This window comes from Brassica napus, unplaced genomic scaffold (genome assembly GCF_020379485.1).
Source record: "Brassica napus cultivar Da-Ae unplaced genomic scaffold, Da-Ae ScsIHWf_1562;HRSCAF=2165, whole genome shotgun sequence".
NCBI lineage: Eukaryota > Viridiplantae > Streptophyta > Magnoliopsida > Brassicales > Brassicaceae > Brassica > Brassica napus.
In genome coordinates this window covers 69,914-136,179 of record NW_026014979.1, presented here as the reverse complement: position 1 = coordinate 136,179, position 66,266 = coordinate 69,914, and the positions used below count along the sequence as shown (strand labels likewise).

General features: G+C 47.7%; 1 long non-coding RNA gene across 3 annotated transcripts; it reads left to right on the top strand.

Moving 5' to 3' along the window:
* Window positions 1-21,438: 21,438 nt before the first annotated feature.
* On the top strand, window positions 21,439-24,556 carry LOC125575318. Of its 3 annotated transcripts, XR_007331995.1 has the most exons (3): window positions 21,584-21,818; window positions 21,974-24,171; window positions 24,253-24,556. It is a non-coding gene; the product is annotated as an uncharacterized LOC125575318 (long non-coding RNA). The 3 variants fall into 3 exon arrangements; XR_007331994.1 differs by having other exon boundaries at window positions 21,439-24,167; XR_001283143.3 differs by having other exon boundaries at window positions 21,439-24,171.
* The last annotated feature ends 41,710 nt before the right edge of the window (window positions 24,557-66,266 follow it).

Sequence of the window (66,266 nt, the reverse complement as noted above, 5' to 3'; positions counted from 1 at the left end):
TCTTCTATTGGGTACTTCCTTTTTCACTTGTCCCCCTAGAGCCATTTGGTCTGGTCCTTCCATTAAGTACTCTCCATCATCTGAACATCTCTTACGATCTCTGGTTGAACTTCCATGTCTACTTCCCTTGCTCCAGTTCCGACTTTAGGATTTGCTGGCGGTGACTCCATTGGCATTGGTGAGTAGTGATACTCATAGTATTGATCAAAAGATTGTCCGATGCTCTCCAAACTCTAATCAAGAGATCCTCCAAGTGAAAATGCTGGACTCCAAGCTGGCATCGAAATCCACGGACTGCTTTCACGAGAACTGATGTCAATGATGTTGACGGCAACTGTGCTGTCTGATGAGATCTCAATAACTTCTGGCGCTGGTGGTTTAATGATCTCCACGTCAGACGAGCTGATGTCCATTGCTTCCCAATACTCATTGCCATAACCATACTGGTAGTTGAATGAGTCGGATGCTTGCGGAATTGCTCCCATTCCTGCGAAAAAGTTCATGCCTTCCAGGTGATCAGATTCTTCTTCAACTTCTTCAAGTACTTCAGCTTCTTCAAATTCAGATGACCCAGTCTCATGTGAACTCTCGGTGCTCTCGACCACATTCTCATCTTCAAAGTTAGAATCAGACGCTGACTCGCTGGATGAGCTTGACTCACTTGATCCATCATAACCGGCTGCTCCAGACACTTGTCCAACCCTCCGTAACCGTACCACATTCCTCATCCTCGATCCACTCCCAACCTGTCGACTGCCTGCACCAGAAACTACAACACAAGGTAAAAGGGTAAGGTCCTAAATTCTCAAAAACTGATCTAACATACCTAATCCTAATCCTAAGCAGAGGACATGCCAGTTCCCTAATGATGTTGTTTGCGACTCCTTTTGACTCGATAAAACATTTTAAAACCCGCAAACGAAAGTAATGGTATCTCAACCATTGCTTTGATACCACCATTTGTAACACCCCCGGACCGTCCTAGGCCGGACCAACCAGGAACGTCCCGGAAGCGTTACAAGGGTTGACAGTACCAAAGTCGTACCAGTTAAGACTTCAAAACAAATTCAAAGTCTCGACCAGTCCGACCACTGTACCGTCCCTCTCAACCTCGGCCTAAGGCTTGCCAACCCGTACCTCGGTCAAGAGTTGTGTTAAGTTCGGGCTAAACTCAAATATCAGCGTTCCACGGGGATTTTATTAAAACAAACATAATTTTATTTATTTTACAAAGTCGGGAACTCGACTAAAGTCCTTAAAGATAAACGCAGCAGAAAATTAAAACAAACAAGTCAACGGGTACCCATGAAAAACAAAACGAGTGAAAACATCAACATCTTGCGCCTTGCAAACAACAACTGAAAACTACGCCTGGCCTCGTCCTCCGCACACCGCAAACGCCCAATCCCCTAAGGTTACCTGCATAGTAGAAGAGGGAATGAGTAATCGAAATCACTCAGTGAGTTCCCAAAACAAAACAACAACTACCCCCTTCAGCCCATGCTCAAACAACAAGAGCAACACAACCAAGCAATGCAATAATAACAACCGAAATTAAATATGCAATGCGAGAATTTAAACATGAATGCAATGCAAAAACTTAAACATGAATGCAATGCAACTACTCTACACCCAAGTCTCCCACCGAGACTTAACTACAAAACTAAGACTCGATCTAGACTCAATCCTAGACTCAAACACTACAAAACAAAACACTCAAAGGATGGCGCCACACGCAACACATCCCGGGATCCCTCACAACACAGAGCCCTAACTCTCCCAACTGAACACTCCCGACCACAAACACATAAGTCACATGATCGGAAAACATCATCTCCGAGAATTGGGCATCTCCCAATCTAACTCGGGCCGCATCGTCATGCAGCGCTTGTCCATGGGCGCGACCCACTTCACGTGACAAGCCATGGAGAGAAGGTCACTCCACCACTGAAGAATTGGGTATCTCCCAATCTAACTCCGAGACAGCCATGCACTTTAGTCTAGATGCAACACAACACATCAAAACAATAATCAAGCGTGAGGGAGCTCCACCTCTAACCTCCACGCACAACTAAACTAAATGAACAACACATCTCACACTCACCCTAGCCTAGATAAAACACAAACACACTAGCATGAGGGGGCAAAAGCCACAAACCTCAATACAACCCTAAGCCTAGACTCAACATAAAACAACTAAAGCGAGCGACACACTACAACTACCCGGCAAAAGAGAGAGTCTCACTCAAATCTCTTTGCAACCCCAAACTACACTACAATGCATGAGCATATGAACTACATGAGAGAGTTACACTCAAATCTTCATGCTTCACAACAACAACTCACAAGCTACAACTAATCAAACGAATGCATGCATGCAACTAACGACCTAACAACACAATGCATGTCTAACATATCATCACCCCTAGATGAATATGTTCACCACCACAAGACATGCAATGCACAAATACAACTAATGCATGCAAGAAAGTAAACACTCAAGTATGGGGACTACCAATCTCCCACACACACACACACAAACAATCATGGCCACAAATGTGGTTCAATCATAAGAACTAAAACGTTTCTTGCTCCTCCACCTGCACACACACACGGTTAGAACACACAACACAACCAGGGAAACCCACCTAAGACTTCACAAACCGCACAACAGCTCCAAAAGCAAAAGACCTAAGGTTAACACTAAAACCGATCAAAGAGAGGCTAAAGGCTAAGAGGGAAAGGGAACCTACAAACGGTCAACTAAGGTCTTACCACCACTCCTAGCACTCACAACTGATCCTAGAGCAAGGATCAAGCCACGCAAAAGCCTTTCACACTCACCTCACACACTCAAAAATTTTATCGGTTTTAAGCCATTTTCTTTCTCTAGAACAAACCATAAGATCGACTGAGAGAAAAAGATCAGGGGTTTCTAAACTTCAAAAACACATCCTAAGGGTTCTATTTATAGCCAAAGGGAGGGATGGGAGCACTTGACACATGTTCACACACTTGTCACCAATTTAAACCCGAAATTCATGAATGTGGGTAAATACTCTTAATCTACTCTTTTTCTTCTGAGCTTCTGGAAGGTCATTTACTTTACGTTGAAGTTCAAGTGTACCTAATCTCAGCTCCAAACTTGATCGGCAAGTTACTTTGCCACATAACCCATTTTTAAGGCTTAAATGAGCTATTTGCAAAACACTTGGTAAACCTACTCCTTAGGTTTGTTCCCCATTATTCCTGTAGACTCCATGAGGTGCTGAATTGACCAATGCATGCTCTCCTTCGTGCCTGACGTGATTCGACTCCAAATAATTTTTTTTCATGAAGGGCTTTTTTACCACTTTTGGTTAATGGACTGCTCCACTTACTCCAGGCTTCAAATGATTGCTCCAGCCTGCTCCATTACTTCATTTGGGTCCTAAATGAACCTTATATGTCGAGGTTTTGAGGTAGAAACCCATTTCTCCAGTCCATGTCTTCTTTGCCATTTATAGCCCATTTCGGGTATAAAATGTGTCTTCATGATTCCTTGCTCTCTAGATGTCTTTTGCCCATGATTTATTCACTCAAAATCCCTTGATTTATTCCACACGTTTTCCAGGTTTGAAGGAATTTTGTCTCCTACACGTGGCATGCTCCTATTGGTTGCTCGGAAGTGGTAAATGGACCAATAAGGCACTTTCTCTCTCCTTTGACTTTGGTTGACTTTCACTTCTGAGTTGACCACTTTCAAAACCTGATGAAATGTGTAAAACATCCCTTTGAACTCCTTTCTCATCTTTGCACATCTTCATTTCGCTTCCTTAGCTCTCCTCCAGCTCATTTTGACCATATCGACCAAAACTGTTTTTCTCCGGATCATCTTGGTTATGTCTTGGCTAGACTCTCTAATATGTCTTCAAATACCTTAAATAAGGTTTCTAGGTTGACTCCTTAACTCCTTGATTTATGTTGATCGCCTTTGTCTTCATGCTGCTACCGAACCTCTAATGTAGACTATCTCCGGTACTGCTTTTCGACTGCTTCCTTACGCTCTCGAACAAACTTGATTCTGACTCGACCAAATGTCTTCTCCTATCTCAACTTGATGATTGAGATTAAGTCTTACTTGAGTTGCTGACTTTGGAAATCCTCCATGTTCGACCATCACCATTCCGTAGCTTAGTTTCTAACTCTTCGAACCATTTTTACTTCTGCTCGATCGTTCTTCAAAACTCCTCGATCGAACTTTCATAAACATCTTCATACACCTTTCCACTTTGGTTGCTGGATGATTCCACGTCGTTGACTTTGCGTTGACTTGTCCTCTAAGGTCAGGGTTATTACACCGACTGTCCTTGTTAATCATTACTCCGATCCCGAAGGCCAACACAATAGGATCAAAATCCTATGATGTTATCCCATGCTAATGTATACAGAGCGTAGGCTTGCTTTGAGCACTCTGATTTCTTCAAAGTAACAGCACCGGAGGCACGACCCGGCCAGTTAAGACCAGGAGCATACCGCCGACAGAAGAGCCAAGCCGACCGGTGTCACGCCCCCAATCCTGGAAAGGATTGTCGGGACGGCCACGGTTCGAGGAAACGTACCAGCCAGTCTTAGGACATCAAGGCAAGCGTTCCATGGTCAAGAAAGAAGGTAAAGACATAAGGAAACTTAGACTTAACCTTATAAGAGCAAAGAGACGGCTAAGACAAGTAAGACGGTAGCTGGACGAGATAGAGAAGTAGCTTGACCAGCTTAACGAAGCTAGGTTGAGTTCATTCCAGCTCAGCCACTACTAAGTCAGCTCCACTAGCTGGACTACTAGCTCACTCAGCTGAGGCTGCTGGGAGTCAGCTCATCTCAGCTAGACGGACTGTTCGGGTTTTAGGCCGATGGTCCGGGTCCGGGTCAGTGGCGGGCTGTGAGGTCCGGCCATGAGGTCCGGCCATGAGGCCATTGGGCTGTTGGGTCCTTGGACAAGGCCGTGGGCTAAGTCCAGGAGTCTTGGGGCGTGGGTTAGGCTTATGACCTACCCCAAACCCAATCAGAAAGGGCGAAAGGATGCAAGTGGCCGAAAAGGGACAACCCTTGGCCGATGGTGCCCATTCGCTAGCTAGTCGTGCCTGTTCGTGGGGCAAGACTTACCCCCTCGTTTTCTATAAATATGGGGTCTCTCCTGTTTATTTCATTATCCAATTCCAGAGTAAAATTCTCAGAGTAAAACGTAGAGAGAGAGAGAGAGTCCCGGCAAAGAGATCAGCCGGAAAAGGGTCAGTGGGGTAACCACCAACTCACCGGCTAAGACAATCGGACATTCCGAACTGGTCTAGCCATGGGCGTTTGGATTGTGTCCTATTCTTCTCATTCTTTTCATCCAATTCTTCTTCTACTCCTTCTGTACATTGGCGTGGCCTTGTTGATGTGTTGGGATTGGTTATAACCGTGGTTCTGGTTGAGTAATGCGGTCGCGGTCCATAACCGATGAGTTAGGCGTGCGCATGGTCTAAACCGGCCTCAGATGATCCGATTGGATAGGGGCGGTTCTGTTCTGTTCTGAACGGTTGCAACCCTTACCTGAACAGTCACAATGGTTCATGACTTGTGTAGGTTAAGGCGTGGTCCTTTGGCCATAGGCCGGACACACGTACGGACCAGACAGTCCCTACGGACGGTTAGGTCGAACGGTTGGAGCATCTGAATGGGTGCGAGATGCCAAGGGTCATGAGTTGCCAAGAGGCACGAGTGTCCAAAGGGTACTAGTTCCCAAAGGGTGTGAGTTCCAAACGGTGCCATTGGTTCAAGGCTTAGGCCGAACCAAGTGGACAGTCCGCGGCTGCATAGTCGAACGGACGGACGGTTAGTTTAACCGGAGTGTTGTGTCGCAAGGTCTGATCGGTTGCAAGGCAATCCGGTTTGGGCTTGGGCCGTACTCGGTGGTATAGATCCAGGCTTTCGGTTGGATCAGGTAAGAAGGACCGTGAGCCTTTGGGCCGGACTTATAACTTGCCGATCGCACCTAGATCTTAACCAGACGGTTAGACGGGACAATGGACGATCCGGGTATGGTTGGATGGTTCTAGCCGCAAAGGCTAAGTGGGATATCTTACAATCAACCTCGGGTTGGTGAGTAGGATAGGCGCCATATGCCTTATGTAGGGGGTAGACCCACATGATGGCAATGGAGAGCCAGTTATATCAGTACATGCTAAGTGGACGATGGCTTATCAAGTCTAGTGGTCGGATCATGTTTCTTGACGATGGTTCGATGGCCGAACACTAGTATGGATAGTCACGATGCTGGAGTAAGAGTATTGATGTGATGCTTCTAGATATCAACCTTGGTGTTGATAGCTTCGAGATTGGCTAAGAGTCATGACGAAGTGTATGGCTAGTACTATGTGTCGTAGACCATAGATACTGAGCCTAAGTGTGATTGTTCAAGGAAGGCCGTGTAAGATCTGATCATGGTTGAGTATGGACGACCTGACCTCTGAATGATGGTTCAAGGTGTCGGTCCTAACCTGATTACTGAATGCATCGGTTGGTATGAACAAATCATATATGTTGTCTGGGTTAAGTTCCAAGGCCGGTCAGGCCAGAAGATGACTCATCAGTTCCAAGTCATGTGAGGATAGTTGGTTGATTGACTTAGGATCTAATGAGCTTTGTCAGTCCAGAAGATGGACTTGGTACTATTGCCTATAAGGCAAAAGGATTTTGGATTGTGCATGAGCCGAGAAAGGCCAGATGCAAACCCTTATCCTTTCAAAGACTTCTCAAAGGTTACTTATGTCTGTGGGGATGGTTGGTTGAATGACTAAGTACCTAGGGGAGCTGTTTGACGCAGGAGTCAAGATAAGGACCATAAGTAAGATCATTGAGTGATCATGGTCCAGCTGTTAAGCAAGAGCAATTCGAGTCAATGGAGGACCGATGAGCTAATAAGCTCCATAGATGTGGCAAAGGTATGATCTAGCATTTACTTATGTAGATCTAGATAGAATGGTTTAGGGGAATGGAACCTCAGAATCGTATGGCTTGGTTTGGGTTTAGGATTGACCTTTAAGCTAATTGGTAGTTGAGTAAACTGACCAAGGCTAAGGTGATTCGACCAGACAAGTGTTAGATTGGTTTTAGACCAATGGTTAACTAGAGAATATTCCGCTGCGTATCTGTTGAAAGGATCTAGGCTATTAATGACTAGGTAAGTCTTTAGCTAAGGTCTAAGTTAGCCCTCGCCTTTAGGCGATATTATAAATAAAGGGCAGAAATTAAGAGGTTCGGCCAGGAAGTGGACCGAGCGACGTGAGGCATCGACCGCGGCCTAGGCGGCCGGGATCGGGTCTTACAAGTTGGTATCAGAGCATGCTTGATCCTGTTTAGGACAACGCTCTATGATGATGCATTCCATACCGAAATTATTTCCAAAACTATGATGACTATGAAACCTTAGTTGGGGTGAGCCAAGAAAGAGTTGAGGTAAGCTAGGGTATCATGCTTGTGAATTAGCGAATTCTAAGATGAACCGGCTTAGCCAAGATACATTTTCCAAGGGCAAGAACCTAAAAACAGAAAGGTTGGTCGATCTAGTATTTAGAAGTAATAGACGGGTTGGAAGGGATGGAAGCAATGCAAAACTTGTTTATGGATTACCTGGACAAGGGAAGTAACATGGACCAGAGAGTGGCTTAGGTTGAAATAAACGTGCAGCACTCTACTGAAGTTAAGTGTTATCCCTTGATGGCCGTTCATAATAAGTAAAGCATATGCAATGTTAAATCTGACTTAAAGGAGACACTACATGACCAGAACACGAGTCGACTTGTGATCAGATGGATTAGCTAGGACTCGGTATAGGTCAAGGTAGGTTTCCTTAGATCTAGTTGGATGGAATGAATCAATTCCAATCTGAATCCGTCCAAAGAAAGAATTGAGGAAACTCAGGGTGTTCGTTCCAATCATTGGAAGAACATGATGTTAAGTATCTTAGTATGATGGGGATTGAGGTATATTATAATTTCTGTTGTGAATGGTGTCAGCATTCGCAATAGTAAGACGCTTTGGAGAATGGTATGGGACATTTTCCAAATGTGTGATTAAACCGAAATGCTACTCATCTAGGTACCCACTGGAAGTGAAACGGGTGGCTTTGTTGGAGTCTAACTTGGCTGAAGAAGCTAAGCTTAAGGCTAAGCCACAGTCTGGCCCATCGGGCAAGACTAATGATAAAAAGAGAAAATGGGACCAGGTGGAAGGAGGTAAGACCTCTGGTTGCCAACCTGCGTGTTCCAAATGTGGACGGAACCATACCGGTGAGTGCTGGAAGGCCAAGGGGGCTTGTGTTCGTTGTGGCAGCATGGACCATGGGGTTCAGAACTGTCCTCGACAGAACCCGTCTGGTAGAAGCGGCCAGATGACTTGTTTCCATTGTGGCCAGCAAGGACATTTCCAATCGGAGTGTCCCAAGCTGCAAGGAAGTCAGGGGAAGGGCCGTGGAGACACAGGCAAGGCGTCCCAAGGCAAACCAACCACAACACCAAGGGTGTATGAACTGTCACGAGACGACGGAGCTTTCGGATCTTTTGATTCGATCTCTGGCAATCTCTAAATTTATCTTTTTACATTCAAGTAGTAATGCTTGGTCTGGAACCTAGAATTGTCTAGGGGATTCTGATGGGGGTCTCTGATAGGAACCCTCATGATTGGTGGTGTAAAAACCCACGTACTTTCCGACGCAGAGGCTACACATAGGTTTTGTGAGTCCGGGACTGGTCGGAAAGGGTCTGTTCTGTCTGGATGCTGGTGATTATTTCGGGATAGTGAGGGCGGCCGGAGGGCAAGCCAGGAACTCATTAGGTCTCATGTTAAATATCCCAGTGTCAATTCAGGGAAAGGTATTCCCTGTGAATCTGTCTGTGTCCACCTAAAGAATCACGCGATGATCCTAGGTATGGACTGGTTGGGAAAGTATCGGGCCACTCTCGATTGCCATAAAGGTCGTGTGCAATTGGAGACTGGGCTTCATCCGATCCAGTACCAATGTCTGTGTCCGGCTCAAGAGAAAGTAGTGGTTTCAGCAGTTCGAGCGATTCGGATGCTGGAACAGGATTGTCAGTCCTTTTTGGCTACAATTACAACTACAGAGCCTGGCAGTTATGTCTGTCTGAAAGACCTTTCTGAGGATTCGTTGGTGTCCGAGTTCCCAGATGTGTTCTGTTCGCTACAGGGTGTCCCCCCTGATAGGTCCGATCCATTTATGATTGAACTGGAACCAGGGACATTTCCGCTGTCCTAGAGTCCGTTTCTTTGGCTCCGGCCGAGATGGCAGAGCCGAAGTTGACCATGTCCGAGAGAGGACCATGGTCGCAGTACAACCAAGTCGGAGTTTGACCTACGGTTGAGAATGATCAAGTCTATTAATGGACGAGGATCAGGCCACGACCTATTCGGAGATGGACCTATGGTCGGGGTGAAACGGTCGAGTCCCTGAGTGGACCATGACCGGAATACAATCACGTCCGTAAATGGACCAGGATCAAATTATGACAAAGTCCAGTGAAGGACAGAAGTCAAGTCTGAGGCGTTTTTAGTCTGGAGGGACTAAGATCGCAATGTGGCCAAGCCTGAAAAGGTTGTGTCCGGTTAAGGGGATGATCCATTACGTTGTGGCTGAGGTCATGAACCTTATTGTCCATGAAGGACAAAAGAACCATAACAATCTGTTAGGACTTGTTGTAGGACAAGCAGCCTAAAGATTGGAACAAGTTCGTGAGGACTTGACTGGTACATCGAAGTGGTCATTTGGTGGTTTTGAATCAAGCTTGTTCTATTCTCTGATCAAGACTAGAATAAGTTTGGTTGGAATATTTTGTCTTGGGACAAGGTACAATCATCACCGGATTCGAGGACGAATCCATTACAAGTGGGGGAGACTTGTCACGCCCCCAATCCTGGAAAGGATTGTCGGGACGGCCATGGTTCGAGGAAACGTACCAGCCAGTCTTAGGACATCAAGGCAAGCGTTCCATGGTCAAGAAAGAAGGTTAAAGACATAAGGAAACTTAGACTTAACCTTATAAGAGCAAAGAGACGGCTAAGACAAGTAAGACGGTAGCTGGACGAGATAGAGAAGTAGCTCGACCAGCTTAACGAAGCTAGGTTGAGTTCACTCCAGCTCAGCCACTACTAAGTCAGCTCCACTAGCTGGACTACTAGCTCACTCAGCTGAGGCTGCTGGGAGTCAGCTCATCTCAGCTAGACGGACTGTTTGGGTTTTAGGCCGATGGTCCGGGTCCGGGTCAGTGGCGGGCTGTGAGGTCCGGCCATGAGGCCATTGGGCTGTTGGGTCCTTGGACAAGGCCGTGGGCTAAGTCCAGGAGTCTTGGGCGTGGGTTGGGCTTATGACCTACCCCAAACCCAATCAGAAAGGGCGAAAGGATGCAAGTGGCCGAAAAGGGACAACCCTTGGCCGATGGTGCCCATTCGCTAGCAAGTCGTGCCTGTTCGTGGGGCAAGACTTACCCCCTCGTTTTCTATAAATATGGGGTCTCGCCTGTTTATTTCATTATCCAATTCCAGAGTAAAATTCTCAGAGTAAAACGTAGAGAGAGAGAGAGAGTCCCGGCCAAGAGATCGGCCGGAAAAGGGCCGGTCGTGGTGGTTTTGTGTCTCCGGCAAGGAGAATGGTTTAGGAGAGAGGAGGCCGTGTGGTTATGAATACCCAAGGCATAGAGAAAGGTCTGGAGAAGGACTCCAAAGCCGTGGTTTAGTCAGATAGGGTCAGTGGGGTAACCAACGACTCATCGGCTAAGACAATCGGACAGTCCGAACCGGTCTAGCCATGGGCGTTTGGATTGTGTCCTATTCTTCTCATTCTTTTCTTCCAATTCTTCTTCTACTCCTTCTGTACATTGGCGTGGCCTTGTTGATGTGTTGGGATTGGTTATAACCGTGGTTCTGGTTGAGTAATGCGGTCGCGGTCCATAACTGACGAGTTAGGCGTGCGCATGGTCTAAACCGGCCTCAGGTGATCCGATTGGATAGGGGTGGTTCTGTTCTGTTCTGAACGGTTGCAACCCTTCCCTGAACAGTCACAATGGTTCATGACTTGTGTAGGTTAAGGCGTGGTCCTTTGGCCATAGGCCGGACACACGTACGGACCAGACAGTCCCTACGGACGGTTAGGTCGAACGGTTGGAGCATCTGAATGGGTGCGAGATGCCAAGGGTCATGAGTTGCCAAGAGGCACGAGTGTCCAAAGGGTACTAGTTCCCAAAGGGTGTGAGTTCCAAACAGTGCCATTGGTTCAAGGCTTAGGCCGAACCAAGTGGACAGTCCGCGGCTGCATAGTCGAACGGACGGACGGTTAGTTTAACCGGAGTGTTGTGTCGCAAGGTCTGATCGGTTGCAAGGCAATCCGGTTTGGGCTTGGGCCTTACTCGGTGGTATAGATCCAGGCTTTGGGTTGGATCAGGTAAGAAGGACCGTGAGCCTTTGGGCCGGACTTATAACTTGCCGATCGCACCTAGATCTTAACCAGACGGTTAGACGGGACAATGGACGATCCGGCTATGGTTGGATGGTTCTAGCCGCAAAGGCTAAGTGGGATATCTTACAATCAACCTCGGGTTGGTGAGTAGGATAAGCGCCATATGCCTTATGTAGGGGGTAGACCCACATGATGGCAATGGAAGGCCAGTTATATCAGTACATGCTAAGTGGACGATGGCTTATCAAGTCTAGTGGTCGGATCATGTTTCATGACGATGGTTCGATGGCCGAACACTAGTATGGATAGTCACGATGCTGGAGTAAGAGTATTGATGTGATGCTTCTAGATATCAACCTTGGTGTTGATAGCTTCGAGATTGGCTAAGAGTCATGACGAAGTGTGTGGCTAGTACTATGTGTCGTAGACCATAGATACTGAGCCTAAGTGTGATTGTTCAAGGAAGGCCGTGTAAGATCTGATCATGGTTGAGTATGGACGACCTGACCTCTGAATGATGGTTCAAGGTGTCGGTCCTAACCTGATTACTGAATGCATCGGTTGGTATGAACAAATCATATATGTTGTCTGGGTTAAGTTCCAAGGCCGGTCAGGCCAGATGATGACTCATCAGTTCCAAGTCATGTGAGGATGGTTGGTTGATTGACTTAGGATCTAATGAGCTTTGTCAGTCCAGAAGATGGACTTGGTACTATTGCCTATAAGGCAAAAGGATTTTGGATTGTGCATGAGCCGAGAAAGGCCTGATGCAAACCCTTATCCTTTCAAAGACTTCTCAAAGGTTACTTATGTTTGTGGGGATGGTTGGTTGAATGACTAAGTACCTAGGGGAGCTGTTTGACGCAGGAGTCAAGATAAGGACCATAAGTAAGATCATTGAGTGATCATGGTCCAGCTGTTAAGCAAGAGCAATTCGAGTCAATGGAGGACCGATGAGCTAATAAGCTCCATAGATGTGGCAAAGGTATGATCTAGCATTTACTTATGTAGATCTAGATAGAATGGTTTAGGGGAATGGAACCTCAGAATCGTATGGCTTGGTTTGGGTTTAGGATTGACCTTTAAGCTAATTGGTAGTTGAGTAAACTGACCAAGGCTAAGGTGATTCGACCAGACAAGTGTTAGATTGGTTTTAGACCAATGGTTAACTAGAGAATATTCCGCTGCGTATCTGTTGAAAGGATCTAGACTATTAATGACTAGGTAAGTCTTTAGCTAAGGTCTAAGTTAGCCCTCGCCTTTAGGCGATATTATAAATAAAGGGCAGAAATTAAGAGGTTCGGCCAGGAAGTGGACCGAGCGACGTGAGGCATCGACCCGGCGCTAGGCGGCCGGGATCGGGTCTTACAACCGGTGCTCACCGAAGGTGGAACGGGCGACCCATCCCAAGGTTCAACTGCGAGCTTTTTAACTGCAACAACTTAAATATACGCTATTGGAGCTGGAATTACCGCAGCTTCTGGCACCATACTTTCCCTCCAATGGATCCTCGTTAAGGGATTTAGATTGTACTCATTCCAATTACCAGACTCAAAGAGCCCGGTATTGTTATTTATTGTCACTACCTCCCCTTGTCAGGATTGGCTAATTTGTGCGCCTGCTGCCTTCCTTGGATGTGGTAGCCGTTTCTCAGGCTCCCTCTCCGGAATCAAACCCTAATTCTCTGTCACCCGTTACCACCGTGGTAGGCCACTATCCTACCATCGAAAGTTGATAGGGCAGAAATTTGAATGATGCGTCGCCAGCACTAAGGCCATGCGATCCGTCGAGTTATCATGAATCATCAGAGCAACGGGCAGAGCCCACCTCGACCTCTTATCTAATAAATGCATCCCTTCCAGAAGTCGGGGACGTATTAGCTCTAGAATCACTACAGTTATCCGAGTAGTAGTTACAATCAAACAAACTATAACTGATTTAATGAGCCATACACAGTTTCACAATTTGAATTCGTTCATACTTACACATGCATGGCTTAATCTTTGAGACAAGCATATGACTACTGGCACGATCAACCAGGTAGCATTCATAAATCAGGGCAAGACCATGTCATATTCCCGCAGACACATGGAAAGTGGGAACAGACGCAGACTTGACCGTCATCTTTTGTCCGGAGATAAACGTGCTTAGCGGGACAGAATTTCTTCGAGTCACCGCCATAATATTTCCGCAACCGAGATCTCAGCAAACAGCTTATTCACCTTTGTGAACAATGCATAAATTATGCAAAGACGCAAGGATCACAAGTGTCGGCTTATGTGTTCACGCCTTCCCCACTGAAGGAGATGTCGCAACAACATTTTTAGCAAAGCTTAACAATTCCTTCCAGATAGGTACGCAACACAGGCCCCAGATCAGTTCAACAAGCATAAAACTATGCTAGTGAAGAAACTAAGGAGGATAGTTGGTCTGTATTTGGGTGCGCGAGCACAGAGCCTACAAACACTAGCTATCCAATCACCACTCACACGCCGAATATTCATTTGCCCCGCTAACATCAATCTTTCCAACCACTCTTGAGATGTAATCAAAAGAGCAACTGGAAGACGGATGAAACCAGGCCAAGACCACACAAGCGCGAAAATTTGAAGTTAGGGGCAAAACGGTCCGCCAAAAAATTTGCCGGAAAAGTTACTGGAAAATTCACTGGAGACAATCCGGCCATCGACCTCAACCTAGCCATCGATAGTGTTGGACCGAGCAGTCCACCACTACATACCCCTTAGGGTACTGAGGGTAGGCTCAGAAGAGTGCCTACCCCTTATATAGACAAAACACAATTTTTCAGTCTGTCACCAGTAGACATTGGTTGTGTTCCGGGAGTATTTTTGATGTAAAAAAAATACTTCGAATTTGAATCTGATTTTTTGCATCCTTCATAAGAATAGTTAAAGCTATTTTCTGGTAAATTTTCATGATTTTCTTTTGCTTCTAACCATGTCTTTTGCATGCTACAAAGTTCGGGGTTTCGTTTGTTTAAACGGATGTCTACAGCAACTTTTGATCAACACTCGACATCCTAAACTCTTTGTTGACATATTTTTGATGTTTCCTTTCAGAAACATTTCTTCAAAAATATTAATTTTTGAATTTTTGGCTTCTCGGGTGATTTTGGCTGTCCGTGGGTGATTGTGGCACACATGGGCTGTCTGTTCAGTACACACAGGACGTCCGTGTGTGTCCGTCAGAACACACAAGACGTCTGTGGCTGTACGTGTGTGTCCGTGTGTGTCCGTGTGTGTCCGTCAGCACACACAGAACGTCAGTGGCTGTCCATCAGTACACATATCAGCACGCTAGTCCTTGGACTCAGCACGCTGGCCATTCCCGTGGACTGTTTGGGTGATTTTGGCCCACGTGGGCTGTCTGTTCAGTACACACAGGACGTCCGTGGGTGTCCGCCAGCACACACAGGACGTATGTGGCTGTCCGTCAGCACACACATGACGTTCGTGGCTGTCTGTGTGTGTCCGTGTGTGTCCGTCAGGACACACAGGACGTCCGTGGCTGTCCATCAGTGCACATATCAGCACGCTGGTCCTTGGACTCAGCACGCTGGCCCTTCCCGTGGACTTTTCGGGTGATTTTTGCCCACGTGGGCTATCTGGTCAGTACACACAGGACGTCCGCGGGTGTCCGTCAGCACACACAGGACGTCCGTGGGTGTCCGTCAGCACACACAAGACGTCCGTGGCTGTCCGTGTGTGTCCGTCGGCACACACAAGACTTCTCTGGCTGTCCGTGTGTGTCTGTGTATGTCCGTGTGTGTCCGTCAGCACACACAGGACGTCTGTGGCTATCCATCAGTACATATATCAGCATGTTGGTCCTTGGACTCAGCACGCTGACCCTTCCTGTGGCATGTTCGAGTGATTTAGGCCCACGTGGGCAGTCTGTTCAATACACACAGGACGTCCGTGGGTGTCCGCCAGCACACACAAGACGTCCGTGGCTGTACGTGTGTGTCTGTGTCCATCAGCACACACAGGACGTCCGTGGCTGTCCATCAGTACACATATCAGCACGTTGGTCCTTCGACTCAGCACGCTGGCGCTTCCCGTGGACTGTTTGGGTGATTTTGACCCACGTGGGCAGTCTGTTCAGTACACCCAGGACGTCCGTGGGTGTCCGCCAGCACACACAGGACGTCTGTGGCTGTCCGTGGCTGTCCGTCCGCACACACAGAACGTCCGTGGCTGTATGTGTGTGCCCGTGTGTGTACGTGTGTGTCCGTCAGGACACACAAGATGTCTGTGGGTGTCTTTTAGCACACACAGGATGTCCGTGTGTGTCCATCAGAACACACAGGACGTGTGTGGCTGTCCGTGTGTGTCCGTCTATGTCCGTCAGCACACACAGGATGTCCGTGGCTGTCCATCAGTACACATATCAGCACGTTGGTCCTTGAACTCAGCACGCTGGCCCTTCCTGTGGATTGTTTGGGCGATTTTGGTCCACGTGGGCTGTCTGTTCAGTACACACAGGACATCCGTGGGTGTCCGCCAGCACACACAGGATGTCCGTGGCTGTCCGTCAGCACACACAGGACGTCCGTGTGTGTCCGTGTGTGTCCGTCAGCACACACAGAACGTCTATGTGTGTCCATCAGCACACACAGGACGTCCGTGGCTGTCCATGTGTGTCCATGTGTGTCCGTCAGAAAAAACAGGACATCCGTGGCTGTCCATCAATACACATATCAGCACGTTGGTCCTTGGACTCAGCACGCTGACCCTCCCCGTGGACTCTTTGGGTGATTTTGGCCCACGTGGGCTGTCTGTTCAGTACACCCAAACGTTCGTGGGTGTCCGCCAGCACACACAGGACATCTGTGGCTGTCCGTCAGCACACACAGGATGTATGTGGCTGTCTGTGGCTGTCCGTGTGTGTCCGTTAGCACACACAGGACGTCCGTGGCTGTCCATCAGTACACATATCAGCATGCTGGCCCTTCCTGTGGACTGTTCTGGTGATTTTGGCCCACGTAGGCTGTCTGTTCAGTACACACAGGACGTCCGTGGGTGTCCGTCAGCGCACACAAGACGTCTGTGTGTGTCCGTCAGCACACACAGGACGTCCATGGCTGTCCGTGTATGACCGTGTGTGTCCGTCAGCACACACATGACCTCCGTGGCTGTCCATCAGTACACATATCAACACGTTGGTCCTTGGACTCAGCACGCTGACCCTTCCCATGGACTGTTCGGGTGATTTTGGCCCATGTGGGCTGGTTGTTCAGTACACACAGGACGTCCGTGGGTGTCCGCTAGCACACACAGGACGTCTGTGGCTGTCTGTGGCTGTCTGTCAGCACACACAGGACCTCTGTGGCTGTCTATGTGTGTCCGTCAGCACACACAGGACGTCCGTGGCTATCCATCAGTACACATATCAGCACGCTGGTTCTTGGACTCAGCACGCTGGCCCTTCATGTGGACTGTTTCGGTGATTATGGCCCATGTGGGCAGTCTGTTCAGTACACAAATGGCGTTTGTGGGTGTCCGCCAGCACACACAGGACGTCCGTAGCAGTCCGTCAGCACACACAAGACGTCTGTGGCTGTCCGTGTGTGTCTGTGTGTGTCTGTGTGTGTCCGTCAGCACACACAGGACGTCCGTGGCTGTCCATCAGTACACATATCAGCACGTTGGTCCTTGGACTCAGCACGCTGGCCCGTCCCGTGGACTGTTTGGGTGATTTTGGCCCACGTGGGCTGTATGTTCAGTACACACATGACATGCGTGGGTGACCGCCAGCACACACAGGACGTCCGTGGCAGTCTGTGATCACACACAGGACGTCCGTGCGTGTCCGTGTGTGTCTGTGGGTGTCCGCCAGCACACACAGGACGGCCTTGGATGTCAGTGGCTGTCCGTCAGCACACACAGGATGTCCGGTTGTGTCCGTCAGCACACACAGAACGTCCATGTGTGTTCGTGTGTGTCCGTGTGTGTCTGTCAGCCCACACAGGACGTCCGTGGCTGTCTATCAGTACACATATCAGCATGCTGGTCCTTGGACTCAGCACGCTGGCCCATCCCGTGGACTGTTTCGGTGATTTTGGCCCACGTCGGCTGTCTGTTCAGTACACAGGACATCCGTGGGTGTCCGCCAGCTCACACAGGACGTCTGTGGCTATCCATGGCCGTCCGTCAGCACACACAGGACATCCGTGGCTGTCCGTGTGTGTCCGTGTGTGTCCGTCAGCACACACATGACGTCTGTGGCTGTCCATCAGTACACATATCAGCACGCTGGTCCTTGCACTCAGCACGCTGGTCCTTGCACTCAGCACGCTGGCCCTTCCCGTGGAATGTTCGGGTGATTTTGGCCCACGTGGGTTTTCTGTTCAGTACACACAGGACTTTCGTGGGTGTCCATCAGCACACACAGGACGTTCGTGTGTGTCTGTCAGCACACACATGACGTCTGTGGCTGTCTGTATGTGTCCGTGTGTGTCCGTCAGCACACACACGACGTCCATGGCTGTCCATCAGTACACATATCAGGACGTTGGTCCTTGGACTCAGCACACTGACCCTTCCCGTGGATTGTTTGGGTGATATTGGCCACGTGGGCTGTCTGTTCAGTACACACAGGACGTCTGTGGGTGTCCGCCAGCACACACAGGATGTCTGTGGCTGTCCGTGTGTGTCTGTGTCCGTCAGCACACAAAGGATGTTCCTGGCTCTCCATCAGTACACATATCAGCACGTTGGTCCTTGGACTCAGCACGCTGGCCCTTACTGTCATGTCCCTGATCCTAGATAGGATCGCCCGGACGGGCCATGGTGCGGGGAGACGCACCAGTCAGGTCATTAGACCTTGAGACAAGCGTATCATGGCCCTGAATGAAGGTTAAGGGCATCAGTCAGCTGAGACTTAACCAGGATACGATGGAAACAAGGGTAAAGAAGTTGAGTGAGTGTTTAGGCAGCTGGACGAGTGTTGGTTTGAGTTCAATCAGCTCGGTTCAGCTGGTATTCAGTTCACCATGATCTGTTCAGCTCACAGGAGCTGGTGGACTAGCTCACTCAGCTGGGAACAGCTGGAGGTCAGCTTAATCCAGTTGGACGGTGTGTTATGGTTCGGATCAGTGTGGACGAGTCCGGGACGGTTACTGGGCAAGCCGATGGTCCGGGTGCAGGACGGTTCGACCAAATTGGTCTTAAGCTCGGGACAGGGAGTGGACAAGTTTCCAGAGTGTGAGCTGAGGCTCAGTGATCGATTTGTCAAAGGAAGAAAAGGGGAGAAACCGCCAATGGGCGGTTATGGGACGGTTTTGGGAAGAAGGGATGTGATTTGGTAACTGTTCGCCCCGGTGGTTGGGGACAGTTTAAGTCGTCCTTGTCACGCCCCCAATCCTGAATAGGATTGTCGGGACGGCCATGGTTCGAGGAAACATGCAAGCCAGTCTTAGGACATCAAGGCAAGCGTTCCATGGTCGAGAAAGAAGGTTAAGGACATAAGGAAACTTAGAGTTAACCTTATACAAACTGACGGACACCCACGGACGAGTAAGACGGTAGCTGGACGAAGTGGACGAGTAGCTCGGCCAGCTCAATGAAGCTAGGTTCAGTTCACACCAGCTCAGTCCCTACTAAGTCAGCTCCACTAGCTGGACTACTAGCTCACTCAGCTGAGGCAGCTGAGAGTTAGCTCATCTCAGCTAGAAAGGACTGTCCGGGCTTTAGGCCGATGGTCCGGGTCCGGGTCAGTGGCGGGCTGTGAGGTCCGGCCATGAGGCCATGGGCTGTTGGGTCTTTGGACAAGGCCGTGGGCTAAGTCCAGGAGGCCTGGGGCGTGGGTTGGGCTTGTGACCGACCCCAAACCCAATCAGAAAGGGCGAAGGGATGCAAGTGGCCGAAAGGGGACAACCCTTGGCCGATGGTGCCCATTCGCTAGCAAGTCATGCCTGTTCGTGGGGCAAGACTTACCCCCTCGTTTTCTATAAATATAGGGGCTCTCTGGTCGATTTCATTATCCAATTCCAGAGTAAAATACTCAGAGAAAAACGTAGAGAGAAAGAAAGAGAGAAAGAGAGAGTTCCGGCCAGGAGAAAGGCCGATTGTGGTGGTGTTGTGTTCCGGCGACTCTAATCGTTTGAGAACTAACTCCGGTGAAGAATGGGAGATCAAGACAAGGACAAGAGCATGGAGAACCCAGACGTGGTTCTCAAGGTATGTGATGGGCCGTGGCTCCATCAAGCCGAACGGACGGTCCATGCGACCGCACCGCGGCTCTGCTCAGTTCCTAAGTCCTATCCGGCTCTCCTTATCTGTTTCAATTCGTTTCTCTTCTCTTCTCTCTGGTTAAACACGAAAGGTTGTGTTGGTTGAGTCCAAGGGACACGTCCCTATGCTTTGGCCGAACATAATCAAACCACTAGCCTAGACACGGGTCGGTTAGTCGGATGATCCGAACGCACCAAGACTGGGCGGTTAGGACGAACGGTTGGGAATGACCCAAAGGGCACGAGTTGTCAAGAGTCATGAGTGTCCAAGAGGCACGAATGGCCAAAGGGTGCATGTTCCAAACGGTGTCTTTCGGGACAGGTTAGGACCGATCCTTATGGATCAGCCTATGGCTTGTCTAGTTAAGACAAGGTCACGGTTTGTCTAAGCCAAGGTAGAGTCGCAAGGTCTGACCGGTTGCTAAGCCTTTCGGATTAGGCTTGAGGCTTACTCGGCCGATTGGATCCAGGCCTAAGGCCGGATCAGGTAAGGGAGTCCGTTGGGCCATTGAGCCGGACTCCATTGGCCGGTCGCACCTAGATTCTATCCGGTTAGACGGATTGGTCTTTAGGGATGATCCGGATCTGTTCGTGTGTTCTGTTTATCTATTCTGGACTATCTATCTGATTATAAGTCAAGGGGTGGTTGGTTGAATGACTTAGGATACGGTAGGTAGGTTCATACGTTTTATGATTATGTTGACTGATGTTTATCTAAGTTCTAGGAACCAAGCCAAGCATTGTGGAATCAATCCGTTCTATTCTCGGTTATGATTAATGCTTATCTGGTTGTGGTTTCAGGAACTAAGGATGGTTCTGGTCAAGCCAAGGAGCCGTGAAGGCTCGGTCAGTGAGAGGCTGTGTAACGTGTGGTTAGATGATGCTAGGGATGAACTAGTGATTGTCTATGAGACTGTTAAGAAGTTGTGTATTGAATCTCATGTTTCTAAGTAATACAAAGTTTATACATTGTTATTCCGCTGTGCAATCTGTTCCTTTGTTTATGAACCTCATATTCGAATATGACTTAGTAAATAAAAGACTTAAAATGGATCAAACAAGCAAAGAAATTAATAAGTAAGCCTGCGGACTCCATAAGGTCGAGAGGCCAGGGTTCGGGTCTTACAAGTTGGTATCAGAGCATGCTTGATTCTAGGATAGTTGGGTTATGCAGTCCACACACACACACGTAGCCAGCTGATTAGGTCTCACGGTGAGGTTTGATTGCTTAGTCTCACTACAAGAAATATGAATATTGGTAGCAGTTCGTGGTAGCACGAATTCACGAACTGCTACCAAAAGTGTTAAAATCGAATCACAACTCTATTCAAGCTTTAAATTTGTGCTACGAAAAAATTTCATTAAAAGGAAACCGAAAAATCAGTTTCGTAGCTGGAATGTCATTTTGGAGGTAAAAACACTTGGTGAAATTTCACATTCGCACCAAAAAAAATAAGTTATTTTTTACAAAAGAAAAAATATTCATTCTCTCCATCTTCTTCTTCTTCATTGTTCATTCAGAATTGATCTATCATTTCAATCGAAGAAACATGATCCATTGGCCTTGTTCGAAGTCGAATTAAGGAACCCTAATCCGTCAAGCCACTGGATCTCGTTGTCGTAGACTCTTCGTCTTCTTCCCAAAACTCCTCCATCCACGGCGAATTGGCTCCTTCGCCTTCCTGCGTCGCTCTTCGCCACCATCAGTTTTGCCATCTCTCGCTTCTTCTTCTTATTCCTTTCGTATTATCAATTTCAATTGCTCAGGTTTGTAAAAGCTTCCACCTTTCTTCAATGGTTCCTCCACAGGCTTACGATATTCTCACTTATACTATCTTAAACTTTTGGGCTTAGGTCACTGAGGAGCAGCTTGATGGTTTGTTCATCGGCTTTGGGCAGGTCTAAGTCTTCTTTACAAGTTCATCTTTGTTTGTGGTGTGTTCTTTATCAAGACTAGTTTTGGTTGTTTAGGTTGTTGAATGTTTCACCACATTCTGGGTCGGGTCTTGCTTTGTCTCCGCCGTTTTCTCCACCGCTTCATAGATCCGCCGTGTTCGAGCTCGTGGCCGCCAATCTAAGGTACGTTTGTCTCCACTGGAGTTTTGACTGTCTTGTACTTGCTCATTTATTTGTTTCTTAGTTGGTCTCAGTGAACATACGTGATTGAACTTGTAGAACTTATCTAATATTGAGTTGCTGTTTGTATTGTCTCTTTTTTTTTGTCCAATCTGAAGTTGTGTGAAGAAATCTGTGGAGATTATGAGGAAGTTCTCAGAGCAGTACGCTCGTTGCTCGGGAACTTACTTATGTGTTGACAAAGGAGTTACTTCTGTCGTCATCAAGGTTTGTAAATTAACCTTAAAGTCTCCAACTTTCTGGTAGAATTGTGTTGACTCAGCTTTCTGTTCTTTGTTCAAAGATTATATGATTTGGAGGAGATTGGTTCTTTCTACTTGTAGATAATGACTTGCCAGAAGATGTTTGGCGTTGTTTTCTTGATATATATACAGTAGGCAGTAGCTATTAGAAATCTTGATGTGGGATTTTGTTGAACAGGTGGTGTTTTCATCAAAAGTTTCTATCATTCGATTGGTTATGAACTACTTGAAGAAAAACTGAGTTAGTTCATGTGAAGATCTTGAAATCTAGTGCTTATTAACTAATGAAGATGTTGAGTTTCTTCTTGTAATAGTGAATGAATCTGCTGAAAAAATTGAGTCGGTATTAATTAAAATCTTCAGTTCTAGTGCTTAACTAAACCAAATGGATAAGTCTTCTAGTTGTAGAATAGTGATTCAGTGATTCTACAGAAGAGATTGGTCTATGCATGTGAACATTTCGGCCTCTAGTTCTTAGCTAATGAAGTGGTTGTTTCTGGGAACGGGGTATGACTGAGCATAAGGATTCGTATAGTGCACCGCTTTGTCCTTGCAGGTGATCTTTGGAATTTTTTTGAAGATTGAAGATGAAGCCCCTAGACTTAATTGTTTTTGTTTATGTGTATTTTTGGATGATATATGAAATAATGTATGTTTTATAAATTTAATGAAATATAAATTTTTATTTATAGATCAAATTGCCATGTTTAAATGATAATTAGAGTTTTGTTATAAAATATTTTATATATCATCGTATATTTTATATAGTTGTGTTAGATGTAAAAAATCATAATTTATTGCAAAATAATTGTATTTTAATTTATACTTTTGAGTGTAAAACACTAAAACTAAAGCATAAAAATGGATTTTTATTATATAATATTTTATATATAATAGTTTAGGGGTTTATATGTTTAGTGTGAGACTATTATATGGAATTTGGTGTACTTCATGTTCCTAAACCCTAAACATGTTTCTATACCCTAAACATTAATTTTAAAACTTAATTTTTTTCATAATATAATTTAAATCTAAAACTTAAATTCAAAATCTATAGTTTGATCATATTTAAAATCTAATCTCAAATTTAAAATTTAAACCTCAAACACTAAATCTTAAATCTACACCCTAAATATAATACCCTAGACCCCAAACTTAAACCCTACATACAAAGTCATACTAAATATAATCTTTTCAAATAACTACTAAACTAAAACCTATTCCTTGTATAAATCACAACTTTATTAATCTTTTTCTTTTCAAATATTTATCTCAAGTTTTAACTTAGCCACAATTCTATTTCACAAATCTCAAACCATATACTTTAAACTCAATCACAACTATATAAACTAATAGTCAACAATTATAACATTAGTTAATAAAATTTTAAAACTAAACTTATAAGTATTAATTTAAAATTTTAATTTGATTTCAAACATCATATTTTAAAATTATAAACCAAATTATCAAAATATTTAAAATAGTACAGCAAAAGAAAAAAACAAAAAGAAAAAAAATTGGCTAGCTATTAAAAAAGAAAAGAAAAACTATGGGCCAATCAACTCTCATCACGCGGATAACCTTCTGCACCGTAGGATACAATTAAATGAATGGCTGAGATGTTTTCTTTTCTTTTTTCTCTTATCTTCACAGATCTCTTTTCTCTCCATCTCTCTTCCATCGACAAATCTCTCCTCCATCTTCTATTTTCAGATTTCATCTCCTCTATCTTTATTCTTAATCATCTCTCTCTCTCTCTCTCTCTCTACTCCCCTCACTCACGAACAAGATTCATCTCACACAGACACGTTTCTGTGTCTCAGTCTCGTAATCTTTCTCTCACATACGACACATCTCAAAAAAGCAGATTATTCAAACCAGGCAGGACGACGACGACCGCTGGTTCTGTCTCTCTCTCTCTCTCTGTCAGTTTAAATCTGATTTTATTTGTTTTGTTTGTAGGGTCGATTCAACACATGAGAGGTTGGAGAAAATGATTGTACATCCGCTCATCACAACCACCACACCATCGCATCTCAGATCCATTTTCGTCGGTCTCCTTCTTTCACTCTCTCTCGAACTCCCTTTCTCTCTCTCTCACTGCTCTGATTCTGGTTTTGTTTATCTGCTCTTAGTTTAAGAAGGCGTAGGAGGCTGAAGAAACTTGATGGTGGTGGTCTCGGCATCAACAGTGGTGGTCTCGGCGTCGACAATGGTGGCTGAGCGCGGTTGAGGAGACTGAAAAATCTTTACCGTGGTGATCGTGGCTGGTGGTCTTGGCGTCAACAAGGAGTGCGCCGGAGATTGAAGAAGAACGTGGTTTAGTTAGGTTTGGTTAGGGTTAGTTAATAAACCGGGTTTGGCTGTAAACCGGTTTTTGTAATAAACCGATATCATCTGTAAACCAAAATTTTAATAATAAATAATTTTATTCTCAAACCATTTATATTAGAATTTAATTTTAATTTTAAACGTGGATTAAAATATATTAATTTATAATTTTAATAATAATTTTAAAATATGAATGAGAAATAATAACATAGCATTGTATCCATGTCATTATAACATATTTTACAGTATTTTAGAAACGTCATGAAAAGATACATTATATCACTAAACCAATGCTATAAAAAGATTAATCAGTAGTAGACGAGTAACGCTACAATATGTCTATTTATTATAGCACACAAAAAAACGCTATGATATGTGGGGGGTCTATTATAGCTGCGGCTGTCACGGCGTTCTTCGAAACGCTACAAAAACGATATGATAGCGTTTTTCGGATGCTACTAATACCGATTTTTCTTGTAGTGTCTAGGGATTGTTTTGTTCTGTTTATGTTAGTGTGTTTCGTACTAACATTGTCTGAATCCTTAGGCTGGAAAAAGCAAGTCGGGAAAGTCCCGAAGGAGTAAGAAAACAGCCGGTCAGTCTAGTCAAGTGGCCATGGACGGGACCAATCTATCCGGATTGCAAACCAATCTGGCCGCGGCTGACACTAGAGACGTGTTGCCAACTGATCAGGCTAACCTTACGGCGACGCAACAGGATGGTCAGGAACATCGGGAGAGTGATGAGGAAGTGGAATCCTCGAACGCTAACCGTGATCGTGACCAGCATGAGTGAGTGGCCGATGGAACGGCTAATGTGCCTGCAACACTGTCCAAAGAGGACTTGTCAGAGGCCATGAAGGTAATGGGGACTCAGGTGGCGGCTATGGCTCAACTGTTCACCCCACTAGTGAACTCCTCGGTTGGCCAGGCTACGCCTGTGGCTACGACCACCCCCAACACTAATTGTCTAGTTGTGGAAACGGTTGAGGTGATCGAGATCGATCCACCAGAAAAGTCTGAAATGAAGGTGGACTATCTGAGTCTGCTTCAACATTTATCCAGGTTGGGTACGAAGCATTTCTCCGGTAGCACCAACCCTATTGTGGCAGACGAGTGGAGGAGTAGGCTGGTCCAAAACTTTCAATCAACTCGCTGTCCAGAGGATTACAGACGAGACATTGCGGTTCACTTCCTGGAAGGGGACGCGCATAATTGGTGGCTTGCAGTGGACAAGCGCACCAATGGGAGTTTGGAAAGTTTTGCGGACTTTGAAGTTGAGTTCAACCGCAAATACTTCCCTGCTGAGGCTTGGGATCGTCTGGAAGCTCAATTTTTAGATTTGGCCCAAGGCCGCAGGACCGTACGAGAGTACGAAGAAGAGTTCAACCGGCTCAGACGGTTTGTTGGAAGAGAGCTGGAGGACGAGGCAGTCCAGGTCCGTAGGTTCATCCGAGGCCTAAGGCCAGAACTGAAGACCCATTGCTCGATCCGCACTTTCAACACCGTCGGAGAACTGGTGGAACGGGTGGCTTTGCTAGAGACTAACTTGGCTAAAGAAGCTAAGCTTAAGGCTAAGTCACAGTCTGGCCCGTCGGGTAAGACAAATGATAAAAAGAGGAAGTGGGACCAGGTGGACGGAGGTAAGACCTCTGGTGGCCGACCTACATGTCCCAAATATAGAAAGAATCATCCCGGTGAGTGCTGGAAGGCCATGGGGGCTTGTGTGCGATGTGGCAGCATGGATCACACGATCCAAAACTGCACTCGACCAAACTGATTCTCAGACCAGTCCAGTGGCAGCGGCTCCGTGACTTGCTTCCTATGTGGCATGACTGGACACTACAAGTCGGACTATCCTAAGCTACAAGGAGGACAAGGGAAGGGCCGTGGAGACACAGGCAAGTCGACCCAGAGTAGGCCGACCACAACACCAAGGGTGTATGAGCTGTCCCGGGACGACGGCGCTTCTGGATCGTTTGATTCGATGTCTGGTAATTCCTAAATTTTTCTTTTTACATTCAAGTAGAAAATGCTTGGTATGGAACCTAGAATGTCTAGGGGATTCTGATGGGGGTCTCTGTTAGGAACCCTCATGATTGGTGGTGTGGAAACCCACGTACTTTTCGACACAGGGGCTACACATAGTTTTGTGAGTCCGGGACTGGTCGGAAAGGGTCTGTTCTGTCTGAACGCTGAAGATAATTTTGGGATAGTGAGGGCGGCCGGAGGGCAAGCCATGAAGGTCTCATGTCAAATATCCCAGTGTCAATACAGGGAAAGGTATTCCCTGTGGATTTGGTCTGTGTCCACCTAAAGAATCACGAAGTGATCCTAGGTATGGACTGGTTGGGAAAGTATCGGGCCACTCTCGATTGCCATAGAGGTCGTGTGCAATTGGAGACTGGGCTTCGACCGATCCAGTACCAATGTCTGTGTCCGGCTCAAGAGAAAGTAGTGGTTTCAGCAGTTCGAGCGATTCGGATGTTGGATTAGGGTTGTCAGTCCTTTTTGGCTACAATTACAACTACAGAGCTGGGCAGTTCTGTCTATCTGAAAGACCTTTCAGAGGATTCATTGGTGTCGAAGTTCCCATATGTGTTCCAGGTACCTCAGGGTGTCTCCCCTGATAGGTCGGATCCATTTACGATTGAACTAGAGCCAGGGACAGCTCCGCTGTCCAAGAGTCCGTACCGAATGGCTCCGGCCGAGATGGCCGAGCTAAAGAAGCAATTGGAAGAATTGCTTGACAAGGGGTTCATACGGCCAAGTAACTCCCCTTGGGGTGCACCAGTCCTCTTTGTGAAAAAGTAGGATGGTAGCATGCGTTTGTGCATCGACTATCGAGGGTTGAACAGGGCCACTGTGAAGAACAAGTACCCATTGCCCAGGATAGACGAGCTGTTGGATCAACTCAAAGGAGCCAAGTGGTTTTCCAAGATTGATTTGGCTTCAGGGTATCATCAGATCCCTATAGAGCCAAATGATATTAGGAAGACGGCATTTAGGACCAGGTACGGTCATTACGTGTTCATAGTGATGCCGTTCGGTCTGACCAATGCACCTGCCGCTTTCATGAAAATGATGAACAGCGTGTTCCGGGATTTCTTGGATGAATTCGTGATCATCTTCATTGATGATATCCTAATTTATTCCAAGGATGAGGAATCTCATAGGAAACACTTGAGAGCCGTGCTGGAACGATTACGAGAACACAAACTCTATGCTAAACTCAGTAAATGCAGTTTTTGGCAGACGAGTATTGGGTTCCTCGGCCATATTGTTTCCGATCAGGGCATCCCGGTGGATCTAGAAAAGATCAGGGCAATCAAGGATTGGCCCCGACCCTGCAGTGCCACGGAAGTCAGAAGCTTCTTAGGGCTGGCAGGTTACTATATGAAGTTTGTGAAAGGATTTGCATACTTGGCTCAGCCTATGACGCCGTTGACTGGGAAGGACATTAAGTTCACATGGGCTGAAGAGTGTGAGGAATGTTTCTCTGCACTTAAGAACATGCTGACTAGCGCACCCGTCCTGGTGCTTCCGGAGGCCGATCAACCATATGTGGTCTATATGGACGCGTCCATCACTGGACTAGGTTGCGTATTGACCCAGCATAGGAAGGTCATTGCCTATGCGTCCAGGCAGTTGAGGAAACATGAGGGAAACTACCCCATCCATGATCTCGAAATGGCTGCGGTAGTATTCGCCTTAAAGATTTGGCGATCATACTTGTATGGCGCCAAAGTTCAGATACTTACGGACCATAAGAGTCTTAAGTATATATTCACCCAGCCTGAGTTAAACTTAAGGCAGAGGAGGTGGATGGAATTCGTAGCTGACTACGATTTAGACATCACCTACTATCCGGGAAAGGCTAATCTGGTAGCAGACGCTTTGAGCTGGAAGAGGGCTGATGTATCGGCCAAACGGGAGGCGGATGACCTGGATGGTATGGTTCGTGCTCTGCGGCTGAACGTGCTGACTACGGCAACCGAAGCTTTGGGATTGGAGGCGGTTAACCAAGCCGACCTGCTTACTCGAATCCGGTTGGCTTAAGGTCAGGACGAGAACCTGAATAAGGTTGCTCAGAATGATAGAACGGAGTACCAGACTGCAAAGGATGGTACCATCCTAGTAAATGGACGGATCAGTGTTCCTAATGATAGAAGTCTAAAGGAAGAGATTATGAGGGAGGCTCATAAGTCCAAATTCTCGGTTCATCCTGGTGCGACCAAGATGTACGAGAACCTTAAGAAATTCTATCATTGGATCCATATGAAGGCAGATGTCGCGGAGTGGGTGGCCAAGTGTTCCACTTGCCAACTCATCAAAGCAGAACATCAGGTGCCTAGTGGGTTATTGCAAAGCTTGCCTATTCCGGAATGGAAATGGGATCACATCACAATGGAATTTGTGACCGGGTTCCCTACCACAAGGAATAAGAAAGATGCGGTTTGGGTTGTAGTTGATCGACTAACCAAATCAGCACACTTCCTGGCTATCAAGAAGTCGGATGGGGTAGATCAGATTGTACGTAAGTACATTGATGAGGTCGTCCGACTACATGGTGTGCCGGCAAGCATAGTTTCAGATAGGGATTCAAGGTTTACATCTTACTTCTGGAAAGCTTTCCAAAAAGCTTTAGGAAAAAGAGTGAACATGAGTACAGCCTATCACCCACAGACTGATGGACAGTCGGAACGTACTATCCAGACGTTGGAAGATATGTTGCGAGCATGTGTTTTAGACTGGGGTGATTCCTGGGAAAAACATCTACCTCTGGTAGAATTTGCTTACAACAATAGTTTCCATAGTAGTATTGGCATGTCGCCATACGAAGCTCTGTATGGGCGTCCATGCAGGACACCCTTATGCTGGACCCAATTTGGGGAACGCAGCATGATTGGTCCGGAGATTGTCGAAGAGACAACCGAAAAGATCAAGTTCTTGAGGGACAAGATGAGACAGGCACAAGATCGCCAAAAGAACTATGCAGATCGAAGGAGGAAAGATCTCGAGTTTCAAGTAGGTGACTTGGTGTATCTCAAAATGATTACCTTCAAAGCACGAGTCCGAATTTCCGGGAGACGGATGTTAGACCCGAGATACTTGGGGCCGTTCAAGGTCATTGAAAGAGTTTGGATGGTGGCCTACAAGTTGGACTTGCCGGCCAAGATGGACGCATTTCATAATGTGTTCCACGTCTCCCAACTTCGGAAATGTTTGACGGACCAAGACATCGCTCTTCCTGCCATTCCAGATAATCTGGGTAAGAACCTAACCTTGGAAACGAGGCCAGTTCGAATCATAGATAGGATGGAAAAAGCAACAAGGAAGAAGACAGTCCAGATGGTCAAGGTCGTCTGGGACTGTAATGGTCAGGATATAATCACTTGGGAAACCGAAGCTAGAATGAAAGCAGAGTACCCAGAGTGGTTGGATCAGTTTGTTTCCGAGGAAGCATTCGATTCGGATTCGAGGACGAATCCATCCCAAGGGGGGGAGACTTGTCACGCCCCCAATCCTGAATAGGATTGTCGGGACGGACATGGTTCGAGGAAACATGCAAGCCAGTCTTAGGACATCAAGGCAAGCGTTCCATGGTCGAGAAAGAAGGTTAAGGACATAAGGAAACTTAGACTTAACCTTATACAAGCTAAGAGACAGCTAGGACGAGTAAGACGGTAGCTGGACGAAGTGGACGAGTAGGTCGGCCAGCTCAATGAAGCTAGGTTTAGTTCACACCAGTTCAGTCCCTACTAAGTCAGCACCACTAGCTGGACTACTAGCTCACTCAGCTGAGGCAGCTGAGAGTCAGCTCATCTCAGCTAGACGGACTGTCCGGGCTTTAGGCCGATGGTCCGGGTCCGGGTCAGTGGCGGGCTGTGAGGTCCGGCCATGAGGCGATGGGCTGTTGGGTCTTTGGACAAGGCCGTGGGCTAAGTCCAGGAGGCCTGGGGCGTGGGTTGGGCTTGTGACCGACCCCAAACCCAATCAGAAAGGGCGAAGGGATGCAAGTGGCCGAAAGGGGACAACCCTTGGCCGATGGTGCCCATTCGCTAGCAAGTCGTGCCTGTTCGTGGGGCAAGACTTACCCCCTCGTTTTCTATAAATATGGGGGCTCTCTGGTCGATTTCATTATCCAATTCCAGAGTAAAATACTCAGAGAAAAACGTAGAGAGAAAGTAAGAGAGAAAGAGAGAGTTCCGGCCAAGAGAAAGGCCGATTGTGGTGGTGTTGTGTTCCGGCGACTCTGATCGTTTGAGAACTAACTCCGGTGAAGAATGGGAGATCAAGACAAGGAGAAGAGCATGGAGAACCCAGACGTGGTTCTCAAGGTATGTGATGGGCCGTGGCTCCATCAGACCGAACAGACGGTCCATGCGACCGCACCGCGGCTATGCTCGATTCCTAAGTCCCATCCGGCTCTTCTTATCTGTTTCAATTCGTTTCTCTTCTCTTCTCTCTGGTTAAACACGAAAGGTTGTGTTGGTTGAGTCCAAGGGACACGTCCCTAGGCTTTGGCCAAACATAACCAAACCGCTAGCCTAGACACGGGTCGGTTAGTCGGATGATCCGATCGCACCAAGACTGGGCGGTTAGGACGAACGGTTGGGAATGACCCAAAGGGCACGAGTTGTCAAGAGTCATGAGTGTCCAAGAGGCACGAATGGCCAAAGGGTGCATGTTCCAAACAGTGTCTTTCGGGACAGGTTAGGACCGATCCTTATGGATCAGCCTATGGCTTGTCTAGTTAAGACAAGGTCATGGTTTGTCTAAGCCAAGGTAGAGTCGTAAGGTCTGACCGGTTGCTAAGCCTTCGGATTAGGCTTGAGGCTTACTCGGCCGATTGGATCCAGGCCTAAGGCCGGATCAGGTAAGGGAGTCCGTTGGGCCATTGAGCCGGACTCCATTGGCCGGTCGCACCTAGATTCTATCCGGTTAGACGGATTGGTCTTTGGGGACGATCCAGATCTGTTCGTGTGTTCTGTTTATCTATTCTAGACTATCTATCTGATTCTAAGTCAAGGGGTGGTTGGTTGAATGACTTAGGATACGGTAGGTAGGTTCATACGTTTTATGATTATGTTGACTGAGGTTTATCTAAGTTCTAGGAACCAAGCCATGCATTGTGGAATCAATCCGTTCTATTCTCGGTTATGATTAATGCTTATCTGGTTGTGGTTTCAGGAAGTAAGGATGGTTCTGGTCAAGCAAAGGAGCCGTGAAGGCTCGGTCAGTGAGAGGCTGTGTAACGTGTGGTTAGATGATGCTAGGGATGAACTAGTGATTGTCTATGAGACTGTTAAGAAGTTGTGTATTGAATCTCATGTTTCTAAGTAATACAAAGTTTATACATTGTTATTCCGCTGTGCAATCTGTTCCTTTGTTTATGAACCTCATATTCGAATATGACTTAGTAAATAAAAGACTTAAAATGGATCAAACAAGCAAAGAAATTAATAAGTAAGCCTGCAGACTCCATAAGGTCGAGAGGCCAGGGTTCGGGTCTTACAGTCCTCTCTCTCTGATTTCTGCCCATTCTGGTCGATTTTTACTCATTTTCACACAGAGAGAAACACAGAGAAAATTCAAGAGAGAAATAGAGACACAAACCTTGGATTGGCCGATTTGATCCAAGAGATTTTTCTTGAGTGTTCCTGGTGTGTTTGGGCGTGTGATCAAGAGGATGGATTTGAGGCAGAAAGACAAGGAGAAGGCAAAGGAGAAAGAGAAGGAAGTCGCCCCTGGAGACCGAACTCCTAAGGTGAGAGGTGTGGCCAAGAGTAACCGGATAAGGCCGCGGATGATGGCCGTGTGAGTCTGGCCGGTTTGGATCGATTGGCCACTCCTTACTCTGACTTCTTCAACTCTGTTTCTTCATATATGTTGTGCTATGGATTGTTTTATGATATTACAGGGAAGGATCCATCGATCTTAAGGCCTTGGCCTGATCAAATCCCCATGAAAGTCCCTTGTTCTTGTGTGGGCTGTTCATGGCTGTACGTGTGTGTCCGTGTGTGTCCGTCAGCACACACAGAACGTCAGTGGCTGTCCATCAGTACACATATCAGCACGCTAGTCCTTGGACTCAGCACGCTGGCCATTCCCGTGGACTGTTTGGGTGATTTTGGCCCACGTGGGCTGTCTGTTCAGTACACACAGGACGTCCGTGGGTGTCCGCCAGCATACACAAGACGTCTGTGGCTGTCCGTCAGCACACACATGACGTCTGTGGCTGTCTGTGTGTGTCCGTGTGTGTTCGTCAGGACACACAGGACGTCCGTGGCTGTCCATCGGTGCACATATCAGCACAGTGGTCCTTGGACTCAGCACGCTGGCCCTTCCCGTGGACTGTTCGGGTGATTTTTGCCCACGTGGGCTGTCTGGGCAGTACACACAGGACGTCCGTGGGTGTCCGTCAGCACACACAGGACGTTCGTGGGTGTCCGTCAGCACACACAGGACGTCCGTGGGTGTCCGTCAGCACACACAAGACGTCCGTGGCTGTCTGTGTGTGTCCGTGTGTGTCCTTCGGCACACAAAGGACGTCTGTGGCTGTCCATCAGTACACATATCAGCACGCTGGTCCTTGGACTCAGCACGCTGGCCCTTCCCGTGGACTGTTCGGGTGATTTTCGCCAACGTGGGCTGCTGTTCAGTACACACAGGACGTCCGTGGGTGTCCGTCAGTACAAATAGGACATCCGTGTGTGTCCGTCAGCACACACAGGATGTCTGTGGCTGTCTGTGTGTGTCCGTGTGTGTCCGTCAGCACACACAGGACGTCCGTGGCTGTCCATCAGTGCACATATCAGCACGTTGGTCCTTGGACTCAGCACGCTAGCCCTTCCTGTGGACTGTTTGGGTGATTTTGGCCCACGTGGGCTGTCTGTTCAGTACACACAGGACGTCCGTGGGTGTCCGCCAGCACACACAGGACATCCGTGGCTGTCTGTGGCTGTCTGTTAGCACACACATGATGTCCGTGGCTGTCCGTGTGTGTCCGTCAGCACACACAAGACGTCCGTGGGTGTCCGTCAGCACACACAGGTTGGTTTTCCTTGAGAAGTTGGCTCTGGGTTTCTCCTACCATGGCTTCCTGAAAACACTCTCAAAGATCAAGTGAAAGATATGGGGAGTGATGGTTAAGTAAGATACAATGGAAAGAATGCAAAACTAATTAAAGCTTAAACCGAGAAATATGCCAATGTGAACCGAAATGAAATCAATTATGCAAAATGATTTTTCTTTTGATTTTCTTGATGCAAGCACGAAATAAATCAGTATGGGATGCTTATGAACAATAAATGGAAAGAAAATATAGAAACAAACTAACGATGATATTTCTTTTTGATTTTTTAGTTTAAGAAATGCAATAAACCTATCAATATGGAACAAAAGATTCAAACTTATGATGAATGATTTTTTTTTTTAAATGCAGCAATATAATATGCACGAAATACTTTAGCTAAAATGGTCTAATAAAATAACTAGGATGATTTTTAAACTTGATATGCAATGCAAAAGAAAAATGGAAACAACTTAAATGCAGATTTGTTTTATGGGTTTTCTTTTATGGAAACTAATGAATGCAAACACTATGACTAATTTTTTTTTGAATTTTCGTGGATCAAACTACCTAAAAACTTCTTCTTTCTTTTTCTTTTCTGGTTTATAGGAATGATGTACAGCAAGAACAGAAAAACAAAACTTGAAACAAGAAGACAGTTTTTATGGATTTTTGGTTTATTAATGTAAAAATAAATGCAAGCAATGAATGATCCAAGGATAGAATGACCTGATTCAGGAGCTTGAGCTCTGATACCAAAATGTTGTAGGCACAGGGGGGGGGGGGGTGTTACCCACGAATTGGTTGAATGGTGGAACCAAGGTTTAAACCTGAAAACAAAGAGAACCGGTTTTTATGAGTTTTTAGAGTTTTATAATGCAAACAGAAACAATTATGAAAATGAATGAGATGATGATGATAATGATAATAAAACAAGATAAATAAACAAAGAGAAGGGATAGATATGGCGGAATCAAGCTGCTGGATGTGTATCACTCTCAGCTTGATTGGAAGATGAACTGAAGTGGATTTGCGGAGGAAGGTTTGATTGAATCTCTCAATCTGATGGAATGATGGATCAAAGTGATTGACTCTCTCAATCTGTGTACTGAGCTTGTTTGATTTGCACAAACAAACTAGTCTCACGAAATCAATAAGACAACAAAGAATCTCTCTTTGAATCCTAAAGACCGATATTTTATACAAAGAACAACTTTGATAAAACTGAATAAACTTTTTATTAACTTGGTGATTAAGGTTTATCTTTACAATGGACGTCTAGGAGCTTATATAATGCTCAGAGACAAAGGTCCTAACGTTCTAAAACAAATAGAAAATGAAACAAATCAAAACTAAGAAAGAAATCAAAAACTAGCCGTTGGAGCCTTTTGTGGGATTTTGGCTCCAAGTAAAGAATCTGATCTTTCTTGAACCTGGATGGTTTTAGGGGATAAGAGAGCTTCCTTGGGATCTTCTGGATGGCTTGGAAGGTTCTGATGTCGTGCATAAGCTCAAAGAAAAAGAGCTGTTGGAGTTTGAATGCAAGAGCTTCCAAATAAGGCAAGTTGGAGTTAATGAGGATCCTTTTGATCCTATGTTGGCTGGTGCAAGGTATGGACTTGTAGAACTCCTCTTGGCCGTGTATGATGTCTCCTGATTGGTTGAAATGCTCTCCTGGTCGCCAATGTCTGGTTTGAAGCTGATTAAACCGGCTAGCTACCAATTGAGGCAAGTGTAGAACTGGTTTGGCCGGTTTTGGAGATTGGATCATAACTTCATAATTCCGTGGCCATTTCTCATGGTATTGAGCTTTCTGGAAGGCTGAGAAATTCCTCTTGAATCCTATGATGGGCTTTGGTTCAGGCCGCTCCTTCCTTGGGCTGGAATCTCCTTCTAAAGTCGGGTACTCGCAGATGGACGGGGTGGAAAACCTCTGACTTGTAAAATTCATAACTTCTTGTTCTGTTAATATTTTGGCTCGATTCCAATTGGCCTGGACTCCTTCTTGAGTATAGAATCCATAAATATTAGCCTCGTGATTTAAACCCTCCTGGTTTGTAAGATATGGCATTATTAGTGCACGTATGTCCTGGTTTAAGCCTTGGCTGGTTGAGTAGGGCTTTGGTTTGACCTCCGGTTCAGTTGCTGATCTGATGACCATATCACACAGGACGTCCGTGGCTGTCCGTGTGTGTCCATGTGTGTCCGTCAGAACACACAGGACGTCCGTGGCTGTCCATCAGTACACATATCAGCACTTTGGTCCTCCGACTCAGCACACTGACCCTCCCTGTGGACTGTTTGGGTGATTTTGGCCCACGTGGGCTGTCTGTTCAGTACACACAGGACGTCTGTGGGTGTCCGCCAGCACACACAGGACGTCTGTGGCTGTCTGTGGCTGTCCGTCAGCACACACAGGGCGTCCGTGGCATTCTGTGGCTGTCCATCTGTACACATATCAGCATGCTGGTCCTTGGACTCAGAATGCTGGCCCTTCCCGTGGACAGTTCGGGTGATTTTGGCCCACGTGGGCTGTCTGTTCAGTACACATAGGACGTCTGTGGGTGTCAGCCAGCACACAAAGGACATCCGTGGCTGTCCATCAGCACAAACAGGACGTCTGTGGCTGTCCGTGTGTGTCTGTGTGTGTCCGTCAGCACACATAGAACGTCCGTGGCTGTCCATCAGTACACATATCAGCACGCTGGTCCTTGGACTCAGCACGCTGGCCCACGTGGGCTGTCTGTTAAGTACACACAGGACGTCTGTGGCTGTCCATGTGTGTCTGTGTGTGTTTTTGTGTGTCCGTCAGTACACACAAGACATCTGTGGCTGTCCATCAGTACACATATCAGCATGCTGGCCCTTCCCGTGGACTGTTCGGGTGATTTTGGCCCACGTGGGCTGTCGGTTCAGTACACACAGGACGTCCGTGGGTGTTCGTCAGCACACACAGGACGTCCATGTGTGTCCGTCAGCACACCCAGGACGTATGTGGCTGTCCGTGTGTGTCCGTCGGCACACACATGACTTCCGTCGGCACACACAGAACGTCCGTGGCTGTCCATCAGTACACATATCAGCACCCTGGTCCTTGGACTCAGCACGCTGGCCTTTCCCGTGGACTGTTCGGGTGATTTTTGCCAACGTGGGCTGTCTGTTCAGTGCACACAGGACGTCCGTGGGTGTCCGTCAGCACAAATAGGACGTCTGTGTGTGTCCGTCAGCACACACAGAACATCTGTTGCTGTCCGTGTGTGTCCGTCAGCACACACAGGACGTCCGTGGCTGTCCATCAGTACACATATCAGCACGTTGGTCCTTGGACTCAGCACGCTGGCCCTTCTCGTGGACTGTTTGGGTGATTTTGGCCCACGTGGGCTGTCTGTTCAGTACACCCAGGACATCCGTGGGTGTCCGCCAGCACACACAGGACATCCGAGGCTGTCTGTGGCTGTTCGTTAGCACACACAGGATGTCCGTGGCTGTCCGTGTGTGTCTGTGTGTGTCCGTCAGCACACACAAGACGTCTGTGGGTGTCCGCACACACAGGACGTTCGTGTGTGTCCATCAGCACACACAGGACGTCTGTGGCTGTCCGTGTGTTTTCGTGTGTGTCCGTCAGCACACACAGGACGTCTGTGTCTGTCCTTCAGTACACATATCAGCACGTTGGTCCTTGGACTCAGCACGCTGACCCTTCCCGTGGACTGTGCGGGTGATTTTTGCCAACGTGGGCTGTCTGTTCAGTGCACACATGACGTCCGTGGGTGTCCGTCAGCACACACAGGACGTCCGTGTGTGTCCGTCAGTACACACAGGACGTCCGTGGCTGTCCGTGTGTGTCCGGCAGCACACACATGATGTACGTGGCTGTTCATCCGTACACATATCAGCACGTTGGTCCTTGGACTCAGCATGCTGGCCTTTCTCGTGGACTGTTTGGGTGATTTTGGCCCACGTGGGCTGTCTGTTCAGTACACATAGGACGTCAGTAGGTGTCATGCCCCCAATCCTGGAAAGGATTGTTGGGACGGCCATGGTTCGAGGAAACGTACCAGCCAGTCTTAGGACATCAAGGCAAGCGTTCCATGGTCAAGAAAGAAGGTTAAAGACATAAGGAAACTTAGACTTAACCTTACAAGAGCAAAGAGACGGCTAAGACAAGTAAGACGGTAGCTGGACAAGATAGAGAAGTAGCTCGACCAGCTTAACGAAGCTAGGTTGAGTTCACTCCAGCTCAGCCACTACTACGTCAGCTCCACTAGCTGGACTACTAGCTCACTCAGCTGAGGCAGCTGGGAGTCAGCTCATCTCAGCTAGACGGACTGTTCGGGTTTTAGGCCGATGGTCCGGGTCCGGGTCAGTGGCGGGCTGTGAGGTCCGGCCATGAGGCCATTGGGCTGTTGGGTCCTTGGACAAGGCCGTGGGCTAAGTCCAGGAGTCTTGGGGCGTGGGTTGGGCTTATGACCTACCCCAAATGTAAGACCCGATCCCGGCCGCCTAGGCCGCGGTCGATGCCTCACGTCGCTCGGTCCACTTCCTGGCCGAACCTCTTAATTTCTGCCCTTTATTTATAATATCGCCTAAAGGCGAGGGCTAACTTAGACCTTAGCTAAAGACTTGCCTAGTCATTAATAGCCTAGATCCTTTCAACAGATACGCAGCGGAATATTCTCTAGTTAACCATTGGTCTAAAACCAATCTACACTTGTCCGGTCGAATCACCTTTGCCTTGGTCAGTTTACTCAACTACCAATTAGCTTAAAGGTCAATCCTTTGCCACATCTATGGAGCTTATTAGCTCATCGGTCCTCCATTGACTCGAATTGCTCTTGCTTAACAGCTGGACCATGATCACTCAATGATCTTACTTATGGTCCTTATCTTGACTCCTGCGTCAAACAGCTTCCCTAGGTACTTAGTCATTCAACCAACCATCCCCACAGACATAAGTAACCTTTGAGAAGTCTTTGAAAGGATAAGGGTTTGCATCTGGCCTTTCTCGGCTCATGCACAATCCAAAATCCTTTTGCCTTATAGGCAAAAGTACCAAGTCCATCTTCTGGACTGACAAAGCTCATTAGATCCTAAGTCAATCAACCAACCATCCTCACATGACTTGGAACTGATGAGTCATCATCTGGCCTGACCGGCCTTGGAACTTAACCCCAAAAGAGTTTTCATTCATCCCTTCAGTACGCTTGCCCTTCAGTACGCTTGGCCTCAATCATACCACAATAAAAGCCAAGGGAAAAATGTTAACACTTGGTGGGATTATGAAAAGTCGAGCCAGCATAAGTACACTTGGACCATCAGTTCATTAGAACTCGGGCTAGCATCAATCAGACTGACTTGGACAGTCCAGTCCATCAAAACTCGAGCTCATGTCCAGATCAGTACACGAACAGTTCACGGAAAGGGCCAGCGTGTTGATATATGTACTGACATGGTGCATCAGTTGTCCAAAATCAGTACAAGAACAGTCCATGGGAAGGACGAGCATGCTGATATGTGTGGTCAGCGTGCTGATATATGTACTGATCGGCAGTCCATGGACAGTCTATGGTTGTCCAAAATCAGCCAAGGGAAGGACCAGCATGCTGATATGTGAACTGAGGGACAGCCACAGACGTTCTGAGTGTACTGACGGACAGCCACAAACGTCCTGTGTGTGCTGACGGACACACATGGACGTCCTGTGTGTGCTGACGAACACACACGGACAGCCTGTGTGTACTGAACAGACAGCCAACGTGGGCCAAAATCACCCGAACAGTCCACGGGAAGGGCCAGCATGCTGAGTCCAAGAACCAGCGTGCTGATATGTTTACTGATGGACAGCCACGGACGTCTTGTGTGTGCTGACGGACCACGAACACACACAGACAGCCACAGACGTCCTGTGTGTGCTGGCGGACACCCACGGACGTCCTGTGTGTACTGAACAGACAGACCACGTGGGCCAAAATCACCCAAACAGTCCACGGGAATGGCCAGCGTGCTGAGTCCAAAGACCAACGTGCTGATATGTGTACTGATGGACGGCCACGGACATCTTGTGTGTGCTGACGGACACACACGGACACACAGACAGCCACGGACGTCCTGTGTGTGCTGACGGACACACATGGACGTCCTATGTGTGCTGATGGACACTCACGGACGTCCTGTGTATACTGAACAGACAGCCCACGTGGGCCAAAATCACCCGAACAGTCCACGGGAAGGTTCAGCGTCCTTAGTCCAAGGACCAACGTGCTGATATGTGTACTGATGGACAGCCACAAACGTCCTGTGTGTGCTGACAGACACACACGGACACACACTGACACACACGGACAGCCACAGACTTCCTGTGTGTGTTGACGGACAGCCACGGACGTCCTGTGTGTGCTGGCGGACACCCACGGTCCTTCTGTGTGTACTGAACAGACAGCCAACGTGGGCCAAAATCACCCGAACAGTCCACGGGAAGGGCCAACATGCTGAGTCCAAGGACTAGCGCGCTGATATGTTTACTGATGGACAGTCACAGACATCATGTGTGTGCTGACGGACACACACGAACACACACAGACAGCCACGGACGTCCTGTGTGGGCTGGCGGACACCCACGGCCGTCCTGTGTGTACTGAACAGACAGACCACGTGGGCCAAAATCACCCAAACAGTCCATGGGAAGGGCCAGCGTGCTGAGTCCAAAGACCAACGTGCTGATATGTGTACTGATGGACAGCCACGGACGTCCTGTGTGTGCTGACGGACACACGGGGACGTCCTGTGTGTGCTGATGGAAACCCACGGACGTCCTGTGTGTGCTGACGGACACACACGGACACAAACGGACACACACGGACAGTCATGGACGTCATGTGTGTGCTGACGGACAGCCACAGACGTCCTGTGTGTGCTGGCAGACACCCACGGACGTCCTGTGTGTACTGAACAGACAGACCCAAACAGTCCATGGGAAGGGCCAGCTTTCTGTGACCAAGGACCAACGTGCTGATATGTGTACTGATGGACAGCCACAGACGTCCTGTGTGTGCTGACGGACACACACGGATACACAGACAGCCACGGACGTCCTGTGTGTGCTGACGGACACGCACGGACGTTTTGTGTGTGCTGACGGACACACACGGACATACACGGACAGCCACGGACGTCCTGTGTGTGCTGATGGACAGCCCCGGACGTCCTGTGTGTGCTGGCGGACACCCACGGACGTCCTGTGTGTACTGAATAGACAGACCCAAACAGTCCATGGGAAGGGCCAGCGTGCTGAGTCTAAGGACCAACGTGCTGATATGTGTACTGATGGACAGCCACCGACTTCCTGTGTGTGCTGACGGACACCCACAGACAGCCACTGACGTCCTGTGTATGCTGACGGACACACAGGGACGTCCTGTGTGTGCTGACAGACACCCACAGACGTCCTGTGTGTGCTGAAGGACACACACTGACAGCCACAGACGTCCTGTGTGTGCTGACGGACAGCCACAGACAGCCACGGACGTCCTGTGGGTGCTGGCGGAAACCCACAGACGCCCTATGTGTACTGAACAGGCAGCCCACGTGGGCAAAAATCACCCGAACAGTCCACGGGAAGGGTCAGCGTGCTGAGTCCAAGGACCAACGTGCTGATATGTGTACTGATGGGCAGCCACGGACGTCCTGTGTGTGCTGATGGACAACACAGACACACACGGACAGCCACAGATGTCCTGTGTGTGCTGACGGACACACATGGACGTCCTGTGTGTGCTGACGGACACCCACAGACGTCCTGTGTGTGCTGACGGGCACACACGGACGCACACGGACAGCCACAGATGTCCTGTGTGTGCTGGCGGACAACCACGGACGTCCTGTGTGTACTGAACAAACAGCCCACGTGGGCCAAAAACACCCAAACAGTCCACGGGAAGGGCCAGCATGCTGAGTCCAAGGACCAACGTGCTGACATGTGTACTGATGGACAGCTACGGACGTCCTGTGTGTGCTGACGGACACACACGGACAGCCACAGGCGTCCTGTGTGTGCTGACAGACACACACGGACGTCCTGTGTGTGCTGATGGACACCCACAGACGTCCTGTGTGTACTGAACAGACAGCCCACGAGGGCCAAAATCACCCGAACAGTCCACGGGAAGGGTCAGCGTGCTGAGTCCAAGGACCAACGTGCTGATATGTGTACTGATGGACAGCCACGAACGTCATCTGTGTGCTGACGGACACACACAGACACACACGGACAGCCACGGACGTCCTGTGTGTGCTGACATACACACACAGAAGTTCTGTGTGTGCTGATGGACACCTGCGGACGTCCTGTGTGTGCTGGCGGACACACACAGACAGCCACAGACGTCCTGTGTGTGCTAACGGACAGCCACAGACAGCCACGGACGTCCTGTGTGTGCTGGCGGACACCCACGGACATCCTGTGTGTACTGAACATACAGCCCACGTGGGCCAAAATCACAGAAATAGTCCACGGGAAGGGCCAGCGTGCTGAGTCCAAGGACCAACGTGTTGATATGTGTTTTTATGGACAGCCACGGACGTCCTGTGTGTGGTGACGGACACACAAAAACACAATCGGACAGCCACGGTCGTCCTGTGTGTGCTGACGGACACACACGGATGTCCTGTGTGTGATGACGGACACCCAGGGACGTCCTGTGTGTGTTGACGGACACACACGTACACACACAAACAGCCACAGACGTCCTGTGTGTGCTGACGGACACACACGGATGTCCTGTGTGTGTTGACGGACACCCAGGAACGTCCTTTGTGTATTGAACAGACAGCCCACGAGGGCCAAAATCACCCGAACAGTCCACGGGAAGGGTTTGCGTGCTAAGTCCAAGGACCAACGTGCTGTTATGTGTACTGATGGACAGCCACGGACGTCCTGTGACGGATACACACGGACACACACAGACAGCCTAGAACGTCCTGTGTGTGCTGACGGACACATACGGACGTCCTGTGTGTGCTGGGGGACACCCATGGACGTCCTGTGTGTACTGAACAGACAGACCACGCGGGCCAAAATCACCCGAACAGTCCACGGGGAGGGTCAGCGTGCTGAGTCCAAGGACCAACGTGCTGATATGTGTACTGATGGACAGCCACGGACGTCCTGTGTGTGCTGACGGATACACACAGACACACAAGGACAGCCACGGACATCCTGTGTGTGCTGACGGACACACACGGACGTCATGTGTGTGCTGACGGACACCCACGGACGTCATGGGTGTACTGAACAGACAGCCCACGTGGGCCAAAATCACCTGAACAGTCCACGGGAAGGGTCAGCGTGCTGAGTCCAAGGACCAATGTGCTGATATGTGTACTGATGGACAGCCACGAACGTCCTGTGTGTGCTGACAGACACACACAGACAGCTACTGATATCCTGTGTGTGCTGACGGACAGCCACAGACAGCCATGGACGTCCTGTGTGTGCTGGCGGACACCCACGGATGTCCTGTGTGTACTGAACAGACAGTCCACATGGGACAAAATCTTCCAAACAGTCCACAGAAAGGGCCAGGGTGCTGAGTCCAAGGACCAACGTGCTGATATGTGTACTGATGGACAGCCACGGACGACCTGTGTGTGCTGACGGACACACACGGACTCACATGGACAGCCACGGACGTCCTGTGTGTGCTGACGGACACACACAAACGTCATGTGTGTGCTAACGGAAACCCACTGACGTCCTGTGTGTGCTGACGGACACACACGGACACACACGGACAATCACGGATGTCCTGTGTGTGATGACGGACAGCCACAGACGTCCTGTGTGTGCTGGCAGACACCCACAGACACACACGGACAGTCACGGACGTCCTGAGTGTGATGACAGACAGCCACGGATGTCCTGTGTGATAGACTGCGGTCCACAGATCAGTACATGGAGCCGAACACACGGAAGTCATGTGTGTGCTGACGGACACACGGACACACAAGGACATCCACTAACATCCTGTGTGTGCTGACGGACAGCCACGGATGTCCTGTGTGTGCTGGCGGACACCCACAGACGTCCTGTGTGTACTGAACAGACAGCCCACGTGGGACAAAATCACCCAAACAGTCCATGGGAAGGGCCAGGGTGCTGAGTCCAAGCACCAACGTGCTGATATGTGTACTGATGGACAGCCACGGACGTCCTGTGTGTGCTGACGGACACACACGGACGTCATGTGTGTGCTGACGGACACTTACGGACGTCCTGTGTGTACTGAACAGACAGCCTATGTGGGCCAAAATCACCCGAACAGTCCACGGGAAGGGTCAGCGTGCTGAGTCCAAGGACCAACGTGCTGATATGTGTACTGATGGACAGCCATAGACGTCCTGTGTGTGCCAACGGACACACACGAACAGCCACGAACATCCTGTGTGTGCTGACGGACACCCACGAACGTCGTGTGTGTGCTGACGGACACCCACGGACGTCCTTTTTGTACTTAACAGACAGCCCGCTTGGGGCAAAATCACCCGAACAGTCCACGGGAAGGGCCAGCGTTGCTGATATGTGTACTGATGGACAGCCACAGACATCCTGTGTGTGCTGACAGACACACACGCACACACATGGACGTCTTGTGTGTGCTGACGGATACACACGGACGTCCTGTGTGTGCTGACAGACAGCCACGGACAGCCACGAACATCCTGTGTATGCTGGCGGACACCCACAGACACACACGGATAGCCACGGACGTCCTGTGGGTGCTGACAGACAGCCACGGACTGCCTCAAACGTCATGTGTGTGCTGGCGGACACCCACGGACGTCCTGTGTGTACTGAACAGACAGCCCACGTGGGCCAAAATGACCCAAACAGTCCATGGGAAGTGTCACGCCCCCAATCCTGGAAAGGACTGTCGGAACGGCCATGGTTCGAGGAAACGTACCAGCCAGTCTTAGGACATCAAGGCAAGCGTTCCATGGTCAAGAAAGAAGGTTAAGGACATAAGGAAACTTAGACTTAACCTTATAAGAGCAAAGAGACGGCTAAGACGAGTAAGACGGTAGCTGGACGAGATAGAGAAGTAGCTCGACCAGCTTAACGAAGCTAGGTTGAGTTCACTCCAGCTCAGCCACTACTAAGTCAGCTCCACTAGCTGGACTACTAGCTCACTCAGCTGAGGCAGCTGGGAGTCAGCTCATCTCAGCTAGACGGACTGTTCGGGTTTTAGGCTGATGGTCCGGGTCCGGGTCAGTGGCGGGCTGTGAGGTCCGGCCATGAGGCCATGGGCTGTTGGGTCCTTGGACAAGGCCGTGGGCTAAGTCCAGGAGGCTTGGGGTGTGGGTTGGGCTTATGACCGACCCCAAACCCAATCAGAAAGGGCGAAAGGATGCAAGTGGCTGAAAGGGGACAACCCTTGGCCGATGGTGCCCATTTGCTAGCAAGTCGTGCCTGTTCGTGGGGCAAGACTTACCCCCTCGTTTTCTATAAATATGGGGGCTCTCCTGTCGATTTCATTATCCAATTCCAGAGTAAAATACTCATGGAAAAACGTAGAGAGAGAGAGAGAGTTCTGGCCAAGAGATCGGCCGGAAAAGGGCCGGTCGTGGTGGTTTAGTATCTCCGGCAAGGAGAACAGTTTAGGAGAGAGGAGGCCGTGTGGTTATGAATACCCAAGGCATAGAGAAAGGTCTGGAGAAGGACTCCAACCCCGTGGTTCAGTCAGATAGGGTCAGTGGGGTAACCACCCACTCATCGGCTAAGACCATCGGACAGTCCGAACCGGTCTAGCCATGGGCGTTTGGATTGTGTCCTATTCTTCTTATTCTTTTCATTTATTTCTTCTTCTACTGCTTCTGTACATTGGCGTGGCCTTGTTGATGTGTTGGGATTGGTTATAACCGTGGTTCTGGTTGAGTAATGCGGTCGCGGTCCATAACCGACGAGTTAGGCGCGGGCATGATCTGACTGGCCTCAGGTGATCCGATTGGATAGGGGCGGTTCTGTTCTGTTCTGAACGGTTGCAACCTTTCCCTGAACAGTCACAATGGTTCATGACTTGTGTAGGTTAAGGCGTTGTCCTTTGGCCATAGGCCGGACACACGCACGGACCAGACAGTCCATACGGACGGTTAGGTCGAACGGTTGGAACATCTGAATGGGTGCGAGTTGCCAAGAGGCACGTATGTCCAAAGGGTACTAGTTCCCAAAGGGTGTGAGTTCCAAACGGTGCCATTGGTTCAAGGCTTAGGCCGAACCAAGTGGACAGTCCGCGGCTGCATAGTCGAACGGACGGACGGACGGTTAGTTTAACCGGAGTGTTGTGTCGCAAGGCCTGATCGGTTGCAAGGCAATCCGGTTTGGTCTTGGGCCTTACTCTGTGGTATGGATCCAGGCTTTGGGTCGGATCAGGTAAGAAGGTCCGTGAGCCTTTGGGCCGGACTTATAACTGGCCGATCGCACCTAGATCTTAATCAGACGGTTAGACGGGACTATGGACAATCCGACTATGGTTGGATGGTTCTAGCCGCAAAGGCTAAGTAGGATATCTTACAATCAACCTCGGGTTGGTGAGTAGGATAGGCGCCATATGCCTTATGTAGGGGGTAGACCCACATGATGGCAATGGAAGGCCGGTTATATCAGTACATGCTAAGTGGACGATGGCTTATCAAGTCTAGTGGTCGGATCATGTTTCATGACGATGATTCGATGGCCGAGCAGTAGTATGGATGGTCACGTTGCTGGAGTAAGAGTATTGGTGTGATGCTTCTAGATATCAACCTTGGTGTTGATAACTTCGAGATTGGCTAAGAGTCATGACGAAGAGTATGGCTAGTACTATGTGTCGTAGACCATAAGTATTGAGCCTAAGTGTGATTGTTCAAGGAAGGCCGTGTAAGATCTGATCATGGTTGAGTATGGACGACCTGACCTCTGGATGATGGCTCAAGTTGTCGGTCCTAACCTGATTAATGAATGCATTGGTTGGTATGAACAAATCATATCTATTGTCTGGGTTAAGTACCAAGGCCGGTCAGGCCAGATGATGACTCATCAGTTCCAAGTCATGTGAGGATGGTTGGTTGAATGACTTAGGATCTCATGAGCTTTGTCAGTCAAGAAGATGGACTTGGTACTATTGCCTATAAGGCAAAAGGATTTCGGATTGTGCTTGAGCCGAGATAGGCCAAATACATATCCTTATCCTTTCGAAGACTTCTCAAAGGTTACTTATATCTGTGGGGATGGTTGGTTGAATGACTAAGTACCTAGGGGAGTTGTTTGATGCAGGAGTCAAGATAAGGACCTTAAGTAAGATCATTGAGTGATCGTGGTCCAGCTGTTAAGCAAGAGCAATTCGAGTCAATGGAGGACCGATGAGCTAATAAGCTCCATAGATGTGGCAAAGGTATGATCTAGCATTTACTTATGTAGATCTAGATAGAATGGTTTAGGGGAATGGAACCTCAGAATCGTATGGCTTGGTTTGGGTTTAGGATTGACCTTTAAGCTAATTGGTAGTTGAGTAAACTGGCCAAGGCTAAGGTGATTCGACCAGACAAGTGTTAGATTGGTTTTAGACCAATGATTAATTTGAGAATAATCCGCTGCGTATCTGTTGAAAGGATCTATGCTATTAATGACTAGGGAAGTCTTTAGCTAAGGTTTAAGTTAGCCCTCGCCTTTAGGCGATATTATAAATAAAGGGCAAAAATTAAGAGGTTCGGCCAGGAAGTGGACCGAGCGACGTGAGGCATCGACCGCGGCCTAGGCGGCCGGGATCGGGTCTTACAAGTTGGTATCAGAGCATGCTTGATCCTGTTTAGGACAACACTCTAAGATGTTGAGTTCCAAACCGAATTTATTTCCAAAAACTATGATGACTATGGAACCTTAGTTGGGGTGAGCCGAGAAAGAGTTGAGGTAAGCTAGGGTATCATGCTTGTGAATGTGAAAGTTCTAAGATGAACCGGCTTAGCCAAGATACGTTCTCCAAGGGCAAGATCCTAAAAACAGAAAGGTTGGTCGATCTAGTTATTAAGAAGTAATAGACGGGTTGGAAGGGATGGAAGCAATGCAAAACTTGTTTATGGATTACCTGGACAAGGGAAGTAACATGGACCAGAGAGTGGCTTAGGTTGAAATAAACGTGCAGCACTCTACTGAAGTTAAGTGTTATCCCTTGATGGCCGTTCATAATAAGTAAAGCATATGCAATGTTAAATCTGACTCAAAGGAGACACTACATGACCAGTACACGAGTGGACTTGTGATCAGATGGATCAGCTAGGACTCGGTATAGGTCAAGGTAGGTTTCCTTAGATCTAGTTGGATGGAATGAATCAATTCCAATCTGAATCCGTCCAAAGAAAGAATTGAGGAAACTCAGGGTGTTCGTTCCAATCATTGGAAGAACATGATGTTAAGTATCTTAGTATGATGGGGATTGAGGTATATTATAATTTCTGTTGTGAATGGTGTCAGCATTCGCAATAGTAAGACGCTTTGGAGAATGGTATGGGACATTTTCCAAATGTGTGATTAAACCGAAATGCTACTCATCTAGGTACCCACTGGGAGTGAAACGGGTGGCTTTGTTGGAGTCTAACTTGGCTGAAGAAGCTAAGCTTAAGGCTAAGCCACAGTCTGGCCCATCGGGCAAGACTAATGATAAAAAGAGAAAATGGGACCAGGTTGACGGAGGTGAGACCTCTGGTTGCCAACCTGCGTGTTCCAAATGTGGACGGAACCATACCGGTCAGTGCTGGAAGGCCAAGGGGGCTTGTGTTCGTTGTGGCAGCATGGACCATGGGGTTCAGAACTGTCCTCGACATAACCCGTCTGGTAGAAGCGGCCAGATGACTTGTTTCCATTGTGGCCAGCAAGGACATTTCCAATCGGAGTGTCCCAAGCTGCAAGGAAGTCAGGGGAAGGGCCGTGGAGACACAGGCAAGGCGTCCCAAGGCAAACCAACCACAACACCAAGGGTGTATGAACTGTCACGAGACGACAGAGCTTTCGGATCTTTTGATTCGATCTCTAGCAATCTCTAAATTTATCTTTTTACATTCAAGTAGTAATGCTTGGTCTGGAACCTAGAATTGTCTAGGGGATTCTGATGGGGGTCTCTGATAGGAACCCTCATGATTGGTGGTGTAAAAACCCACGTACTTTCCGACGCAGGGCTACACATAGGTTTTGTGAGTCCGGGACTGGTCGGAAAGGGTCTGTTCTGTCTGTACGCTGGTGATAATTTTGGGATAGTGAGGGCAGCCGGTGGGCAAGCCAGGAACTCACTAGGTCTCATGTCGAATATCCCAGTGCAGATCCAGGGAAAGGTCTTCCCTGTGAATCTGGTCTGTGTCCACCTAAAGAATCACGAGATGATCCTAGGTATGGACTGGTTGGGAAAGTATCGGGCCACTCTCGATTGCCATAGAGGTCGTGTGCAATTGGAGACTGGGCTTCATCCGATCCAGTACCAATGTCTGTGTCCGGCTCAAGAGAAAGTAGTGGTTTCAGCAGTTCGAGTGATTCGGATGTTGGAACAGGGTTGTCAGTCCTTTTTGGCTACAATTACAACTACAGAGCCGGGCAGTTCTGTCTGTCTGAAAGACCTTTCAGAGGATTCGTTGGTGTCGAAGTTCCCAGATGTGTTCCAGGTACCTCAGGGTGTCCCCCCTGATAGGTCGGATCCATTTACGATTGAACTAGAGCCAGGGACAGCTCCGCTGTCCTAGAGTCCGTTTCTGTCGGCTCCGGCCGAGATGGCTGGGCCGAAATTGACCATGTCCGAGAAAGGACCATGGTCGCAGTACAACCAAGTCGGAGTTTGACCTAAGGTTGAGAATGATCAAGTCTAGTAATGGACGAGGATCAGGCCACGACCTATTCGGAGATGGACCTATGGTCGGGGTGAAACGGTCGAGTCCCTGAGTGGACCATGACCGGAATATGATCACGTCCGTAAATGGACCAGGATCGAATTATGACAAAGTCCAGTGAAGGACAGAAGTCAAGTCTGAGGCGTTTTTAGTCTGGAGGGACTAAGATCGCAATGTGGCCAAGCCTGAAAAGGTTGTGGCCGGTTAAGAGATGATCCATTACGTTGTGGCTGAGGTCATGAACCTTATTGTCCATGAAGGACAAAAGAACCATAACAATCTGTTAGGACTTGTTGTAGGACAAGCAGCCTAAAGATTGGAACAAGTTCGTGAGGACTTGACTGGTACATCGAAGTGGTCATTTGGTGGTTTTGAATCAAGCTTGTTCTATTCTCTGATCAAGACTAGAATAAGTTTGGTTGGAATATTTTGTCTTGGGACAAGGTATAATCATCACCGGATTCGAGGACGAATCCATTACAAGTGGGGGAGACTTATCACGCCCCCAATCCTGGAAAGGACTGTCGGAACGGCCATGGTTCGAGGAAACGTACTAGCCAGTCTTAGGACATCAAGGCAAGCGTTCCATGGTCAAGAAAGAAGGTTAAGGACATAAGGAAACTTAGACTTAACCTTATAAGAGCAAAGAGACGGCTAAGACGAGTAAGACGGTAGCTGGACGAGATAGAGAAGTAGCTCGACCAGCTTAACGAAGCTAGGTTGAGTTCACTCCAGCTCAGCCACTTCTAAGTCAGCTCCACTAGCTGGACTACTAGCTCACTCAGCTGAGGCAGCTGGGAGTCAGCTCATCTCAGCTAGACGGACTGTTCGGGTTTTAGGCTGATGGTCCGGGTCCGGGTCAGTGGCGGGCTGTGAGGTCCGGCCATGAGGCCATGGGCTGTTGGGTCCTTGGACAAGGCCGTGGGCTAAGTCCAGGAGGCTTGGGGTGTGGGTTGGGCTTATGACCGACCCCAAACCCATTCAGAAAGGGCGAAAGGATGCAAGTGGCTGAAAGGGGACAACCCTTGGCCGATGGTGCCCATTTGCTAGCAAGTCGTGCCTGTTCGTGGGGCAAGACTTACCCCCTCGTTTTCTATAAATATGGGGGCTCTCCTGTCGATTTCATTATCCAATTCCAGAGTAAAATACTCATGGAAAAACGTAGAGAGAGAGAGAGAGAGTTCTGGCCAAGAGATCGGCCGGAAAAGGGCCGGTCGTGGTGGTTTAGTATCTCCGGCAAGGAGAACGGTTTAGGAGAGAGGAGGCCGTGTGGTTATGAATACCCAAGGTATAGAGAAAGGTCTGGAGAAGGACTCCAACCCCGTGGTTCAGTCAGATAGGGTCAGTGGGGTAACCACCCACTCATCGGCTAAGACCATCGGACAGTCCGAACCGGTCTAGCCATGGGCGTTTGGATTGTGTCCTATTCTTCTTATTCTTTTCATTTATTTCTTCTTATACTCCTTCTGTACATTGGCGTGGCCTTGTTGATGTGTTGGGATTGGTTATAACCGTGGTTCTGGTTGAGTAATGCGGTCGCGGTCCATAACCGACGAGTTAGGCGCGGGCATGATCTGACTGGCCTCAGGTGATCCGATTGGATAGGGGCGGTTCTGTTCTGTTCTGAACGGTTGCAACCTTTCCCTGAACAGTCACAATGGTTCAAGACTTGTGTAGGTTAAGGCGTTGTCCTTTGGCCATAGGCCGGACACACGCACGGACCAGACAGTCCATACGGACGGTTAGGTCGAACGGTTGGAACATCTGAATGGGTGCGAGTTGCCAAGAGGCACGTATGTCCAAAGGGTACTAGTTCCCAAAGGGTGTGAGTTCCAAACGGTGCCATTGGTTCAAGGCTTAGGCCGAACCAAGTGGACAGTCCGCGGCTGCATAGTCGAACGGACGGACGGACGGTTAGTTTAACCGGAGTGTTGTGTCGCAAGGCCTGATCGGTTGCAAGGCAATCCGGTTTGGTCTTGGGCCTTACTCTGTGGTATGGATCCAGGCTTTGGGTCGGATCAGGTAAGAAGGTCCGTGAGCCTTTGGGCCGGACTTATAACTGGCCGATCGCACCTAGATCTTAATCAGACGGTTAGACGGGACTATGGACAATCCGACTATGGTTGGATGGTTCTAGCCGCAAAGGCTAAGTAGGATATCTTACAATCAACCTCGGGTTGGTGAGTAGGATAGGCGCCATATGCCTTATGTAGGGGGTAGACCCACATGATGGCAATGGAAGGCCGGTTATATCAGTACATGCTAAGTGGACGATGGCTTATCAAGTCTAGTGGTCGGATCATGTTTCATGACGATGATTCGATGGCCGAGCAGTAGTATGGATGGTCACGTTGCTGGAGTAAGAGTATTGGTGTGATGCTTCTAGATATCAACCTTGGTGTTGATAACTTCGAGATTGGCTAAGAGTCATGACGAAGAGTATGGCTAGTACTATGTGTCGTAGACCATAAGTATTGAGCCTAAGTGTGATTGTTCAAGGAAGGCCGTGTAAGATCTGATCATGGTTGAGTATGGACGACCTGACCTCTGGATGATGGCTCAAGTTGTCGGTCCTAACCTGATTAATGAATGCATTGGTTGGTATGAACAAATCATATCTATTGTCTGGGTTAAGTACCAAGGCCGGTCAGGCCAGATGATGACTCATCAGTTCCAAGTCATGTGAGGATGGTTGGTTGAATGACTTAGGATCTCATGAGCTTTGTCAGTCAAGAAGATGGACTTGGTACTATTGCCTATAAGGCAAAAGGATTTCGGATTGTGCTTGAGCCGAGATAGGCCAAATACATATCCTTATCCTTTCGAAGACTTCTCAAAGGTTACTTATATCTGTGGGGATGGTTGGTTGAATGACTAAGTACCTAGGGGAGTTGTTTGATGCAGGAGTCAAGATAAGGACCTTAAGTAAGATCATTGAGTGATCGTGGTCCAGCTGTTAAGCAAGAGCAATTCGAGTCAATGGAGGACCGATGAGCTAATAAGCTCCATAGATGTGGCAAAGGTATGATCTAGCATTTACTTATGTAGATCTAGATAGAATGGTTTAGGGGAATGGAACCTCAGAATCGTATGGCTTGGTTTGGGTTTAGGATTGACCTTTAAGCTAATTGGTAGTTGAGTAAACTGGCCAAGGCTAAGGTGATTCGACCAGACAAGTGTTAGATTGGTTTTAGACCAATGATTAATTTGAGAATAATCCGCTGCGTATCTGTTGAAAGGATCTATGCTATTAATGACTAGGGAAGTCTTTAGCTAAGGTTTAAGTTAGCCCTCGCCTTTAGGCGATATTATAAATAAAGGGCAAAAATTAAGAGGTTCGGCCAGGAAGTGGACCGAGCGATGTGAGGCATCGACCGCGGCCTAGGCGGCCGGGATCGGGTCTTACAGGAAGGGCCAGCGTGCTGAGTCCAAGGACCAACGTGCTGATATGTTTACTGATGGACAGCCACGGACGTCCTGTGTGTGCTGACGAACACTGACGGACACACACAGACAGCCACAGACGTCCTGTGTGTGATGGCGGACACCCACAAACATCCTGTGTGTACTCAACAGACAGCCCAAGAGGGCCAAAATCACCCGAACTGTCCACGGGAAGGGTCAGCGTGCTGTGTCCAAGGACAAACGTGCTGATATGTGTACTGATGGACAGCCACAGACGTCTTGTGTGTGCTGACGGACACACACAGACACACACGGACAGCAACGGACATCCTGTGTGTGCTGACGGACACAGACGGAAAGACACGGACGGCCACAGACGTCCTGTGTGTACTGACCAGACTGCCCATGTGGGCCAAAATCATCCGAACAGTCCACGGGAAGGGCCAGCGTGCTGAGTCCAAGGACCAGTGTGCTGATATGTATACTGATGGACAGCCACGGACGTCCTGTGTGTGCTGACAGACACACACAGACACACACGGACGTCCTGTGTGTGCTGACGGACACACATGGACGTCCTATGTGTGCTGACGGACAGCCATTGACAGCCACGAACGTCCTGTGTGTGCTGGTGGACACCCACATACACACACGGACACACACGGACAGCCACAGACGTCCTGTGTGTGCTGACGGACAGCCACAGACAGCCACGGACGTCCTGTGTGTGCTGACGGATACACACTGATACACACGGACACACATGGACAACCACGGACATCCTGTGTGTGCTGACGGACACACACGGACGTCATGTGTGTGCTGACGGACACCCAAGGACGTCATGTGTGTACTGAACAGACAGCCCACGTGGGCCAAAATCACCCGAACAGTCCACGGGAAGGGTCAGCGTGCTGAGTCCAAGGACCAATGTGCTGATATGTGTACTGATGGACAGCCACGAACGTCCTGTGTGTGCTGACGGACACACACGGACAGCTACTGATGTCCTGTGTGTGCTGACGGACAGCCACAGACAGCCACGGACGTCCTGTGTGTGCTGGCGGACACCCACGGACGTCCTGTGTGTACTGAACAAACAGCCCACGTGGGACAAAATCTTCCAAACAGTCCACAGGAAGGGCCAGGGTGCTGAGTCCAAGGACCAACGTGCTGATATGTGTACTGATGGACAACCATGGACATCCTGTGTGTGATGACGGACATACACGGACACACATGGACAGCCACGGACGTCCTGTGTGTGCTGACGGACACACACGAACGTCATGTGTGTGCTGACGGAAACCCACTGACGTCCTGCGTGTGCTGACGGACACACACGGACACACACGGACAATCACGGATGTCCTGTGTGTGATGACGGACAGCCACGGACGTCCTGTGTGTGCTGGGAGACACCCACATACACACACGGACAGTCACGGACGTCCTGAGTGTGATGACGGACAGCCACGGATGTCCTGTGTGATAGACTGCGGTCCACAGATCAGTACATGGAGCCGAACACAAGGACGTCATGTGTGTGCTGACGGACACACACGGACACACAAGGACATCCACTGACGTCCTGTGTGTGCTGACAGACAGCCACGGACCTCCTGTGTGTGCTGGCGGACACCCACAGACGTCCTGTGTGTACTGAACAGACAGCCCACGTGGGACAAAATCACCCAAACAGTCCACGGGAAGGGCCAGGGTGCTGAGTCCAAGCGCCAATGTGCTGATATGTGTACTGATGGACAGCCACGGACGTCCTGTGTGTGCTGACGGACACACACGGACGTCATGTGTGTGCTGACGGACACTTACGGACGTCCTGTGTGTACTGAACAGACACACACAGACACACACGGACGTCCTGTGTGTGCTGACGGACACACATGGACGTCCTATGTGTGCTGACGGACAGCCATTGACAGCCACGAACGTCCTGTGTGTGCTGGTGGACACCCACATACACACACGGACACACACGGACAGCCACACACGTCCTGTGTGTGCTGACGGACAGCCACAGACAGCCACGGACGTCCTGTGTGTGCTGGCGGTGTAAGACCCGATCCCGGCCGCCTAGGCCACGGTCGATGCCTCACGTCGCTTGGTCCACTTCCTGGCCGAACCTCTTAATTTTCGCCCTTTATTTATAATATTGTCTAAAGGCGAGGGCTAACTTAGATCTTAGCTAAAGACTTCCCTAGTCATTAATAGCCTAGATCCTTTCAACAGATATGCAGCGGATTATTCTGTAGTTAACCATTGGTCTAAAACCAATCTAACACTTGTCTGGTCGAATCACCTTAGCCTTGGTCAGTTTACTCAACTACCAATTAGCTTAAAGGTCAATCCTAAACCCAAACCAAGCCATACAATTCTGAGGTTCCATTCCCATAAACCATTCTATCTAGATCAACATAAGTAAATGCTAGATCATACCTTTGCCACATCTACGGAGCTTATTAGCTCATCAGTCCTCCATTGACTCGAATTGCTCTTGCTTGACATCTGGACCACGATCACTCAATGATCTTACTTAAGGTCCTTATCTTGATTCCTGCATCAAACAACTCCCCTAGGTACTTAGTCATTCAACCAACCATCCCCACAGACATAAGTTGTAATAACCCTCACGAGCAGATAGAATTTTGGTCAAGAAAATTCTTTAAGATCAGTTTGAAGATTGATCGATCAGAATTTGAATAAAAATTGACACGGTGAATTAATCTCTCGACGGGCTATCTTTTGGTCAAAAAAACCATCTCTTGATGGTTCTGGTCGAGTGTTAATTATTATTGTCGATTTTTATTCATGCTAGGCGAGTTTATTCAGAGCAGGACGAGATTCGAATGATGAAAAATATTTAGTCGAAACAGTCCGAAAATTAACGACAAAACTCTGAAAATTATTTCTGAACAGTCACATGCCTTACACCTTCTAGCCTACTTGCTTCCTCAGTATTTAGGTCACATGACCTGCACCTACTTGCTTGCCTTCTTGCTCATTAGAAGTCACATGCTGGTCACAAGCTACTTGCTTCAGCTGCTTGTAGCTTTCTTCATGGGAAGGAAAAGTTCAGCTGCTTGTGCTGCTTGGTGTGCTGCAGCATGTCTCCACCTGTCTAGCCTCAGCTTTGCCTTGTGTGGGAGTAAACCCTCATCTGAAGTAACTCCTTATGCTTTAAAACACCTTCTTCTCTCCTCTGGACGTTCATAACCTGCAAGAAAAACCAGAGAAAAATTCAGAGAGAAAGAGAGAAAGAAGAGAGAAAAATCTTTGAGAAAAATAAGTTGCAAAATTCAGAAAAAATATTCAGAGAAGAGAATTGAGCATGGACGTAGCTTTCTCACCATCCTGTGACTTTAATCAGTGAGTATTTTGTGGTAAAGAGTTGGAGATTTGGTGTCCTGAAGTTGAGAATCACCCATGTTCTTCAGCCTTTGATTTTGATCGGTAAGATGGTTGTGGATCAGTTTCTGTGAGAAGTTTTGTTGGTTTGCCTACACTAGAGATAAATTCTGAATAAATCCAACCATGGATTCTTGTGGTGTTGATCAGGTTCATTCGTGGTTAGCTTGAAGAGAGACAACCAGTCAAGTTTAATTAGTTGAGTAAAACCGGTAAGCTTCAGCTTCTTGATTCAGCCATGTTTTGATGAGAACCAATTGCTGTATGTTGGTTAACCTGTCAGGATCAGTTGTCTAAGGTCTTGTTCTCTTCAGTCTTGGTTGGTTTATGATTTAATCAGTCTCATAGAACCAGTAGACAAACTGATAAGAATTATAGGAATTAAACCGAACTGATTTGATCTTGTTTAGAACTGAATTGAGCTGAGTATGTTCTGATCTGATCTGAGCCGAGCTGTCTATGGTCTGAAATTGTCTTGAACTGATGTCGTCTGAGTATAACCGACTGAAGCTGTTGGGAACTGATTAGAACCGGAGTTAGCTGAGCATGAACTAAGCTGATATGAACCGAGTTAAATTGTTAAAGCTTCAACCGAACTGAACTGCTTTGAACTAAGCTGAGTAGAGTTTCCACACAGCCTGTATGTTGGAATCAACCTGACTGGTCTTGTATCCACACATTCTGAATCAGGAGTGAAATAGAGTGTTATTAGTTGAGCTCGAGTTTAGTCTTTCCTAGCCAATCTCATGGATTTAAAGGTGAGTCTAGATAGATGATGAATGAATTATGAATGAGTATGCATGATTGCATATTGAATATGGTTGATTAATTAAGAATTAATCATGAATTAATTAAAGGATAATCATTGATTAATTAAGGATTAATCATGGATTAATTAAGGAATAATTATGGTTGATTGATTAAGTATTATCCCTTGATCTATATTTATATATGAAGTATTTATCTAGTTTAAGTACTTAAGAATTAATAAGAATAATTCTTTGAGGTTATCCCGAGCCTTAGTACTTGTTCTCAAGTACTAATCTATAAGTATTCTATTAATAAGTGTGAATCATGTGAAGTCTTATTGTATACTCACTCTCCCGAAAGTCCCGCATTGCCATGAATTGGTCCTGCAATATGGATCAAGGTCATGAAGACACGATGATGGGGTCGCACCCTAGAGGCCGTGTAACTGCATGCAGCGTTAGATGTTCTATCTTGGAATATCTGATGGAGATGATGGTTATATTTATTCCCTGTTAGGCTCGGTTAGCCTTGGTGGTTTTCCAGGTTTAGCATATATAAATATTAAGAGTATGAGTGATTGGCGGGTATCGTGGAGGTGATGTTTAAGATAGATTCACATGGATGGATTGAGAGGCCTTATAATTATATTAATTATGGAATATAATTCCACTGCATTCAAATGGTGTCGCTTTCTCGGGATACTATTGACATGTGTTTGGGTATGGGATTAGACTCACTGAGTAAACTAGTTACTCATGACTCATTTGTGATGCAGATAACCAATAAGGGGGAAACCTTACTCTAGGACGGGAACGAACAGCATTTGCCAGCGGTAGTTTTATTATCCTTGCAAAGTCATTTTGATATATCTTATGTATAAGATTTGTTGACCGAAAACCTCGAGGTTAATTTATAACAAATTTAGCAAGATGCTTTTGATTGATATATAAAGAATGTTTTTTTTTAAGTACGGGTTCCATATGATATTAGTCCTTGTTCGGACGAACTAACTATCGGGTATTGCTTTGTCGGGTTGAAAAGCCTAGAGTTATATCCGATAGGAGCGTTGGTGTTCTTTGGTTGGTTGTCTAAGGCGATCGGAAGTATTCTGAGAACCTCAGATCGACAATCGAGGAACATCGACCGTGTCATTTCCAGTCATCTACGATCGGGGGTGTCACATAAGTAACCTTTGAGAAGTCTTTGAAAGGATAAGGGTTTGCATCTGGCCTTGCTCGGCTCATGCACACTCAAACATCCCCTTGCCATATAGGCAATAGTACCCAATCCATATTCTGGACTGACAAATCTCATTAGATCTTAAGTCAATCAACCAACCATCCTCACATGACTTGGAACTGATGAGTCATCATCTGGCCTGACCGGCTTTGGGACTTAACCCAAACAACATATATGATTTGTTCATACGAAACGATGCATTCCTTAATCAGATTAGTTCCGACACCTTGAACCATCATTCAGAGGTCAGGTTGTCCATACTCAACCATGATCAGATCTTACACGGCCTTCCTTGAACAATCACACTTAGGCTCAGTATCTATGGTCTACGACTCATAGTACTAGCCATACACTTCGTCATGACTCTTAGCCAATCTCGAAGCTATCAACACCAAGGTTGATATCTAGAAGCATCACATCAATACTCTTACTCCAGCAACGTGACTATCCATACTAGTGCTCGGCCATCGAACCATCGTCATGAAACATGATCCGACCACCAGACTTGATAAGCCATCGTCTACTTAGCAGGTACTGATATAACCGGCCTTCCATTGCCATCATGTGGGTCTACGCCCTACATAATGCATATGGCACCTATCCTACTCACCAACCCAAGGTTTATTGTAAGATATCCCACTTAGCCTTTGCGGCTAAAGCCATCCAACCATAGCCGGATCGTCCATAGTCCCGTCTAACCGTCTAGTTAAGATCTAGGTGCGATCGACCAGTTATAAGTCTGGCCCAAAGGCTCACGGACCTTCTTACCTGATCCGACCCAAAGCCTGGATCCATACCAGAGAGTAAGGCCCAAGACCAAACCGGATTGCCTTGCAACCAATCAGACCTTGCGACACAACACTCCGGTTAAACTAACCGTCCATCCGTTTGACGATGCAGCCGCGGACTGTCCACTTGGTTCGGCCTAAGCCTTGAACCAATGGCACCGTTTGGAACTCACACCCTTTGGGAACTAGTACCCTTTGGACACTCGTGCCTCTTGGCAACTCATGACCCTTGGCAACTCGCACCCATTCAGATGTTCCAACCGTTCGACCTAACTGTCCGTATGGACTGTCTGGTCTGTACGTGTGTCCGGCCTATGGCCAAAGGACCACGCCTTAACCTACACAAGTCATGAACCATTGTGACTGTTCAGGGAAGGGTTGCAACCGTTCAGAACAGAACAGAACCGCCCCTATCCAATCGGATCATCTGAGGCCGGTTTAGACCATGCGCGCGCCTAACTCGACGGTTATGGACCGCGACCGCATTACTCAACCAGAACCACGGTTATAACCAATCCCAACATATCCACAAGGCCACGCCAATGTACAGAAGGAGTAGAAGAAGAATTGGATGAAAAGAATGAGAAGAATAGGACACAATCCAAACGCCCATGGCTTGACCGGTTCGGACTGTCCGATTGTCTTAGCCGATGAGTCAGTGGTTACCCCACTGACTGTGATAACCCGCCCTTCGGGATAAAATGGTCAAGCAAGGGAAAGTCAGAATCTGGAGCCAAGCTTTTGGGAGATTACATATTTGGAGTAATGTTGAGTTTTGATCACACAAAACTTAACATGGTTCGGAGAAGACAGAAGATTGGTCGAGCATCAACTTGATGATCGAACCGCGGGCGGTACGGGCCAACCGAGAAGTTCGAAGTAGGATGTGGTCGAAGAATGGATCGTGAGTGAACCATGAGACATATTAAGCTGCTCTACCTTTCTTAGAAGAGTCTTAGATTGATCAGACGAAGATTTTGGAAGAATCACATTTTTGGAAGCACGACGGTTTAGAAGCTCGACGTTTCAGAAACCCGACGTTTCTTAGCCAGTAAGTTTTCCGCGAAACTTCACATCTATCATCAGAATATTATTTCAGAGATATTATAATTTGGAAGCATGACGGGAGTAAGCAGGACGGGAAGCAAGCACGACGGGAAAACCCGAAGTTGGTCGAAAACCCTAATTTCGGTTATTAAAAATATTTAGAGAATCAGAACGGGAGCGGAAAAATATTCAGGATTGATCGCGGGACGAAAATTCACCAGAAAGACCGAAATCGCACAAATCAACCAGGAAGCTCGAGGTGGCCCTATCTGACGGATCAGGACGTGCTGTCCTTCATCCAAGAATCTTAGTGTCTCCGTAGCACGACATGTCTCCGCAGGAAGAAGCCTCACATGCAGCATGACACCCAAAGCACGACATGGCATCGTCTTGACACCCACAGGCCCGTGTGTCGCGATGCATGAGCTCCAGCCATGCTGAATGACATCTGGAGGTGGTGCTGGCTTCTGGCATGCAGAGGAGTCATGCATGGGGACATTTGGACGCCCGTGTGTCGCCGCGCATGCGGCCGGAAGCATGCGGGATGACACACAGGCGATGGAGTGGCACCATTTCAATGGTTGGCCATATCTATATAAACCCAGTCCCCCAGCTCGTTTCATTCATTCCACACACTCAAACATCACTCTAAAACTTGGGCTAGATAGAGAAAGTGAAGTAGAAAAAGGAAGTGAAGGATTTGGAGCTGTTTTGAAGAAGTTAGAGCATTTTTAAGAGCCATTGTTCTACCGAAAATCCGAGAAGAAGATCCAAAAGTCCGAGGAGGTTCTGTCCAAGTCCTGATTCGTCCATACCAGTCCATTGAAGACAGAGGCATTGGGTTTTGGCTAGGCTCTCTCCGATCAACCAGCTGCAAGAACACTGTGAGTTGGTTTGTTTGAATTCCACTTGGAATTTAGGGTAGATCGAGTCGCATATAGAGTGGAATGATCACACAATTGAATGGTAGAGTCCTTAGGGTTATTTTATTCATGGAACTGGACTCAGTTTAGCAAGGGCTAAGCTGAAATGAATGGAATTAAGACTGAGTTGATAACCTGATTAGGACTAAGAATAGGATGCATCATGTTTTCTATTCTTGCGTGTTGATATGGTTGAGTGCAGGTTCCCGTTATCTTTAAAGATAGTTTCTCAGCGGGAGGCTGGACTATCTGGGTAACGGTTTGATTGAGTTGTTTAGTATCGATATTATTGTTTAGTTATTAGTACTCAGGGTCTTAGGCCATATAGGCCGGACTACTGGTACTATTGGTTTGTGTTGTAGAGTCGAGTGTCTGGTTAGTGTCGAGAACTTTATCATTACGTTAGGTTCTAGATTGTTTGTGTTGTGTGAGTGTGCCGACAGTATGTGCGTAACCCGCCCATATTAGGCTTGTTTGGGGTTGATTAGTGTTTCCTCGCCCTCGTATTCAGCGGGTTCAAGGAAACCCCTTATTCGCTGGATCGGGAAGACTCAGAGAGACGGGATCATGGCCTATGGCTGAGTGATTACACGACGGTGTAATGATGCAGTGACCCGAAGGAATGTGAGCTGTCGCGCGGTGACCCGAAGGACTGTGGGCCGCGGTCGGTTGAAAGTTCCTTCTTCTGGCCTTTGTGGTAGGAAGATAGGATATTGCCGATAGAGAGGATGAACACTAAGTCACCATTTCCCAGGGTAGTGTGTTGTGTTGTGTTAGAGTGTCGAAGAGGGTTATGGAACCCTCGAGTCAGTGTAGCACCGATATACGGTGTTACTAGTTAGATCGAGTCGTGATACTCATAGTTATTATTGTGATTGTGGTTGATTGATTTGCTTGCAGGTTATGACATTAAGTCCTAAGTCTGGTTTAGGTACCAGATTAGGCTTGATGTGTATTTCGTTAGTGTAGGCCTGACGTTGGCCTGTATGTGTTTGAGTGATTGCTTGTGAAGGGTGGTGGATATTAAAGCTATGCGGTATCATTAGTTGGCCGATCATGTTCTTGTTTGATTGTTGGGTGGCCGGTTGGCCTTTCATCTCCAACCCTTGGTGTGGGTCGTCCGTCGGTGATGTTCTTGTTTGATTGTTGGCCGGTGGGTCGACCTATGCTTAGGACGGTTCGGGGGTGTTACAGAGGTGGTATCAGAGCATGGTTTCGTCCATGCTTCCGGAACTCATGATTTAATCGGTTTTAAATATTTATCGAGTCAAATTGAGTCCCAAAAGGCATTAGGGAAACCGGTCACGTCCAGCGATAGGATTTGTGGTTTTAGGAATTAGGATTGAGATAGTGGAATCTAGAACTGTTAGGTTGTTTGGGTAGAACTGTTAGGTTTCTGGTTAGAATTGCGGTTAGGTTGAATTGTTAGTATTTGCTTGGTTAGTAGATTATTTGATTAATTGTCTACTAACTTGCATGTGAAGTGTTCTTTTGAGTTGCAGCTTGTGTGTTCGTTGATCGGAACTTTAAGGAATGGAAACCTTAAAGTGAAAAGAGTTCAAGGCTAAAAACCCAAAGTGAAGAGAGAGAGATTCAGAGGGACTGGACAGTGGTATGGACTGGACAAGTATGAGCAAGACTTCGTTGAGAAAGGACTTCATCAGTTTTGGGAAAAGAAAGGTTTCAGTGATCAGAAGCAAAGATGGTGCGTGTTATGGCAGAGTAAATGCAAGAAGACGATTCAGTATTCATCAAGTGAAGAGTTTTGTGGCAACTTTGAGAAGGAGACTCATGGGGGAGCAATAGATACGGTGAAGCAATATATTAATTCAGCGTGAGAGTGAAGCGATATGGAGATGAGTTAAGAATGAGTGAAGCATGGGAAATCAAGAAGTGAAGGATGGATTCAAGACTAAAGGAATGCGTTGAGATGTATCAAGACGGAGTGAGTTCAGAACCAGAAGTTTGGGTGGAGACCAGAGAAACCGAAAGGAGGAAACCAAGGGCAAACCGATAAAGAAGCACATCAAGTGATCAAGACCGCGAGACAAGTGATCCAAGGAGAAATTTTCATCAAGGGGATGAACATGTCGTGAAGCTGAGCCATTGGACAACTAAGAATTCGAGGATGAATTCTATTAAGGGGGGAAGAATGTGATAACCCGCCCTTCGGGATAAAATGGTCGAGCAAGGGAAAGTCAGAATCTGGAGCCAAGCTTTTGGGAGATTACATATTTGGAGTAATGTTGAGTTTTGATCACACAAAACTTAACATGGTTCGGAGAAGACAGAAGATTGGTCGAGCATCAACTTGATGATCGAACCGCGGGCGGTACGGGCCAACCGAGAAGTTCGAAGTAGGATGTGGTCGAAGAATGGATCGTGAGTGAACCATGAGACATATTAAGCTGCTCTACCTTTCTTAGAAGAGTCTTAGATTGATCAGACGAAGATTTTGGAAGAATCACATTTTTGGAAGCACGACGGTTTAGAAGCTCGACGTTTCAGAAACTCGACGTTTCTTAGCCACTAAGTTTTCCGCGAAACTTCACATCTATCATCAGAATATTATTTCAGAGATATTATAATTTGGAAGCATGACGGGAGTAAGCAGGACGGGAAGCAAGCACGACGGGAAAACCCGAAGTTGGTCGAAAACCCTAATTTTGGTTTTTCGAAATTATTGGAAGAAGCCAGAGGCTCGGGAAATATTTTTAGAGGATCACAGTATTCATCTGGAGTTTATTAAAAATATTTAGAGAATCAAAACGGGAGCGGAAAAATATTCGGGATTGATCGCGGGACGAAAATTCACCAGAAAGACTGAAATCGCACAAATCAACCGGGAAGCTCGAGGTGGCCCTATCTGACGGATCAGGACGTGCTGTCCTTCATCCAAGCATCTTAGTGTCTCCGTAGCACGACATGTCTCCGCAGGATGAAGCCTCACATGCAGCATGACACCCAAAGCACGACATGGCATCGTCTTGACACCCAGAGGCCCGTGTGTCGCGATGCATGAGCTCCAGCCATGCTGAATGACATCTGGACGTGGTGCTGGCTTCTGGCATGCAGAGGAGTCATGCATGGTGACATTTGGACGCCCGTGTGTCGCCGCACATGCGACCGGAAGCATGCGGGACGACACACAGGCGATGGAGTGGCACCATTTCAATGGTTGGCCATATCTATATAAACCCAGCTCCCCCAGCTCGTTTCATTCATTCCACACACTTAAACATCACTCTAAAACTTGGGCTAGAGAGAGAAAGTGAAGTAGAAAAAGGAAGTGAAGGATTTGGAGCTGTTTTGAAGAAGTTAGAGCATTTTTAAGAGCCATTGTTCTACCGAAAGTCCGAGAAGAAGATCCAGAAGTCCGAGGAGGTTCTGTCCAAGTCCTGATTCGTCCATACCAGTCCATTGAAGACAGAGGCATTGGGTTTTGGCTAGGCTCTCTCCGATCAACCAGCTGCAAGAACACTGTGAGTTGGTTTGTTTGAATTCCACTTGGAATTTAGGGTAGATCGAGTCGCATATAGAGTAGAATGATCACACTATTGAATGGTAGAGTCCTTAGGGTTATTTTATTCATGGAACCGGACTCAGTTTAGCAAGGGCTAAGCTGAGATGAATGGAATTAAGACTTAGTTGATAACCTGATTAGGACTAAGAATAGGATGCATCTTGTTTTCTATTCTTGCGTGTTGATATGGTTGAGTGCATGTTCCCGTTATCTTAAAAGATAGTTTCTCAGCGGGAGGCTGGACTATCTGGGTAACGGTTTGATTGAGTTGTTTAGTATCGATATTATTGTTTAGTTATTAGTACTCAAGGTCTTAGGCCATATAGGCCGGACTACTGGTACTATTGGTTTGTGTTGTAGAGTCGAGTGTCTGGTTAGTGTCTAGAACTTTATCATTACGTTAGGTTCTAGATTGAGTTTGTGTTGTGTGAGTGTGCCGACAGTATGTGCGTAACCCGCCCATATTAGGCTTGTTTGGGGTTGATTAGTGTTTCCTCGCCCTCGTATTCAGCGGGTTCAAGGAAACCCCTTATTCGCTGGATCGGGAAGACTCAGAGAGACGGGATCATGGCCTATGGCTGAGTGATTACACGACGGTGTAATGTGGCAGTGACCCGAAGGACTGTGGGCTGTCGCACGGTGACCCGAAGGACTGTGGGCCGCGGTCGGTTGAAAGTTCCTTCTTCTGGCCTTTGTGGTAGGAAGATAAAATATTGCCGATAGAGAGGATGAACACTAAGTCACCATTTCCCGGGGTAGTGTGTTGTGTTGTGGTAGAGTGTCGTAGAGGGTTATGGAACCCTCGAGTCAGTGTAGCACCGATATACGGTGTTACTAGTTAGATCGAGTCGTGATACTCATAGTTATTATTGTGATTGTGGTTGATTGATTTGCTTACAGGTTATGACATTAAGTCCTAAGTCTGGTTTAGGTACCGGATTAGGCTTGATGTGTATTTCGTTAGTGTAGGCCTGACGTTGGCCTGTATGTGTTTGAGTGATTGCTTGTGAAGGGTGGTGGATATTAAAGCTATGCGGTATCATTAGTTGGCCGGTCATGTTCTTGTTTGGTTGTTGGTCGATCGATTAATGATACTTGCATAGTCTAAGTGTCTAACACTACATGAGTATTGAACTCAGGCGTATATATGGTTAACTAGGGATTGTTTGTTGACTTGTTTTAATGCAGGTTCCCGTTACTTGAAGCTAGATCATGGCAGGAGGCCAAGTCTAACTTAGTAACGGTTTGCTTAACCTTAGCTTTTATTGCATGCTAGGGCTAGATTGATTGTTATTTTGGGTTGTCTGGGTAGAGTCTAGGTTGCGGGTAGAGGCCGCCAGCTCACTGAGTAATACTAGATTACTCATCCAACTCCGTTGTCCTTTTTGCAGGTCGCTTTAGGTAAGGATGATCGGATAGCTTGGTGCTGGACGTTAGGACCGCCGGTGTAGATTTTCATGCCTTTTGTAAACGGTATTGTGAATTATGTTATGTTGACTCGATTTGGCATTAGGCCGGGCCCAGTCTTGAATTATTCAATGTATGAATATTTCTTGAATCAATAAAAGTAATTGTTTTATATGCGCTTCATGAGTACTCTGATATTTGACTAGTCCGGTCTAACACAACGTTAGGTCGAGGTACGGGTTGAAAAGCCTTAGGCCTTGATCTAACGGAAAACGCTAACTCTAGGTACGGGTTGCAAAGCCTTATGCCTTGACGCAGCGGGACGAGTTAGTGGA